The 60,948-nt window shown below is 29.7% G+C and overlaps 4 protein-coding genes across 5 annotated transcripts in view; 1 reads left to right on the forward strand and 3 right to left on the reverse strand.

Moving 5' to 3' along the window:
- LOC137837112 (L-2-hydroxyglutarate dehydrogenase, mitochondrial) overlaps positions 1–4,136 on the reverse strand; it is a 4,474-nt gene extending 338 nt beyond the window's left edge. The window contains exons 1-4 of the mRNA XM_068645974.1: positions 3,531–4,136; positions 2,583–2,864; positions 1,981–2,417; positions 1,063–1,222 (exon numbers count right to left, since the gene is read on the reverse strand). Coding sequence (XP_068502075.1) covers positions 1,063–1,222; positions 1,981–2,417; positions 2,583–2,864; positions 3,531–3,881 — 1,230 coding nt within the window. The 5' untranslated portion in view covers positions 3,882–4,136. The remainder of the gene's footprint in view (positions 1–1,062; positions 1,223–1,980; positions 2,418–2,582; positions 2,865–3,530) is intronic.
- A 4,109-nt stretch (positions 4,137–8,245) lies between these two features.
- Positions 8,246–10,266, reverse strand: LOC137837113 (transcription factor MYB56-like). The gene is made up of 3 exons (XM_068645975.1): positions 9,555–10,266; positions 8,928–9,371; positions 8,246–8,664 (listed from the first exon to the last, which is right to left on the reverse strand). Exons 1-3 carry the CDS (start codon positions 9,976–9,978, stop codon positions 8,402–8,404), a joined length of 1,131 nt encoding a protein of 376 aa, XP_068502076.1. The 5' UTR covers positions 9,979–10,266; the 3' UTR covers positions 8,246–8,401.
- A 19,245-nt stretch (positions 10,267–29,511) lies between these two features.
- On the reverse strand, positions 29,512–30,087 carry LOC137838232 (uncharacterized). Its single transcript, XM_068647487.1, has one exon. It carries the CDS (start codon positions 30,085–30,087, stop codon positions 29,512–29,514), a length of 576 nt encoding a protein of 191 aa, XP_068503588.1.
- Positions 30,088–51,067: 20,980 nt separating this feature from the next.
- LOC137837115 (transcription factor MYB56-like) lies at positions 51,068–53,480 on the forward strand. 2 transcript variants are annotated; one of them, XM_068645979.1, is made up of 4 exons: positions 51,262–51,436; positions 51,570–51,909; positions 52,093–52,536; positions 52,760–53,480. In XM_068645979.1, the coding sequence occupies exons 2-4, from the start codon at positions 51,591–51,593 to the stop codon at positions 53,035–53,037; spliced, it is 1,041 nt and encodes a 346-aa protein (XP_068502080.1). In that variant the 5' UTR covers positions 51,262–51,436; positions 51,570–51,590; the 3' UTR covers positions 53,038–53,480. The 2 variants fall into 2 exon arrangements, with proteins under 2 accessions (XP_068502079.1, XP_068502080.1); XM_068645978.1 differs by having other exon boundaries at positions 51,068–51,909.
- Positions 53,481–60,948: the final 7,468 nt, after the last annotated feature.

Genomic DNA, 60,948 nt, shown 5'->3' on the forward strand with positions numbered 1-60,948 from the left:
TAATTGAAATGTAGAAAATCAAACTACTCTCTCCATTCACAGTGGAATCTACCTTCAAAAGAATGAGTAGTTTGGATTGAAATTAAAAAGAATTATGACGGCATGTGTCAATTATTCATTCAGAAAACACTAAATGATCAGGCAGCTATATCCCAAAAGATGAACATGATTTTCAAATTGCAAAACTATAACTGCCTGCCTCCTTCCATCTTATTTGAAACATGAAGTAAAGTGACTTTATCTAGACAAAATCTATTAAGGATGTTATCTGAGTGACCTGAAATATTTTTCATGGAAACATGTGACATCCTTAATCAGCTTGTTCATTACAGTCAATAATGTCACATATTTTCATTCCCCTGACCCGATAGAAACTCATCATTATACCAGGTTGCCTCCTGGAACACTACAGTGCTAATTTATCCAAATCCATTACTGTGAAGTTACGTTAAGGAAAAATAAGGGTCTAGAACACCAATGCTTATTATCCATCTATTTTCAATAAAGATCAACAAACTAGTAGTTTTTAGCCAAAGCATATAAACCATATAACCAGAACCTTGTAGTTTCCAAAACAAGAATCATTAAGAGAAAAGCGTATGGTGTGAATGCAAGATAATCATGGAACCTGATGATTATACGCACGGTTTTATCGTGAAGTTAAAAAGTGATACTAGTTTCCCATGACGTAAAAAGATACACAAAATCTATGACATGTGTACTAGCCCTTGACACAAAAAGAAAAACAAATTATATGATGTGTAAAACATAGTTGTAGGACACCAATGCCAATCTTTTTCAATTATGATAAAATTGTAGCAAATGAAGTTTAGCATAAAGATATGTAACATAAGGTGGCATGACCAATGGGCTAATTTGGATTTTGGAGTTTACAAATTCATTCAGTCAAAATGAGAGAACTGGTACATAATGGACAATACTGCTACATATGGATGAAGTGCAGCATTGAATCTAACATCATGAACAATACTGCCTCTAATCAAGTTATGGGAAATTGTCAACATAGAGGTTGACTAACAATAAGAGAGTGTGAGAAAAAACCTGTATAACAAAATCAGCAGGCAGCTGTGAGGGTCCTGAAAGTTTAGGTCGGATCCCTGAATATCCAGCTACCAGAGAACCGTCCTTCAGATTTGGGAAGTACTTTCTTATCTCTGGATAAAATTGTTCAGCACGATTTGGATTTACCGAATAATCAAACCTAGGATTCGTTGTTACTTAAGTCAAATTCACATTTTTTTAAGTAATGAAAGAAAAGGGAGCATACATGGAAAACACACCATGAAAGAAAAGGGAGCATATGAACAAAAGTTTTACAACAACATAAGACCATATGCAGCTATAAAATAGCTCCAGTGAGGGAAAAATTTATGTAGTTTCATCAATAGGATAAGAATTAATAGATAATGCCTATTCTGAGTAGAGTGCAGAAGCTACCTTCCCCATGCTAAGAAACTTAAACGTGCCTCGTCAGGGAAAAGATAACACCAACCCAAGAACGTAAAGTCAAGTCTGAGTAGTATTATTTCAGCCCAAAAATATAAATCTGTACATACAACTACTTATTTTTAAATTTCCTTCTATGGTACACCTTCCACTCTCTCTCATTATTTCCCTGCCTAACAGAAAATGTTAGAAACTACAACATGATTTCATTATGCTTGCAACTAGCTAACAAAGAAAAAGATCTCATGACCATGACCTGTTGTTAGTTACTTAAAACATGCAGTAGAGTTGTTCAAGTACTTGGTACAATGCTATCGCAATAGTGGTAGGGTGAAAAATGCTCCAGGTGAGCATGTTTGACAAACTACAAATTAGAAATAATAAATATAAATCATGGAATTGAACCATTTCAGACACAAGCAGATGTTGCTATGGATTATGAGTTAGGAAGTAGGACATGCAATACAACCATATACTAAAATACATCAAAAGCATGCAAAAGACAGGAAGTACTTATTCTGAAAGCTTGAGATATCATCAACACTGTCAATCCATTCAACATTAGGGCCAAACTTGACCTGACCATTCAAGTCTATAGTAACATGCACTCCAATGCCACCATCCTCTGGTATAGGATATATCAAATGTCTAAAAGGAGAGGCTTTAGTATTAGATAATGTAAAGTAGCAACCCCGTGCATAGTAAGAAGAAGGAACAACTTCACTTTTTAGGCCACTAAATCTTTTTGCAAGGGCAAGGGCGCTTAGGCCAGTAGAGTTCACAACAAGTTTAGAAGTTAGCAGTAGTTCTGGATGCAAAATTGATGTCCCTTTCCATTCTTTAAGGCGGTCAGTTTCTGTCACATGGACACAGATATCATTTCCTTCGACATGGCCACCAATGACTGTTGAATTGTACGTGAATGTTGCTCCATGATTTTCAGCTTCCCCCTGGACGAGCATGAGGGTTCATATTCCTGTGAATATATCATTCTAACTCAAAATAAAAGCAATGAGTAATTACCAAAATCTTATTGTAAAATAGATAGATTCACAATGAATTTGGATGTCTTAATCCATCTTTAGAACATGGTAAAAGAAGCTAGAAATGCATACCACTAAAGAAAGCATTAATGAATGAGAGTCAACAATCCCAGTGAGAGGTGATAGTATTGCTTTCATGCATTGCAATTCAGGCTCCATTCTCATGGCATCAACACCATCCACCATCTTCAAACCACCAACCCCATTTTGAATCCCACAATTTAAAATATCACATAGCTTTGGAATCTCAGAAGATCGAGTAGCCACTATAAGCTTACCAATTTGTTTATGTGGAATATCATGCTTGGAACAATACTCATATAACATTTCTCTTCCCCTTACACAAAATACTGCCTGCAAAAAAGAGGCGACTGAATTATGGTCTACTCGAAAGGGGGCAAATCTGTAGTCTTTATTTTGGTTAGTTTCCAGGAAAATGAGTCAGCAAACAAAAAATCACTAGTTACTGTATGAATGTAATGATATGTTTTAGCGTTATAAACATTATTTTCACTTTGTATGGCATAAAGAATAGCTAAAAAGACCTAAACCAAGGTAACCAACGCACAGCAAACAGTTCACTCTTGGTAATTAAAATGAGGTTGAATATAAATCGTGTTTACTGCTACTACCATATAACATCAACTTTATTCAGCAAAACTAGAGCATAATGATTCATCATATGTTTTTACTTTTACCCAAATGTCGGAATATTTAACTAATGCATTCAATAGAAGTTCAAATGCAAAATTGCCATCTCTTAATCCATTGCCTCCCAATTGATCAACTCAAATGATGAAGCTTTGTAGGTCAATGAATGACTCAATCATTTGGGTCTCCAATACCCTTTATGCTCTTTTCACCTACTAACACATAACACCAAGATTTCAGCCCCTCCGTCAAGAGTACTACTGTTTGTGTGGCCACGAGGCTTATATGGACTGCATTTCTCAGCAATTTCAACGAAATCGAACCAAAGTACATAAAAATGACAACTTTGATTACAAGGGAGATACCAACCTTGAAAGAATTGGCAGGGTAATAAATACCAGCATGAATAACTTCACTGTTTCGGGAACTGGTCCCTGTTCCAAAGGTGGGGGCTGATTCTACGACCAACACTTCCCTGCCCTTAAGTGCTAGGGCTCTTGCCACAGCTATGCCAACCACACCAGCCCCTATCACTACGCACTCCACTCTCTCCTTTGGAACACTGTACCAGGTTGACCTATTGTTACTACTTCGGGGCTTGCTGCTCATGCTTCTCACCCAATTGCCAAATAAGTGTTTCTTCCATTTCATATGAACATCACCATTTCTTCTTGATGTTGATATGCATCCTTCAAACCTTTGAACTGCTTGTTTCAGCATTCTTCCAGCTTAGGTTGTTTCAACTCTCACCTTGTTTGTTTGTTTGATGTTTATTTGGTGGCAAAGAGAGGATGAAATCATGGATCAATTCACCATTAACAAAGGAGTTTTTGGAGAGAGTATCATCGAGAGAAGATCCGTGTTTAGAAATTGTATGGTATAATCGTTATAAGAAAATTGTAGCGCAAATATTATACACACGTAATTGATAATCTAAGATAAATTACCATTTCTTTTGCCTCCGAGTTTTAGGATAAAGAAATAATAGTTATTCTATTCATATTATATTGTTTTAGAGGTTTTACTAGCTAATGTTATATCATTGTATTTGAGACCCAGAAAATCTCATTATTAGACTAATGATATTAAATTGTGATTAATTAATTTTTTTAAAGTATGTTAAGAGAAAAAAAATGATAAGAACCTTATGTAAATAAGTTCTCTCAAACTAAAAAAACTAAAAAAACTTATAACAAGATGCAAAATTTAAGTTGAATTTGTTGACTCTCTTAAGGAACCATCCACATGTTGATCTATATATTGAGATTTAGATGATTTAAAATTCTATAAATTCTATTAAGATTTGTGTTTAGTAGAATCTTAGATATAATAGCTAAGAAATTGGATGTAGCTCTTGTGAACGAGTGAACTAGAATAAAAATTGTAACCTCATCTTTCAAGCAAATTTTAATTGGTTGATTTATTTTTTCCAGAATTCAAAATTATAATTGATTTTTTTTTTAAATATTTTAATTGGTTGATATTTTAAAGAACTTCATTCTAAACACATTTTTTAAAGAAAGTTTTAAAATTTTAATTCACCTCGTCTTGAACTTGGCCTATGTTGTTTACAATTTGTAGCAGAGTTGGTTCTTAAAATTTATTCAAGTTACGGTTTTATTTTTTTGAAAATGGTTGAGTTTAAGTTGTCTTTTGCTGAGAGTGTTTATTCTAACATACCACTTATGTTTGGAGGTGTAAAATGTCCTTTTTGGAAATTTAGAATGAAGATCTTTATTGAAGCAATTGATCGAGGTATTTGGGATGCAATTATGAATGGTCCTTATGTGCATACACATGTAATTGATAATAAACTTGTTGAAAAACCATGTGTTGCTTGATCTGAAGTTGAAAGTAAGAAAGCTTAATATGATAGTGTGGCAAAGAATATTATAACTTTTGAATTGAACTTGGATGACTACTCTCAAACTCAAAGGGTCTGACTACTCTGACAACTTATGCTCTTTTTGGAAAATTAAGAGAGCATGAACTTGAGATGAACATAGTGAATGAGCAAGAAAATGGAGAAAACAAAGTCAAAGGAATTGTGCTAAAATCATCAATCCAGAAAAAGAAGAATAGTGAGGAGGACTCTAATGAATGCAGTGACACTGAAACATTGAATCTGTTAACCAAAAAGTTCAACAAATATTTGAAAAAGAAAGGAAGGGATAAGGTTCAACTAGCTAAAAAGTACAATTTCAGAAAAATTTATTATGGTTCATCTAATTTTACCTGTTTTGGCTATGGTAAACAAGGACATATCAAGATAGAATGTCTAAATGTTTCAACCCAAGACAAAGGTTTTCATACGATAATTGAGAAAAATGGAAAAACTAGAAAAGCATATACAGTTTGGTAGGATAATGATGATTCCTCATCCAACTCTATTTCAAGGGAAGAAAAAGAAGAAAATTTGTGCTTGATGGCTAGGTATGAGTTTGCAACCAATAATGTAAGTTTTAGTTCTTCTAAAAATCACGAGAATTATAGTTAGTTGCTATATGCATTTAAAGAAACTCATGAGGAAACTAATAGATTGACTCTTTCAAACAATAGACTAAAATGATTAAACAATTGGTTGGAAAATAGAGTCAACACATTAGAAGAAGAGAAATGTTAAAACAAAATTAGAAAATCTAGAAATCATTTACAAAAACTCTTTTTGTAACTGCATTGAAACTAGTAAATCAGTCAATGGTTGTGAAAACCATGAAATACTACAAGGTAAAATTCACTATCTTATAAAAACTTTGTCTAACTTTTCAATGGGAAAAACAAACTTAAATGTGTTACTTGGATCACAAAACTATGTTTTTGATAAGGTTGATTTGGGATATAAGCCTATTTTTCATAATAAAGTAAAACAATTTACATGAAGAAAATTTTATTCCTATACACTTTTTCTACTTTCTATTTTATGTAAACACTACTTCTATACTCTTTTACAAAGATAAAAAGAAGGAAAAAGACTCTTCAAATTTGGGTTTAGGGTTTAGGGTTAAGCTTTTATATTCTTGCATTCGTGAAGTTACCCACTCTTAAGAAAACCTTTATTTCATATTCTCTTTGTGAGAATTACCTTTCTCATGAGCATAATTTTTCTCACACTTAATAGTTTTAGTGATAGATTCCTGGAGTATAATGATGAATAAATCACTCTTTTAATTAAGATTTATCTAATTGGATTTATTTGGGCTTTATTGTTATTTCTGTTAATTTTTGCTTTTATTTTGCTAGATGGTCTAATATTTTCCAAAGTAGATGGTCTCTTAGACGATCTAATAGAAGCATTTATTAGATGGGTTGAAGGAAGTTCTTGCCTATCCGAGTGGGTTCAATACGTGAAAGTCCAAGTTGTTTCTTTGAATCAAAATGAGAAACACAATCTGAGTAGAAAAAAATAAGAGAATAAAATCTACAATATCTCAAAAACAGAATTTGAAGCAAATCATCTGCGAAGATACGAAGAATCAAAGTTCGCAATAAAACTGGACATAAAATCCGAGAAATCTGAACAAGTTGAAAACTGGGAAACTGTAAAAAAAATATCTGAATTGAAATATATTTATGAGATACTTAGAGCAAAGAAACCTATAAAAAAGATACAAGCTTCAAGGAGAAATGATTAAGTTTCAGAGGTTGACATAGTGTGTTCGAAAAATAGAGCATCCTAGATCTTCTTAGTTTTCTTTATTTTCTTCATTGTAATTTTTTTGTTTGCCTTCATATGGAAGGTTAATTTCCTTTGGGTTGATTCTCTTGTAATTTCACAATGAATTCTAATGTTCTGTGTAATTTAAGTTTTGTTCTTGAATATCTTACTGTGCTAATGTTTGGTATTTTTCTAAGTTTAATTGTTGTTTTGGGAATTGTTTGTGAACGCATGTTGATAATTCAATTATGTCTTTAATTAAAAACTTATTTAATTTTCTGAACAATTTCTTGGACACATGATGCAAGAGGTAAAATATTAAAAAATTTATGAGTAGACGTATGAAGACGAGTAAGGTAAAGTTTTGAATACTGGCTTAATTAGATTTCATGTTGGATTCTTTGAGAGATGACTTGAGATCATCTAACCATAATTATACTATCACCTTCCCTCAACCTATCTTATCTTGATTGTACTTAGTGACAACAAAGAATACTTGAGTTCTAAATTTCAGGAGAGATTGAAAAGGATAACCATAAGGGATTTATGTAGTTTCCTTGTAACCAATTTTTTATTAGTAGAACCTCTTTGTGAACCAATATAATTGTACTCTTTTGTTTGTCTTTGTTTTGTTCTTATCTTTTAGATAGCTTAGATCATTTGCAAAGAAAAGTCTTGGAACTTCCTACTTCATATACGAACAATTAGATTTTTCACCAAAAATATCTCATTAAAATTATTTCCTCTCATCTATTTAAGGGATACTAGGATTATATATGTTGTATGTTTACATTAACTGACAAAATGTTTTTTTATAAATACTCTACTCATAGTAATAGTCAAAATAACGACCCTAAGGCTTGTTGAAAGTTAAAGAATTCTTATATGAAAATTTAACAACATAAATATTGAAATTCATATAGATGGGGTGTTAATTTAATAAGAACTAAAACAATACTTAGACACACTACTCTAACTACATATAGAATTTGTGTGAAGCTACACTTGAAGTTCTATCACTTCCATTACATGTGATACTAAAGTGAAATTAATTTTAATAAAAACTTTACAACAAATAACTTCAAGTAGAACACTTAATGTCATAGAGTTAGTTAATTGATCCCTGAGAATGGAAAAAGCAAGGACACCATAAATTGCAAGTGCACCTAAAACATGGTCAACAGCAAAGTAGTTCCCATGGAGTGACACCATGTGGCCCATAACAAATCAATCATTCAAAAAGGGTTTGTTGATTCATTCAAAGATAACACCTAAGTCATGCTACTAGGGCTTTGCTTGAAATGAGAAAGTACAAAACAAAAAAACACAGTCCTGCTTCTGTCCTATGATCAGTCAAAATTTAAAGAGTTTGAAAATTATTATATTTTTTTATATTCATGATAACTATGCATAGGTCATGTAAACTCAGTAACTCAAAACTCTCTCCCTCTCATCTCTTTTATTCATCAATCTTTGTTTTGGTTTTCATATTTCTGCTCATTTCACATTTTATGCAATTAACCTTTGCTACTAATTGCACAGGTTGAGTGAAGACAGACCCATTCATTCTAATCAAACATTTTCTTTATGTAGCTCCTACTCCAAGAAAGTCAATGAATAACATGTTGGGCCTATTATCACTTTTTTCATACATTGAGAGATTGGTAATCTTGTTGGTGGCAACTGACTCAGATACTGAAATTTCTGATGAGTTTGAATCTGAGCAATGGGATTGGTCCACACCCATGAGCCTTCCCATGTGTCCAGCTTCACATGAACCTTTCCAAGCACCAATATGCTTGTTAAAACTCCCATTTCTGGCTGTTGTCCTGCTTTCTCCAGATAAATCTGCAACCCCACAGAAATAAATATCAAACATGTAGCAGTAAAGAAGGAGGAGAAGAAGAAAATGACATGCATTTAAATTCATAGGGAGACTTATACAGTGGTCCCAATACTTTGATAATTCCTGTGAATGAACCTATAATTAGAGTCATACAATTTACATCATCTCATAGAGTAAACATTTTGTGATACAAATAAGTTGTTGCAATTTAAAAAGTTAAAATCTTCCATGGTTTGGGATCTTTACATGGAAGAGAAAATCATACCCATTAGAGCACCAAAGGCTTGGAGATTCTGAACAGGACAGGGGTTGTGAAAAGGCAGAGGAGTTGGTTTGGCTGAAGAGGGAGTGAAGGAGAGGTTAGTTCCTGTTGAGGCAGATTCATCAATGATGGTGCTGGAAATGGTTGATTCACTGCTTCCATTCATTGGCAAGGTCAAGTCCAAATCCTTTGGTGGCAGGATCTGAAATGTGGGCTTTCTCCTTTTGTAGACACATGACTTCTCCCTTTGCCTCCTAGCCATGATCACATGCCAATGGTTCTTCACTGCATTATCTGTCCTACCTGGGAAGAGTCTAGAAATCATGGCCCATTTGTTACCATACACTTTGTGAGCATTCAAGAGTCTCTCCTCTTCTTCCTCACTGAAAGCCTTTCTGTTAATTCTTGGATCTAGCTGGTTAAACCACCTCAATCTACAACTTTTCCCTGCAATACCATTCAAAGTCAAAAAACAAACAACCTTGAGGAAACATTTCTCAAAAATCAACACTGAAAAAAAGAGTACAAAGAATCTTATTCTCAAATCAAGATTTTTAAACAATCTTTTCCATACAATAAAACTCTACTAAAAAAAACATATCTGGTTTCACTAAAAACAATGTCATTTACCTGATCTTCCTGGAAGATGTTCTGCTATTGAGTTCCAATTTTGAGCTCCAAATTGTGCAACAAGCTCTTTAAGTTTGACATCTTCAGCTGGTCTCCAATGTCCTCTGGCACAAAGTTTAGTGTGTCTAATTTTTCCTGTAGCAGAATAACTATCAGCTTCAAGCTCTTCACCAGGCTTCAAAGACAAGCTCATGGCTTCAACCCCAAAAGATGCTTCTCCCTCCTGGGAGGCATGGATCACAGAAGGGTTCAAAATCTGAAAGGGTATATCAGAACTTTCAGATTTCTTGCCTTCAACATGACCCATCACCCCTAAAATGTTGAAAGAGTGGAGACCAATAACAGTAACAGGAGGTGAAGGAAAAACATTCATTTCAGCACTGAACCCACAACCACCATTCCTGAAGTGTAATGAGTCACTCATTGAAACTGAAGATGCAGGAAAGCTGAAAGGGTCTAACTTTCACAATGCTGAGTGAAGAAAAGCATTAAAAGACAGTTTAGTTAGGTGAAAAAGGGTTATAAAGAAGCACACAAAAACATCATACGGCAAAGAGATTCAAGGCTATTATGAATTCCCACTCTCAGCCTGCCATTGATGAGTCACACAAGAGAGAGAGAGAGAGGAGAAAAATGGTGGTCAGCATGAAGACACAGGAACCAGAAGAAAAAGGACAAGGCTTTAAAGAAGAGTTGAAGCAAATTAAAAATCAGAATTTTTTTTGTTTTACTCTTTGATTTTTAGTTGTTGAAAGTTCAAGGTTTATTTTTCTCTTTTCTGTGAAAATAAGATTAGTGGGGTCCACTGTTTTCAGTTTCTCACTCATTCTAAGGAAAGATGAAAAACATTAAATAAAGATGAGTGAATGTGTGCATGCAATTTCATATCAGTTCGTGTGGTCTGTCACTGTCACACTGAGGTTGCACGTTTTTTCCTTTTCCCAAGTTGCTTGGTAAGACTTTTTAATTTTATTTTTTACATTTTTTAAAATTTAGACTTCACCAACTCATTAAATTCATTTCTGGCTTATTTTTGTGTCTATATTTAATAATGAGTAAGTTTGAGTTTTATAAAATGTTAATTTTTAAGTTGCCAAAATCAAATAACTTTTGTTGAACATAATATATCGTTTAATTATTAAAAAATATTAACCAATATCTTTGAAATAATAATTTTCAAATATTGTTTAATTACAAGTAATTAATATTGTCATTATTTACACTGTGTTAATATTCCAAAAAATGTATTGATATAAATTTTAAAAAATTGAAGGATTAAATTGATAATTAAGTATTTACAGAGACAAAAATTGTACATTCATGAAAGTATAAGGGTAAAAAGTGGATTTATTAAGTTAAGAAATTATTAGTAAATTTTTTTTTTAAGTTTTCCAAAATGAAACAATTTTAGTTCAGGTTGATTCAATTTAGAATAAACGTTTCTAAAATAAATTATTATTTTTAAATAACCACTTATTTGAGAAGTAGATAGCATTTTTTTATTAAAAGAAGTAAAAAACTATTCATTTAAGCAAATTAGATAAACACATAAAATTTTATAATAATAATAATTTAAAAATTAGTATTAATATTGTCCGTGTAAATAAGTAATGAATACTTTCACACTTATATATTAATATATCAACATTTTTTAAATAGAAATAAGAAAAATAATACTAATGCATTATAATAGTTTCACTCTAGGAAATAAAGAACAAAATGTGCAGTTTAGTTTTTAATGAAATTAAAATTGTACCTTGACAAAATTATAAAGACTAAAACTAGATTTAAGTTTTTACAATTTCAGTTAAACATTACATATTTTTAATCACTATAAAATATTTTAAATTTTAAATTATGTAATTTGCTAAATAGTTAAATAAAGTATTTTAATTCCGAAATTTTTTCTTTTAAAAAATATATATGATAACAATGTAAAACTGAAAGTATATCACTTTTAAAAATATAAAAAATTTAAATTTGGATAGAGATTAACGGAATAATTAATTATTTATCCATATATAAAGCAATAATAATCATTAAAATAACAATGTAAAAATTATAGTAGATAATTTTTGATACAGATGCTAAATAGTTAAATAAACGTATTTTAATTCAGAAATTTTTTCTTTTAAAAAATATATATATGATAACAATGTAAAAATGAAAGTAGATAACTTTTAAAAATATAAAAACTTTAAATTTGGATAGAGATTCACGGAATAATTAATTTTTTATCAATATATAAAGCAGTAATAATCATTAAAATAACAATGTAAAAATTATAGTAGATAATTTTTGATACAGATTAACTGAATAATTAATTATTTAAAAATACATATCTTTTGTGTCTCTTCTTACTCCTTTTATTCTTATTTCTTTATTTGTCCACTTTACTTTTTATTGTTTTGTTCAATTTTAATTAATATTTTTCCAAGAATGAGAAGAATAATTTACTAACTATTTAATAGATATGAATATTTTTAAAATTTTGAAAATTTAATACATCTAACACCTTTATTTTCATGGTATCATCTAAGTTATTAAAATAAAGCTCCAAAAGAAATACTTAATTTGATATCAAATTAATTTGTATTTTTAACTTTCTTTAATTAACTAATATTTTGTAATAACTAGTTCTCCAGAATAAGTAAATAAGATTTAATTTTTTTCATAAAATATGCTAATTAAAAATTATTTAATATTGTCCAATTAATCATTAAATTGTTTGAAATAATACTGGTCTTTCTAGTTTTGACACATTTTGTGCAAATCTGTACCTTATATGAAGATTTTTTTTATTTAGAAAAATATGTTATATATATATATATATGCTTATATTAATTTATGTAATAGATACTTAATTTTTTTCAAAAAAATACTTTGTTAAAAATATAATTTGAAAATTTACTTTGTTTAACTAAAATATGCACACCATTTATACTAACTACTTAGATAAAGAAAGAAGACTAAATTATTGGATTTAAATTTAATTTATTAAAGGAATAATTACATTAAACTATTTAAAATAAAAAGTAGAAAGATCATGCGAGTAAAATGAGCATAAGATATTAATAAAAATTATATTTCAATTATATTTATAATATAAAGTTTGAGTTATATGTTAAAATTAAAAAAATATAGTAATAAAATCAGAATATAAGTGAACAAAAATTAGAAGAAAATCATGTGTACAAATTAGCTTCACAACCTCTTAGTTATTTAATTAAAATCTAAATATGACCTATTATTTTAAAATGTATAAGCATTTCGAATTTTCAAATTATTAAATATTTAATTTTTCTTTAATGTTTTCCTTTTATTAATTAAAAATAAACAATTTATTTATCAAGAATTTATTAATTACCTTAAAAAAGCTTAAATTCCAAAATGTTTTAAATGTGCAGCCTTTCTGTTATTTTATTTTATGCTTAAAAAGTAATTAAGAGAATAGTTAGTCTTTTCTTTAAAAATAAAATAAAATATATATATATATATATAATTTATAGTCTTAATCTTAATACATAAAAATAGATATTTTTAAATAAGTGTGAAAAACAAAAAGAATACTAAAAGATTGAGTTGAATTATGTTTTAATTTTTTTTTTGATAGTTTGTTCGTAAGTATCATCTAAATACGTGACAAACAATAAGTTGGTTTCCTTAGTCACATAAACGGTTAAAGATTGAAAACTTCTTCTTTAGGTTAGTGCTACAAATATAACATGAAATATAACAACATAATAAAGGGAAGAAATTACTAATGTTTGATTTTTTCACTAGCAAACTAATCTTGTAAGATAGAAGAGTATTCTTTTGACACGCAGTCACTCCATGCTTATATGTATGAGTATTGTTTGACAACAAGTCACTAATTGCTAACACGAGTATTCTTTTATAATAAGTGACTCTTAGCTAACACGCGTACTTTTTTTAAACAAATCACTCCTGACTTAGGACAAAAAAAATTGTCTAGATTGTGATAACAAAAGTTACCTATCAGGGATGGGTTACTTACAAGGTTAAACAATCTACTAGTTTGCTAAATGAACACAACAATGTTCTTACAAAGTTATTTAAGGCACAAAAAGATGTTGACAACATTTTAGCACTTTTGCAAATCAAACTTTCTTTTATTTTCTTGATGACTTTATATAGGCATAGAAGAAAATATTCGTTGCAAATATTTGTCTGGCCGTTGAGCAAGTTGAACTTTTTCCTTGCGATGAGCTAGCACATAAAATATGCATTAAATGTTTTTCCATGAATGAATTAAATGTCCTTTTGTTCTTTAAGGAACATCATGGTAGCTAGATCTATCTATCTCTCCTTGAAAAAAAAAGCATTTATTTAAACTTGTGTAAAAGATAAAGTCATACGAAACATACAAACTTCTCCAAGTCATAGTATGAAGCATACAAAATTCTCCACGTCATAGTGTAAAGGATATACTTTTTCAAATTTGACAAAGCTAGTTCTAGGGGTTAGGTGAAACAAAAACAACTTTAGCTCGAGTTTCAAAAAGATTGTTGATTGTAACAAAAGATTCAAGTGAATCGTTTTAGTTAGAAATAGGGAATGAACATTCATTGCAACATATAATAAACATATAGATAATCATGAAGTGTACGATGTTAGCTAAGAGATTATGTGCATATAACCTAATCATCAACAAATGCTTATTAGACGTAAAGTAAGAAAACCTAGTGTTATATCGTTTGATAGACAAAACATTCACATCTTCCATGATTTATTATTTTAGGAGAAACTATCATCTTATAAACAAAGATTGACCATGTTTTATGCTTTGTTGTTTTTAGAACAAAATAAAAACTATGGGTGTTTGACTTTTCCTTAACAATCTTCCCCTCTATGATGGTGGTGTTTAAAAAAAATTAAACCTAGTGTTTTCAAAACACAAGGTTTAACAAATCAAATGTTTGCAAAAAAAATAAATTCAACACAAACAAAATCAGATGTATATAAATATTAAAGTGCGAGTTTGATGGGTGGTTAAACTATTAAATCTAAACTGAATTCTCTAGGTAGATAATATTAATAAGATATAATATTGTTAATTGAATTCTGTCTTTTAGAAGTTTTATCTTCAACACACCCTTACTTTTTGTAATATCTAAGGAAAAAAGGAATAATAATGGAAGACAAATCTAAATGTTTAGGAATTGAAAAATCTACAGATTGTCTTATAGTGAGTACCTTCTTGGATAAGGTGAAACTTGTTTTCTTGAGGATCAAAATATCTTTTCTTGGTTCCACCCTTTTATTTTGTTTCTCTCTCTTTTTCTTCATTTGAGTTTTATCCTTATCCATTTATTTAGGAGATAATGGTTTTAATGTAGTATTATGCCCTATGTACATTAAGAAGTAAGTATTAACAACACCGTGATGAATGCCATTTCTATTATATTGTCACAGTCTTCCACAAAGAAAAAGCTTGATTCCACAATAACAACATCACATAAAACTTTATCATGTAATTACTAATGACTTAACCATTGGGGGTTGTAAGGTTTAGAATGAGGGATGGTGGTAAGTTGAGATTTTCCCACCATCCTTTGATTTGCTACATTGGTGCAAGTTCCTCCATCAACAATAAGGATGCAAGTTTCATTCATGATTATGCATATTGAATGAAAAATATTTACTCTTCAATTTTATTTAAAAACTTTTTTAACATGTCCAATCATGATCTTAATAATTAATATATATCTTTCAATTGGAGATAACACAATCTTTATCACTTGAAGAACTTTCACTTGAGGAAAAAGAATATGAAGAATGTCATGAACTTACTTCCCCATCATCTTTCAACATCATAGCCCTTTTGTTTAGACACTTAGATGCACTATGTCCAAAACTCAAACATTTAAAACATTTTTGTTTTACTTTTCTTTTTCTTGAAAATTGGGTTTAGATAACGAAGATAAAGGGTTTTATGACTTGTAATGTGAAAAAAAACAAGAGTGAAGATTTTTACGAGGGAAGAAGAAGAAGAAGAATGAGAAGTTTTAGAACACATACCTTGGTACAATTTCACCTCATCCTTTTTATCCTTTTTTGAGAAATTCCATACAGAGTATGATGAGGATCATTTTTAGGAACTTCTCCTTTTAAGTTAATTTTCCACCTTTGTAACTTGGTGGGCAAGTTCTTCCAAACCTATGTAATGGTACAACTCCACCACATCTTGGACGTCTTGATTAAGCCCATACATGAACCTTGCCATGGTTAGGTCTAAATCTTAATCAATTTCACATTTAACAAGGATCATTTCCATATCCTTATAATAATCCTCCATATACTCCTTTGCCTCAACCTTTGAAGTTGAATGATCAAGTTAATGGTACAACTCTACCACATCTTGGATGTCTTGATTTAATCCATTCATGAACCTTGCCATGGTTGGGTCTAAACCTTCATCAACACAAGTTTTAAGATGTATGCTAGTTTAGATCATAAGAATCCTACATTCTGTCTTAGTTATTCAACCTTAGAATAATCAAAATCCACTATCTTTGTATGTTTATTACAAGCATTAACTCATGAAAAACATATACAAGATATGAAACATAACCAAATCAACTTATGAATACAGTTAAGGAGGATATGTCTAACTCTTAATCACACCAAGAGAAAAAAAAAACAATTTAATTCTTAAAATACCTTTCAAGAAGACAAAAAGGTGAGTACATCCCAAAAAATTCATAAACACAAAAAAGACGTAAAAAATTGAAAGATATCACCTCATTTGTCCTGTGATTAAAAACACAGATAAAACAAATAGGAACTTAATCACAACTATAGCATTGGTTTCTATGAATATGTTTGAAAAACAAGAGTGATTTGAGAGTTTGTTGAAACCTTTTTCTTGGATCACTCTTGAAACTTGATTTTTAGCATAGAAATATATCTTAAAGATATATCATATTTGTATTCACAAAGTTCTTTATGGGTTGGAGAAAGCTTCAATTTATAAAATTTAAGTTATTAATAAATTATTCTTAGAAGAAATTATGATTGAGTAAAATACCCATTCTATTTTAATTGATTATATTACTCTTTAATACTAAATAATCAATTATTTTGATGGTTCATAAATTATTTCAACTTTTCATTTATTTCAAAAAAAAAATTTAAAAAAAGTTAATCGATTATTAAATAATTTTATTTATTTATTTTTTAAATATATTTTTCTGCTATCTATTTTAATCCGTTAACAAAGTAGATAATAATTATCCTATTTTGAAACATATAAAGAACAATTTAATCAATTATAAAAACCTCAAGGTTAAAAACAAACTTAAAATGATTTGAACCTTTCAATTTTTTAAAGGTTAAAGTATATTGAAAAGAGGTTCTAAGTTTGTTTTAATTAATTAAGGTTTTATGTAATAAATTAATTTTTCTTGATATGTTTACAGGACATGATAATCAATTATTAGTTTTGATAATGGGTTAACATAGAGAAGAAACAATTGCATTTTTTAGCTTGTCTTTAAGGATAATCGATTAACTTGCTTGATCAATTATTACTTTTATTTAACGAATTGAAATATTTCTAGAAAACTGGAAACAATGGATAAAGCAATAATGAGAGATATATATGCACAAATAATTTATACTGTTTCACTTTTACACCAAGAGCTACATCTAGTCCTGAATAAAACAACTGAGAATTCACAAAACCAAGAACAAAATTTACACAAGATACAACCAAGAGTTTAGTTCTTGAATCCTACAAGAACACTCACTCCTAACCACTCAACATAAATTCAGAAACCCTTTCTGAATTTGCTTCAACAGAAGACAAAGAAAGAAATAAAGGTTGAGAAAACCTAGGATATTAAAGATGAAGCACAAAAAATTCAAACTCATAAAACCTTTTTCACAACATAAGAATATCCAAGAAGCAAAAATAATCCTTGAGAACAATTTCAAAACTTTATGTTTTCTCTCTTTCAAAATTCTTCTTTGAAATGTCTAGATTATCTCTTTATACAAGATTTTAATGATTGCAAAAATGGTTTGATTATTTATTGAAAACAACTGTATCAATTTAAATCTGTTTAGTTATAATAATAAAAAATTGTTAAAAACATTTAATTGATTATTTGAAATAACTAATTGTTTTCTTTTACCAGAAGAAATGAATAACTTTTAAACCAATTATTTTATCAAAATAATTGGTTGATTTCACTAAACAAAAAAGATAAAATAGAAAACAAAACATTTTCAAATCTTTTAAAAACTTTAAGTAGTTTCAAATTGTTGATTGATAATATAAATCAATTTGTTAACAATACTTACTATAGTTAGAAGAATTTAATAGAAGTAATTTTAACCGATTAAAAGCTTGAATCAACTGATTAAAAAACACAACAAATTTTTGAAAACAAAACCTTTCTTGGAGATAACTTTTGAAGATAACTTAGATTATAATGTATTGTAAAGAAATAATACAAAATCTACCTAGACACACACAACTTCCTAATCTTCATGATAGATTGGATTCATCAAAGTAAGATTTTCTTAGTTAACAAATATGTTCTTAAGTTGTTCCATAAATGATGAAGAGCAAAATAACTGATTAACTAGTTAAGTTATTGATTAAAATAGAGTGTTTGTTACTGCTATTCACCTTTTTTTTAGAATAATTGATTAACAACTTAAAATAACCAATTAAATGTATTTGAATCAATTTTTAAATAACTTTTCAAAACTTCTATAGCCTTTAATACAATTAAAAAATCATATAACATACTTTAATACGAGTTGTTTTCATTTGTTTCAAAAGTGCATCAAAGAATTTTCGAGAAATCTTCGAACTCTCTTGGTTTTGTCAAAAAGTTCTAAAAAGTGTATTTTGGTATATATTGAAAATCCTCTTTTGATTATTTATGTTGTGCATATGCTAATATTTTTTTCATGGTTGTGTTGGTGGGTTAATCTCAAATGTTTCCTCTTGATCGTTAAATGGTTGAATTATGTTCTTGAAAGTGTTTTCAAGAGTTAAATTGATGTTCTCTTGAAAGTTTTTCAAGAGTTGTTTGTTGTTTTCTCTTGGAGTGATCCAAGAGATAGACATATCCTCCTTAAGTGGTTTTAGGAGTTTATATACTTGTTTTTTTCTATTTTTTATAGTTTTACAAGTGTCAAGTGCTTGTGATAAACATATAAAGGTAGTGAATTTTGGTTGTTCTAAGATTGAAGATCTAAAAATGTACGATCTATTATGTATGAACTCGTATAAATCTTCCTATAATCTTTTTCATCATTTCTCTATTTTTTACATATTATTCTTGTTGTATTAATTTTATTTGTGCTATTGTTTTCATTTGTGATAAACATATAAAGGTAGTGAATTTTGGTTGTTCTAAAATTGAAGATCTAAAAATGTACGATCTACTATGTATGAACTCGTATAAATCTTCATATAATCTTTTTCATCATTTCTCTATTTTTTACATATTATTCTTGTTGTATTAATTTTATTTTGTGCTATTGTTTTCATTCATAATTGCATTCAATTTTTAATTAAACTTGTTTTTAAAAGAGTTTAAAAATGGTTTAATTCACAACATAATGACAGTTCAGCATTAGTTATGGCTTCAATTATTATTGAAAGTTTAGATGTTGAAAGTCAACACTTTTATGCCCAATTTAACATGAGTATTATATAACCTATATGTTGAAAGGTTCATTTACCTTCATTATATTTTTAATAAAATGTCATGTAGTTTTTAAATAAACATTCTCCTTCTTTAAGCTTTTAATAAATGACATTTACATTTTTTAAATTTCATAATAAAATAAACCTCATTTATTTTATTTTATTAAATGTATTATATTCATTAAAATTTAAAAATATATGAAAATTAAAAATTAATGTAAAAAATATAGAGATTAAATTTTTAAGTAAAAAATATAAATACAACAAGAACACAAGTATTATTTTACTAAAAATATAAAGATGTAGATATCATTTATTAAAAGCTTATGAACCATCAATAATTATTTAAAATTATAAAAGTATAAATGTCATTTTGTTAAAAAAATAAAAATGTAAATATGTATTTTAAAGTTAAAAAGTATGTAAGTTTCATTAAACACACTTAATTATAATTTTTTCTTGTTGTTACATTACATTGTGTTATTAATTAGATTCTAATATTCTTAAAAGATTATTATTAGTTAGATCCTAAATATTTTAAAAATGTAATGTTTCTATGCGACAGAGGTGTTAAGTGAGTGAGTGATGCATCTGGTTGGTTATATAATTAGGCAAATTCTTTTTACATCCGATTTATTTTTAACCGGCACACTATACACTTAAATTTCCAAATATATTCTTTATTCTCAAAATAAAAATCTGAAATTAAAAAATATATTCTTGAAAAAATAAATCCAGAACATACTATTGTGTTTCCGAACTGAAATTCTATAATAGAATATAGAAATCAAAATCCCTTTTTAGAAAATAATCCCATAATGTAAAAATTATGTTTTTGAAACAAAAAATTCAAAAAAAATATGTTTAAAAAACGTAAAAATATTCTAAAAAACTAAATTCGAAAATATATTTAAAAAAAGCTCTGAAATATATATATATATATATATATATATTTATTTTTTTTTCAATGAAACTTCATTTTAAACATTATGTCATTATATAAAAAAATTATTAAAAATAAAAACAAATGAAAAATTATACCAAAACTCGTACATAAAAAAAAGTATAAATCTAAAACAATCAAAATATACACTACAAGAAAATCATAAAATAGAAATCAATTTTAAAGACAAAAAATAATTAATTATTATATTGACTAAATTAGAGATCATTTTAGAGACTAAAAAAAATATCTGGTTTCTAAACTAGTTTCTATTATTGTTAAATAATTTCTAAATTAGTATCTAAATAGCAAACCAAGGTTTTAACTACCACTTATTTAGATTATAAATTTGGTAGCAAAAACTTTGGTAGCTAATTAGATATCAATTTAAAAACCATTTAACAATAATAGAAACTAATTTAGAAACAAAAATTATTTTTAGTTTCTAAAATGATATCTAATTTAGTCACTATAACACCTAATTATTTTTCGTATCTAAATTTGGTTTCTATTTCATGATTTTCTAATGATATATTTTTTAACATTTTTAAATAAAAACTTTGAAGAAAAACTATGTAACAGATAAATTATTTGAAAGCATTTTTCATAAAAATCGAATACAAATTCAAAAATTTGATTAGATGACAAAAATAATTGCCGTATCTATAACGCACTTCATAGTGCAGGTTTTGTTAGCTAACTGTACCATCAATGATCACTACCTTTGTTTTTCCTTAATGAAAATTAAAAAAAAATAGGAATGTTTTTTATATTGTTTGTGGTGTCTGAAAGGTCAAAAACAAAAAGGGATTTATGCATGCATGCAACAAAAGAGGGGTATAAGAACAGTGGACACAAGGGAAAATATTAGACAAGAGAATATTATTAGGTGGGACATGCTCTTTCGAAAGGGACTTGCATCTGCTTTCTTAACACAAGAGAATATTAGGTACAATGTAGATACTATTCTTATAATTGCTTTAAATTCAATTTATAATTATATTATCTAATTAATTTCAATAAAATATCGTCATTAATGTCTGTCTTATTATCGAGATAAAAAAATATTTTTAAAATGCATAAACATGCATCTAACTTTGACTTTAACAAATTAGAACAGTAATGTTTTTAATGAAGTGGACTTTGAAATAAATTGTGATAATAGGAATACACCTAATCACAAGCATTTCACCCTAGCACAAATATGGATACAGATATTGACACGACATAGATACAGACATGGAGATACGTATAATTTCTAAAATGTAGGATACGGAGACACGATAAATTGAAAATAAATATTTATGTGCAAAAGTATGTTCCAAATTCTTTTGGGAGTAGGAAGATATTTTTCATGACTGGTTCAAAAGAATTTGTTCTTATTTTTATAATCATAATAAAAATTTATACAATAAATTTGAGATTTTAGAAAACTATTGTATTTATACCTTTTAAAATTGTGTTAAAACCGTGCTAGAATTTTCAAAAATCCAACAAATATTTTTTTGAATTGAACACTTCACTGATAAGTATCCTACGAGTGTCATACGAGTGTCGACACGAATACGTGTGTCCGACACGAATACGCCATTTAAGAAGAAGTGTCTGAATCTCATAGTGTTATACTTAGATTTATGCTTGTTTGCTTTAGAGAAAGTAAAGTAATTAAAACATGAGATGATATTTTTATGTAATTTTGTAGGAATTTTTTAGGATAATATGATATTGTAAAACATTTAGAAATTTTATTGATATTTAATTTTTATGGGAAAGTTAGATTGTTCAACTTTTTATTAGATTTCTTGGTTTATTTTTTATTCATTTGGTCCAGCAACAAAAAGACAGAATAATTTAAGTTCATTTTATTCATATTTATAATGGATTCGTTTAGTTAAAATTTAAATAAGTTATTGTTAAATATTTTTTTAAGTCACCTATTTAAAAATAGAATTTAATTAGTTAGTAGTTAAAATATTGGTAACGAATTATATAATAGAAATTATTTATTAGTAATAGAAATTACTTTAGATACTAATAATTTTTTTCCTCTAAAATAATATTTAACTTAGTTAATATTTATAGTGACTAATTATTTTTGGAAAAATTGGTCTATATCTAATGATTTTCTTGTAGTAACAACTTATTAAAAAAATTCTTACTTTTATATCTTTCATGTGTGTGAAGTTATCTCTTAGAATGTGAAGTGCTTATATTTTTATATTCACCCAATTGAGTGTGAATATTATAAAAAACATTTTATTTGTTGCATAGCTTGTAGTTGCTTTGTGTACTTTGCCTAAAGAGACCTTGTGTACTCATGCATAAACCTTGGGAGGGTTAATGAATAACCTATAAGCCAAAATTGGTAATGAGATTACTTGTAAACATTATTTGTTGAGTAAAATTCTTTTCATTGGATATTGGAGAACTAGACATAGTATAGGTTAGGAGTGAACCCCTATAAAAACAAAGTATTAACTATCTTTTCTATTACACATACTTTTACTCACATGGTTGAAATTAATATGTTTTAGAAATTCCACAAAAGTAAAGCAAAATAAATTAAGTCTCTTTACTTGTCGATTAGAGATATTTAATATGGAATAAAATTAAAACACTCAAAGTACATTTAATAGATTTTGGATCATATCTATTGATAAACAATATGATCATTATGATCACTTTCACAAAATATTACATAGTTTACCTAGTTTTTAGAGATCTAGGTAACAATGTTAAAAACCTAAAAAAAGTATAGAACATGTTTGTGGAAGAACTCATTAACATTCTAAAGGTTCATGATTTAAAAATGCAGTAAGATAGAAAGAAAATTTTATAACTCTTAGGGCTTGTAATTCCTAATACACTTTCACTAAAGCATTGAAAATAAAAGAACTTGTAGAATTGCCTTGAGACATAGATGAAACTAAAGTGGATTGTTATAGTAAATGAAGATGAATATTCCTTGTCTGATGTGATGCTTTAATGTAGCGTATGTAATCGCACGTAATCGTAATGAAGAAAGAGAGGTTTTGATGAACCCTAATTGTAGAGAAAAATAAATATAAAATAAACTTTTATTCAGTTGTATATTAGAGAGTAAAATACATGGTGTATATATAAGAAAAAGATTAAGACCTAGCTGAAACAGAAAAAGGAAAGTTGGGTCAAACAAACAAAGCCCAATAATTTAAAATAGAAAATTAAATATATTAACACCCCCTCAAGCTGGGGAGTAGATATTTGTCAGGCCCAGCTTGGATTTGAGAGTAGAGAATTGTGCGGAAGCAAGGGGCTTGGTGAATATGTCAGCAACTTGCATTGCAGAAGTAATGGGTAGTAGTTTGAGGAGACCAGAGTTAAGTTTTTCACGAACTAGGTGGCAATCAATTTCGATATGCTTGGTTCGTTCATGAAAAATTTGATTGGAAGCTATTTGAAGGGCAGATTTGTTGTCACAGTACAGGGTTGCAGGCTGGGAGAGAGGAAGATGTAAATCCTGAAGGAGGTAAGACAACCATTGTAACTCACATGTGGTGGTGGCAAGGGCTCTATACTCGGCTTTAGAGGAGCTGCGGGAGATAGTTGACTGCTTCTTTGATTTCCATGATATTAGGGAGTCTCCTAAGTAGATGGAATATCCAGTGACAGATTTGCGTGTGGTAGGACATGTTGCCCAGTCAGAGTCACTAAAACCACAAATGTGAAGTGAACTAGTGTGAGAAAAATATAGTCCTTCACCAGGGATGCCCTTGAGGTAACGCAAAAGACGTGAGACAGCTTGCTGATGATGAGTTGTGGGTGCAGATATGAATTGGCTTAAATTGTGGACAGCGAAGGCGATGTCTGGTCGCGTGTTGGTTAAGTAAATTAGACGTCCAAGGAGTCTTCTGTATTGAGAAGTGGCATCAGCATCGAGAGGTGAGCCTTGGTCGGGAGAGAGACGGGAGGTGTGAGTCATAGGAGTGGCCACAGGTGCAGAGTCAAGCATGCCAGTTTCTTGAAGGAGATCAAGAGTATACTTGCGTTGACTTAAATGAAGACCAGTACTGTTGCGAGCAATTTCCAGTCCCAAAAAGTAAGGGAGATTACCTAAATTTTTTATCTTGAAGTGATGGTGAAGGGATGCAGTAATTGTATTGATTTCCTCCGTGTCATCACCAGTTAAGAGCAAGTCATCAACATAAACAAGAATAACAGTGAGTTTATCATTATTATATTTAAGAAAAAGAGAGTGATCAGCAACAGAAATAGAGTAATTATTTGATAAAAGAAAAGTAGAAAGTTTGGCGTACCATTGGCGACCAGCTTGATGAAGGCCATACAAAGACCGTTGAAGCTTGCAAACATGCTGGGGAGAAGGAAGAGAGAGGCCAGGTGGGGGGTCATGTATATCTCTTCATGGAGATCACCATGAAGAAATGCATTATTGACATCAAGTTGTTTTAAAATCCAATTTTTGGTAGTGGCAATAGCAAGCAGAAGGCGGAGGGTAGTGAGTTTAGCAACAGGTGCAAAAGTGTCTAAGAAATCAAGTCCTTCAAGTTGGGTAAACCCTTTGGCAACAACTCTAGCTTTGTGACGCTCAACAGTGCCATCAGAATGGTATTTGATTTTATATACCCATTTACAACCAATAGTTTTCTTTCCTGGAGGGAGAGGGGTAAGTTGCCAAGTATTGTTAGCAGCAAGAGCTTGAAGCTCATCTTGCATGGCAGATTGCCAAGAAGCATGTTTGGAGGCTTCGTTATATGTCCGAGGTTCAGGATGAGAATTGATAGAGGAAATAACATTTCTAAAATTGGAAGATAAGGAATTGTAAGACAAGTAATTATGAATAGGATATCTACTACTTACAGTGTTGGTTGCAGTGTGGAAATCTGCAAGATAGGCAGGTTGTCGATGAGGACGAGCTGATCTTCTTGGAAACTGGGGTGAGATGCTTCCTGGAGATGCAGGCGGTGATAATTCTGATGGAGGTGCAATGTTGGATGCAAGAGCAGAGGCACTATTTGTTGGAAGATCATAGGATAATGAGGCTGGTGGAGGAACAGTATTGGGTGCAGGAGTAGAGGCACATGGCTCGACAGGAGGTGCAGTATCAGAAAAAAAATCAAAAGCAGAATTATATGCATTAGAAATAGGGAGAGATAAAGTGTTAGGGTCCTTAGGCAAGCCACTGTCCAATTTATATGGAAAGTGGTTTTCATGAAAGATTACATGTCTTGATATCTCTATGCTATGAAACTTTAAATTTAAGATAATATAACCTTTTGTATTTTGCGGGAAACCAAGAAAAATACCTTTGATAGATCTATCATCTAATTTTTTCCTATGTGCAGTAATGGTACTAGCATAACAGAGACAACCAAACACTTTTAGAAAGGAAATGTCATATGGTTTTCCAAACAACTTTTCATGAGGAGTGATGTTATCAAGTAATGGAGTAGGAATAGCATTTATTAAGAAAACAACATGATTTACAGCAAATTCCCAAAAAATATGAGGAAGATTTGCTTGAAAAAGTAAAGCCTGGGTTACATTTAGTATGTGTTGATGTTTACGTTCTACAATGCCATTTTGTTGTGGTGTTTCAAAACAGGATTTTTGATGTATAATTCCCTTTGAAGCATAAAAATTTGACATAGCAAACTCAACACCATTGTCAGTACGAATCGTTTTGATATTAGTTTTGAAATGATTTTGAACGAAAACAGTGAAGTTAATGATGTGTTGACGCACTTCAGATTTGTTATGCAGTAGAATAACCCAAGTATAACGCGAGTAATCATCAACAATAGTCAAGAAATAACGAAAACCTTGCATAGAAATTATGGAACATGGTCCCCAAATATCAAAGTGTACAAGATCAAAAATAGCAGAGGTAACAGTATTACTTAAAGGGAAAGGAAGTTTTCTCTGTTTTGCACGACTACAAGTGTCACATACATGATGAGTATCAACAGTAATAAAAGAGTATTGTTTGCTTAAGACATGTAATCTTTCATGTGAAGGGTGTCCTAGTCTATAATGCCATAGTGTTTTGTCTGTGATATTACAATTAATAAAAGGAGCAAAACAATGCGGTTTAGAATGACTAGAAGCAGGCAAGGTAGTGACAAGGTACAAGCCATCGGTGGCTTTAACTGTACCAATCCTCTCTTGAGTGAGATTGTCTTGTATAATGCAGTGGGTTGAAGTGAAAGTTAAAGTGCATTTAAGTTGGTGTGTGAGTTTAGAAACAGATATTAAGTTTAATTGAAAATGAGGCACGTATAACACATCAGACAAATAAAACTGATCAGAAAAACGTACTAAACCAGAATATGTGGCATAAACAGTTTGGCCATTTGGAAGACTAATTAAGACAGGTTTAATTTTAGTATAAGTAGTAAAAACGTTCAAATTGTGACAAACATGATCAGTGACACCAGAATCAATAATCCAAGATTCTTTTATAGAAGATAGTGAAGAGAGAAACTTACCTGTTGAAGAATGCTCAGTATTGGGGATTTCATCCGTAGAGATGGTGCTGACTTGATTAATTTGAGTGTGAGGGACAGGATCCTCAAGGTTTTGCTGACGCAAAATGTTGGTAAGGAATTGGCACTGTTGTGATGTAAGTTGAATCCCCTTTACATCCTGTTCTTTAGGAAAAAGCTCAGAAAAAGTGTCAGTAGTAATCATATTATTGGCTTGGAATGTCCAATTGGTGAATTTGTAGCCAGGAGGGAACCCATGCTTTTTATAACAGGTGTCAACAGTGTGGCCAAGACGATTACAAAAAGTGCAGACTTTTCTAGTAAAAGAAAACTTTGAGGTTTTAACAGTACCAGAAGGAAAACCCACTTTGCAAAAACAAACAACCTCAGTATGACCATATTTACCACAAAATTTGCATGTAATAGTGTGACTACTATTAAGACTATGAAGACTAGGGTTTTCATTAAACATTGCCTAAAAGATTTTTAAAACCAATCAAGATTTTGAAAGAGAACAGAAAAAAAAAATAAAAAATAACGAAGAACAGCAAAGAGGGAAATAAAAATCAGAGAGAAGCGCAGCAGAACTCTTCATTCGAAGAGCTCTGATACCATATTACAAAGTGGACTTTAAGCCTAACTCAACCCCATAAAACCGGCTCGATAAGGTGAGGTTTGCACCCACTTATATACAATGAAAGGCTCTAATCTCTAGTCGATGTGGGATCTCCAACACACCCCCCTCACGCCGAGACTACCAACTCGTGCGTGGGACTATATATTATGGGTGGTCCGATAGCGGCCCGATAGCGGGTGGCCTGATAAGCCCAACAAATACTCGCTAGGATAGGCTCGAAATGGCTCTGATACCATATTATAGTAAATGAAGATGAATATTCCTTGTCTGATGTGATGCTTTAATGTAGCGTATGTAATCGCACGTAATCGTAATGAAGAAAGAGATGTTTTGATGAACCCTAATTGTAGAGAAAAATAAATATAAAATAAACTTTTATTCAGTTGTATATTAGAGAGTAAAATACATGGTGTATATATAAGAAAAAGATTAAGACCTAGCTGAAACAGAAAAAGGAAAGTTGGGTCAAACAAACAAAGCCCAATAATTTAAAATAGAAAATTAAATATATTAACATGGATAACGAGATTCCATTCATCTTTAGAAAGATCCATCAAATGTGGAAAAAGTAGGGACGTTTTAGAGGAAGAAGGACTCGATGAACAAAGGTGGGAGCCAAAGGATAAGAAGAAACAAGTAGTTTCATGTGAATGTAAAAGACCTAGGCTTTTTAAGAAAGGGCCAAGAAAAGAAGCAATTCATCTTCAAGAAAAACGTAAAGAACGATCTGATGACAATACGGGAAGACTTGGACAACTTAGAAAGTGAAGGAGATGATTCAAAAAGAAGTTGCCAACCTCGTCTATTGTCTCATCAGATGACAATGACAAAAAGATAGATTTCTCTAATAATCTCTCTCTCATATCTTAAACAAAATCAACATAATGGAGCCAATCAATCAATATAAATTGATCCAAAATCTGATTCAAATCTAATATAAAATCCATGGTTACATAAGAAATATATTGAATCGATTCAATTGCAACTTTGAATATAGAATTCAAAGGCATCAAATAGGAAATGATACTCTGAATCATCAAACTAGAATGAAATACACGATCAACCAACATTATCAAATTTGAAAGAGTCGGAAAAATGGTTTGATCCTCTTATTTTGATTTCTCGAACAAAGAGATCTATGAATTGAGATCCTAATGCATATAAATACAAATGGTCCAATGGGGCAAGGATTTGCAGGAACATTTGGACTATTTCATATATGAGCAGAATAGTCATTTTCAAGTAATGTTCGATTGATTACATATTAATTAATATTCTAGTTTTAGATTACATTTGGAGATTCATGTTTTAATGTTTTAGTCTCCAAGGATCAAATCACTTATTGATGATATTGGGGATTCATGTTTTAGTGTTTTTATCCCCAAGGATTGAATGTTTGAATATCTGAGGAGTATAAATATTTATGATTCATATCATACTTTCGAGGGACTTCTCTTAAATGTTTAATCTCAACATAATATAACAATGATAATGACAATGAAACTTTTAAAGAATGTTTTATTACTTTACAAAACTTTAGTTACATCCTACTTTGAGTAAATCTTTTTGTGTGATTTTTATATTTATATTACTTGAATAAATTATTATATTTGTTTTGTTTTTTATACGATTCTAGAGAAACATGTTTAGTGATACTAATGTCACTTCATGGTTATAAAGAATTAAGATAGAAGTTTAGAAGCAATTTAAAGTTGTTTAATCTCTTGATTTTTTTATTCTTTATATTATGTATATTGCAACTAAATTTTAACGGTATCTTCTTAGTACTTTTTGTTTTAGATATTTTATGTATAATTGTGTTATACCATTTTTTTATCAGCAAGAAACGAATAAATAATAGAGATATTTTAGGGGTACTTCAACCCTTATACAAACATGACAACCTAAATCCTTTACAAGCACAATTGCATAGAATCAAATCAGAGTTCAAGCCAGACCAAATTATTACAAACATGACGCCATAAGACTTCTTACACAGAAAATACAACGAACAAAAACCTATTACAAAACCATATGCAGAAGTCTACCAACAAACGCCACAACCTGGTAATGTTTTTTGATAGATTTACTACAAATCAACGACTCAAGATATCAGTCAAAATACGAAAAGTTTGCAAAATGAAACTTGGTTGTGACCCAAGACCAAACTTTCAATTACACCATTGTGAAAATCTCAATATGATCTATCCTACCATTTTCAAAAACTTCTTGTTCCTATGCTTCCACACTTCTTCTACAACTGCTATCCACACACAACCCCAAATTTGATTGACAACTTCATTGATCCCACTCAATTTAAAATTTATAAAGTGCTTTTCTGGCTCCCAATGATTCGTTGAAGCCCACCCCACCCACTCATAGCACTTAGACCACACTAGCCAAGCGGATCTGCAAGCACAGAAAAGGCGTGACGTTGTTTCCTCATCCTCCTCACACAAACAACAAATGTTACTTCCTAAATTTATACCACTTCTCTCCAAATTTGCTTTAGTCGCTATCTTATCTTCCATAACCATCCAAGCTGTGAAAAGAGACGAAGGTTGTTCCTTTATCCTCCAAAAACTCTTGTACAAAGCCACCACATCCCCTTGAGCGTCCTCTTCAAGAATCTTGTATGCAAATTTAATTGTGTACTCAGATGTGTCATTTTCTTTCCAAACCCACAAATCCATGTTATCGGCTTTTTTACTCTTTTCACCCAAAAGATGTACAACTGTTGCTCCTGGTTCCTTTCCCAATAAAAAAAACTCCTTCTCCATCCTATCTTCCACGACCACTCAAGATTATTTTTTCTTTCCCCTCCTTGCCAAAGCCTGGGTTCTTTATCAGAACAAATACTGAAAAGCCTCAGACATTTATCCTTCAAAATCACATTGCCCACCCATTTATCCTCTCATAACCTTATTTCCCTCCCGTTCCCAACTTCCCACCTGAAGTTGTCATCGAACTTGCTTTTACAACCTTCCAAAAACCATATTTCCTTCAAATCCCTCCACCAAAGAGACTATGACTTGTTATTCCTTTGATTCCTTAAATCCCTCCAACCTCCATACTTTGATTCCAGAACCTCTTTTCACAAACCCTTATTGTGAGTGCCCAAACGCCAAATCCACTTTCCTAATAAAGCAATATTGAACATTCTAATCTCTACCATTCCAAGCCCTCCCTTTTTCTTGGGCTCACAAACTTTTTTCCACGAAGCCCACACAATTTTTCTGCCTTTTGATCCCCAGCCCCATAAGAAATTCCTCTGTAGTTTCACAATGTTCTTTGCCACCACAGCCGACATTCCTAATAACGACATATAGAACAAAGGAATGGAGGATAACAAATTTTATCAAGCATAATCTTCTTATCATAGAAGTAAACTTGCCTTTTCATCTGCCTAGCTTGTTTCTCACTCTTTCCACCACTTCCTCCCAAAACTTGCTCTTTTTGTGACACCCCTCTACAAGCATGCCCAAATACTTGAATAGAGTTTTCATCACCTCGCAGTTCAGGATATTCGTGAAACATTGTAGCGAATGAAAGCTGCTCCCCACCCTTCCAATACTAGTCTTTTGAAAATTATCCTTCAGACCTGATGCTAGTTCGAAGCACTTTAAAATAACCTTAATAACGAACACGCTTTGAAATTTGCTTTGGAATAGAATAAAGGGTCGTCAGCGTACTGAAGCATGTTCACCTTTATCAACTTATCTCCAATCTCCAAGCTCTCTAACAAGTCTTTCTCAATTTCCTTCCTCCCTACCCCTACTAAACCTTCAATCACAATGAGAAATAAAAACGATGCTTAAAGGATCTCCTTATCTCAACCTCTTCTTTGGTTTGAACTCCTAAGTCAGACTCCCATTTACTAACACATACACCGATGAAGATTCAAGGCAATCTCTAATCCATCCAATCCAATTCTGGCAGAAACCTAACCTTTCCATCATGTAATATGAAGTCCCAAATAACCTAATCATACACCTTTTCGTAGTCGACCTTGAAGAAAACACAACTACTATTTCTCCTCTTTGCTTCATGTAAAACTTCATTAGCCACGAGAACACTATCCATTAACCCCTTGCCCTCCAAGAACGCAAATTGCCTAACATCAATAACTTTATGCATAACCTTCTTCAACCTCAATGATATTATTTTAGACACAATTTTATACAAACAACCCACCAGAAAAATTGGACTAAATTCATTTATGTTGATAAACAACTATTTATTTTATATTAGTTAAATGCACATGTTTTTTTTTTTGTTCATAAATCACATCGTTCATATTTATTATTGTAGTGTTACAATCTAACATGCTTTCAAGATTCTGTGAAGAGTCAACCATAAAATCATTTATCCTGCACTTGACAAAACCATCTAACATGCTCGACATAATTTACTTTTGACTTTTACCAACAGATCTTAGATTGACAAGGAAAGACTAACATGTTTGACTGTAATAGAGCAAACTGTAAGAAAATGAACTGATTATGAATAAAAAAAATATTAAAAAAATGATACATTCAAGTATTAAGCAAACAAATCATTCCTTTCAAGGTAAAAATAATCGTAATGAAAAATGTAAAAGAATATTTTTTTTTGAATTTTTCCATGAATGTCACATATAATTGAGAATATAGATGACATCCATACAAAAAGAATTACAATACTTTTCATCCATCTATTTTTCACATTCTTTATTGTCAAATTGACTAATACCAACAAATACAAATAAAATTCTTTTGCTATTTTTTCTTTTAAAAGTCTCTAAATTAAAAATTCAAAAGTTATAATGACTTTTAAATTATAAAATTTGAAATATATATTTTCTAATTCTATGAAAATAATTTTTTAGATTAAAAAATACTTATAAACTGTAAAATTTGAATCTAATTTGTTATAATTTAACAATTATTTTTAAATTTAGAAATTATTTTTAAATTATAAAATGTAAAATACAAATTTAAAAAAATATTTTTAAAATTATAATAATTATGAATATAATGATTTTAGCGTTTAGGGTTTATGGTTTAGAATTTAGGGTTATGGAGGTAAGGAAGAAATTATTTAAGTTGTTTATAATTTATAATTTATATATAATTAAATTTACTTGATCAAAATAGGATTGTAACTAAATTAAGGGTGTGAGTTTCCATGGTCATGATCTCTTGTTTGATAAAAAATATTTGGAAAAACACCAACCTGTCTATCTTGGTAAATTAACTAACGCATTGGAAGAAAATGAAGCACACCCACCCTAGAAAATGAAAGGTAGTTAAGTAGCAGATTAAGAACTTAAGGGCAATGCTGTATTTTAGGGACACCAAATTACAAGACAATGATCATTGTGACTTTTGAGACTAGTTGAAGATTGTCGTCATATGTTACAAGAAAATGAAACATGGAGCGCAGCCTTTGTTGACAATAATAGGGAATTTGTGCAAAACTTTCTTCCATCTTTATATTTCACCACCTTGCTTCTCTATAATCCATATGCGTCTAATTGCTATAGCCTCCTTGTTAGGTTTACTTGTCTCACAAAAATCTTCTCTAACTACCTAAAAAGTAACACTCAACAATGCTCATTTTCTCTACAATAACTCCTAATTTTGGGTAACTTTATTGTTGAGTACAATATTATCTTTCCCTCCCTTCTCAAATTGAGCATAAATTATTAATAAAAGTGAGTTTAAATTTAATTTATTTTTGTAAAATTGATTTCGTAAGATATGTATTAACTTATATATTATAAGTTAATTAGTTTTATTTTTAATCAATGAACACACTAATGAAGAGGACATTAAACATAAAAATCGAAAAAGGTTCAATAATAGGTGGTACAATACGTTCAAATATCAATTAGGATAAATTTTTAATGACTTTGATATCATATTAGAAAATGAGTTTAAGTCTAATTTATTTTAATAAAATTGGTGATTTTTGTCCTATTTTTAATTAATGTGTGATCTCCAACTTAATAAGAAGATATTTTAATAAAATATTATAGATATTATATATAATCAACTATTTTGTTTGCTATTTTGTTCTACTTGTTAGTATGTTTTGCTATTATATATAGTTATCACTTTTTTTATAAACAATATCTTGATTCAATAAATTATTTTGTTTTTATTTATTTATTTAATATGATAGGAGAGTTATTGAAAATTTCTATCTTATTAAAAATTGGACTTTCACTTACATAAAAAAAAAATTAATAATTATATATCAATAATAAATAAGACCAATTTTCATATATATATATATATATTATATTATGATAAAAACTATCACTTATTGAATTAGTTTTGTAGAATCTAGTTATGTTTTAATTCCACTGCCTTAATAGATTCCTGTAACAATTAATACTATATCAATATACAAAACCAATCTCAAGTGGTGTTTGGCCAAAAGTTTGGTAACCTATATCTATAATGGGAGAATCACACATCTGTTTTTTAACTTCTTTCGACACTTGATACAGATTCTTTAATTCTTGGAATTCTTTGTTAATACCTTATTATTTAGTGTATATTATTTTATTAAAATATAGTTTGGAAAAACTACTTATATATATTTTTTAATATAGCCTTATTAAGTAATCTACTTTGGATTTTTGAAAGACAACATGGTTATAAGTTTTATGAAAACTATGCACGCAAAAGGATTATTATATTAATTGCAATTTTAAACACCTGAAACTATATAATCATTTGTAGTACGTCAGAATTCCATTAAAAAAATACTAAATATTTTTAGTAATTTTTAATAAAAAATAATATTATAAAAATATTACTAAATTTTTTAAATAAAAAAGTTACATTTAAAAAATATTAAATTTTTTTAATAATATATTTTTTTAAAAAAAGTAACATTATAACAAATATTTTTTAATAACTTTTTTTAGTAAAGAGATAACATTTTAAAAATGTTACTAATTTTTTTCGTAATATTTTCCAATAAAACATTAAAATTATTAAATATTACTTAAAATACTTTAAAAAAAATTCTAATAAAAAAGTGACATTTTAAAAATGTTATTAATTTTTTAGTAATATTTTTAATAAAAAAATAACATCATAAATTTTTTATTAAAAAGTTGTAGTAATATTTTTTAATAAAAAGATAATATTTTAAAATATTATTAAAAGTGTTTAGTAATATTTGTTTTTAAAAAATAACATTATAAAAATATCATTAATATAAATATTTTTTTAACATTTCAATAAATATTATTAAATTGTGTAATAGAAAAAAATATACATAAAAGTTAGTATTATTTCAATGAATCTTAAATGTTTGAAAGCGAATCGTGACATACAGTAAATATAGATTTGTGACTTTTATTTAACTTCATCAATAGTCTTGTCTCAATTTTGTTTATAATTCTAATACATAAATGTTTGATAAAATGTCTCTGATCACATCATGTGCTTGTGTTTTTGTTTGTGTTATAAAATTGTAGTATAAGCTTTGAAGCTTCTTATTTTCTAATCTTTGAGTTCTTATCTTATTAGTTGTTCATTAGTGTACTTCATTACATCTGGCTCCATTGTGTCTTGTTATTTTGTTCTTAATTCCATTGCATTCCTAGATTTTCTTCTTTTCTATATTTGTTAAAAAAAATTACCTTAGTTTTGCAATTTTATTATGGGTTTCTTTTACCTTTAAAAATTCTGAAAAAAATTATAGAAGTTCTTTGATATATTTTTTTTGTACCAATTTAAAAAGTCACGTTTAAAAGCAAAATATAAAAAAGTTATAAACAAGAAAAGTCTAGACGTTTTGCATTCAGAAAAACAAGTTTTATAGAGTTGTTTATTCTCGGTCAGGGATTTATTGTGATTTATTTTTTGGGTTTTTTTATCTGAATATTTTTCCAGACATTCCGTATTATGTTTGAGCCTCAAAATCGTTCTACAAAATTCTCAATATATATTTTATTCATCTTTGCCAACACTAATAGATAGGTTCATTTCTGTGACCTAATACTTCGTTGTATGTCAATCTATTTTATTTGTTTCTAATTGAATATTAATCTATTTGATGTGAAATTTATTGCGTTTGATAAAAAATTGTGTTGAGGTTCTTGGATAAAACTTTCATCATCAAATTTTTGTTGGAAAAGTTTTCATATATTTTGGACTGTTCAGTGCTAGATTTTTGTAGATTTTTGTTTTGTAACCCATTCTAGAGTCATTCTTAGGTTCTATTTGTTTGTGCTAACTTTTCTTATTACCTTTAATTGCTGTTTGTCATTTTTGGTTTTCTATTGTTGTTTGTGTCATTAAACTCCTTTTGTTTTAGTTTCCAAATTTAGTTTTTCTCACTTTTGTTCTTAGACTCATATTTTGGTGAAGGGCTTTGGTGTTTCAACTTTTTGGTGTTATGGAAGAGTACTCTTGGACTTCTTCTTTGAGGTGAAACTTTTGATAGAGAGAATCTATAAAGGAAGAGAAGGAGAAAAGAAATCTCAGAGGACAACTTCAATACATCTTCCACATTAAGAAGCTTCAATCACTAAAGGAATTCCTCAAGATTGTGTTCTAATTTTTCTCGAATTTTTGTATCATAAAACCTTTGTATAATTTTACTTTTGGGTTGATTAGGAATTTGCTCCAAAGGAAATACCAATAGATATTTTAATAGTTTACACGTGCATTAGTGGTGGAAGTGTGTCAGTGGCTCTTAGTGTCAACTGCACTTTCACATTAGGATTCACATAGTTGTATTTTCAGTAGCATTTCTGATGTAGGCCAAGGTTCATATTTGTGGAATGAAGAATGGTAATGCAGCGGAAGACTTGAATGAAGAGAGGAAACTGATTGGTTGTGTGGTTCGTGAAGGTGTTGGTGGAAACATTGAAGAGGAAGTTGGTGAGGCCAATCTTCTAAGGGCTCACTAGGACGTCTAGGCTTGCAAGCAAAGGGAGACTTGAGAGAGAATGATTTCTGAATTCAGAAAACTTCATTCACATTTATTTCAAATATAAGTGCAAAGTGTGTAGGCAAAGTATTTATAGATGATAAGGGAAGGAGGTAGCTTGCTCCTTAAGCTACTCTAACCCTAGGTAAGCTTGCAAACTATGGTAGGGTTGGTGGCTTAATGAGTGGCCTATATCCCTTTAAGATGCTTTAGAGATCCTTGCTTGTATGACAAGGGAGGATTTCCCAGAGTGTCTTTGATATCTCTACAACATGCCTTTTAAAAGTATGTTTCCAAATACAACTTCTATACAAGCGTATTCTACTTTATTTATACAAATAGTGCTTCTGTCTTTATTGGTGTGTATGGTGGCTTTGGATGGTCCTCCATTAGGCTTTCCCCTTCAAAAGGATCTATCCTTAGATCCTATTTAACAAGGCAACCTTATTTGAAAGGGCTGTCGATATGGTCCTTTAGGTTCATGAACCCACCCCGTTTCTAAGATTGTTTTGAAGTTCTTTTAGGTAACTTGTGTTGAGGACTATCAGGGGTAAGCTCCGGCTAGGAAAGTTTTGGTACTTAAGTAATCAATTGTAACTCACTTCACTTTCCTAGGAGTGAACTTGGAGAAAACTCATACTTGATTCCTCGATTTACTAATTTATATTTTTTTTGAAAATCTTTTATCACTCAAGTTGAATTTTAAATCTTTGTGAAAACAATTTCTGTTTTAATTCAGCAATGGGTGATCCATCACATCAATCTGGTGTTCATGGTAATCTCAACACTCAATATTTTAATAATGTCCATGAAACACTAGCAAAATGATGACTTTTTACGGTAAGTGCACCGCATTGTCAGAAGTAATACTTTGTCCCTAAGGATGAATATCAATCCCACAAGGATTATCAAGTACAATATTTGCTAAATATAAAATAGAACAATAAAAAGTTGGTTTGAAAATTGTAATAATGGCAAGAATTAACAAGAAAACAAATCAAAGAGTAATTGCTTCAATTGGAAAAATAGGGATTAGGTTTCATCTTTCTCATTCTCATGTATTTTGATTAGCATGTTAACATTAAGTTCTTTGATTGAAATTGATGCCCGTAGAAAATTCATTTATATCGATTTCTCTCATATAAAATTCTTAAGAATGTTTCCTAAATATCAATTTCTCGCATATTTATAATAAAAAATTAGAATCACACTCAGACGTTAATAGCAATTAACATTTCAAGTCTATTTTTAGCACTCAAATATGTTAAGTATTGTTGTTTAGGTGAGAACCCTAAAAATACCTTTCAGTCAGATTTAAGATTCTAGATCAAGAGTTAGAAACAAAACAACAATACTAATAATCAATCAAGAACAAAATATCATATCATATTTAAATATCACCTTAATGCATAAAAGCTCAAACAAATTACTCCCAATCCCAAAGGGTAGAATTAGCCACACATCTTCTAGCACCTTCTATTCTCCCAATTGAGTTATAATTCACTCAATGGTGTTTTCCTCTCAATTTGGCACATTAGGGTGTAGCCTCTAGCCCTCTATTTAATATAATTTACAAGGTTTAGGTGACTTCCTGCGTCACACTAATGGGCTTATTGATAAAATATAAAAATGACCCAATTTGTCTGACGCATTCTCGCTCAAGCGAGAATATCTCACTTGAGCGAGAAAAGCGTTGTTTTCTGAAAAACTTCACTGGAGCATTATAGCTTGAGCGAGATACTTCGCTGCCGAGTTGGACTTTTTTTTTCTCTTTTTGTGCATTTTGAGCCTTCCAACTTTCTCCTTTTAGCCTATATCATTTGTCTTTAGTCCAAATCTCAATTCTTCCTTAGAAACCTGAAATTAACACCAAATTTGGAAATAAAATGCTCTTATTCAAATAAAGATCATAAAGAAATGTATAAATTCATAAATTAGGGATTATTTTATATGAAATTTAGCAATTAATACTCATAAGTGTCTGTATTTTAATATGAAATATTACTGAAATTAGGCATTTATCACAAAACAAACAAAAGAATTTTTTGATTTGAAATAGATATTTTCTCAATTTATGATTTCCCAAAATAGGAACAGAGAAAGGTTTAAGAGTAGGTATGGGGAGGGGTCTCGCAAACATAAGAGCATTCATCATAGAAGCCCTTCCCAAAGCCAAAATGATTATAGTAGCCATCACAACACAGACTTCTATCAACAAAATTCTAGACAACACAAACATAGAACCAATCATGTGCTTAGAGAACCTAAGGTTGACCTTCCTCTTTTTCATGGTTCATCAAACATAGAAGATTACCTAACTTGGGAGATGAAGGTTGAACAAATTTTTTAGGCTCACCAAATAGATCATGAGGGAAGGGTTACCTTAGCTACCTTTAGTTTTCAAGACTAAGCCATGACTTGGTGGACAACCTATACAAGGGATCTTAGGTTGCATAGTTTTTCCCAAATAAGGTATTGGAATGACCTTAGGTCTACCCTTAAGAAGAGGTATGTATCTTCCTATTATGATAGAGAATTGATGCAACAACTCCATAGGTTAACCCAGAGAGACATGATTGTAGAACAATACAAGCAAAAAAATGGAGTTACTTATGTTAAGAGAAGAATCTAGACTTACCATAGCTCGGTTCCCAAGTGGTCGTAATTATAAAATTAGGGATAAAGTTGAACTTTTGTCTTAAAATGATCTGGTTCAACTTTATGTTAGAGTACAAGAACAATTAAAGAGAAAATCTTCTTTTCGAAAGTCCTCTTCTCCTTCTAACTATACCAAAGATTTTGAAAAGGAAAATCACTTGTATTTTGAAAAGCAAAAACTACTAGACAAAGAAAGGGAAAGGTGATACAAACCACATCAACCAACAAATGACTAAGGACACAACAAACACTTCACAAATAGGCCAGTCATCTCAGTATACAAAGTCAGTCCCTACCAAACCTTGAGAGAGCATCAGCAGAAGAAGAACCAGATATAAATCAGAATATCAAAAGTTCTTCCTTCATATCTTTCCACAAGAGAGAAGTTATGAGAATATTAACCTGATATTTTTTTATTACAAATTGTTGTTTTTCTAAATTAGTATTTTGTTAAGAAAAATCCAATCTGTTATTTCTCAAAATAATTAATTGCTTTCCTGTCAGGATTGACTAAATTGACTTTTGCGAAAATTCACCTAAGTACAATTCACTCCCTCTCCCCCCTCTTGAACTTAGACTCCTATTTATTCAACACCTCTAGGTTATTCCTTTTGATAGAAGCAAGCCTATAGCACTTCAAGAGTTGGCCTAACCTCTCTTGAACCTAGAAGAGTTGGTCAAACCTCCTTTTCCTTCCTCCACTGTATCACTTTTTTCCTTTTTCAAACATCAATTCATGCTTTTGCTTACTTCCAGTGTCAATCCTACACGATTTCAACCATTAGAGCTAAGGTGGATTGCATCAACATCATTGAACTTTGTTATATCTTTAACATATCTTATAGTGTTTGTTATCATCAAAACCCATAAACTTTTTTATCACGAGATAGGCTAGTGGGTATTAGATTGTCTATCATTGGGTAAATCGTATAATGTCTTAATAGTACTAACCCAAGAATGAGAGCTAATGTTTAAGAACATACCCTAAATATTTTTACCAACGTGCTTTTAAAACTTAGTATTTGATTTGTATCTATATTGGTTGCTTATACGCTAAAATTATAATCTCATCATTTGTTAAAGTAAACACGAATATATATGTTAGTCAAGTGATTTAGTTGAGCTGCAAATCTGTGTTTGATGTGATCTTTTGGACTGGATGAACTAAGAATAAAATAAGAGTGTAAACATGTATGTTTGATCATATTTGTTATAATTTTTCTGTAATAAAAACATTTAATGCTTCATCAGACGAAATATGTTGAAAAGTGTTTGTAAGAAGATATCTCTTTATGCCTTTCTTAATGAACCTTCTTAGGTCAAATATGCATTAGGTGTTGTCCGTTAGAAAAAAGAATCTAAATGTGATCTTTAGTCAAAATAAATAAGAGAATACCTAGAAAAATTATTCATAGAAGTTGGCAAAGTTCATCTGACATTACACACCAGAAGAAAGAATTTGAATGAGTGTTTTACAAACTAAATCATCTTCTTAGCATCATTAGTCAAATGATTTTTGTGAAAAGTTTTCAAAATTAATTAAAACACAATTCAACCCTCCCTTATTGTGATTTCCCTAGTTTTTAAAAAAGTAAAAAAAAAAATTATTTTCAAAGTAATCACCCTTAGTTTTCCACATAAAAACTATTATAAACATAAAGAACAATGTTTCTTTACTTTTTTTTTTCTTTAGACACATTTTTCTTAAATTTCTTTTAATAAATAAACTTATTCAACTTTTGTTTAATATTTATTATAGATTCTTATTTTACACTGGAGAAAAATAATTAAAAAAATAATAAAAGTTGATGTCACTGAGCATCATTTATATCTGAGGACAAATCTTTTTCAAAAGGGAAGGTATGCTGAAAACCATTCAACCGAAAACCATTGGCTAGGAAGATAGAAGAAGATGAAACTTCAATAAGGAAGATAGAAGAAGATAAAGCTTCAATGATGAAGACTCTTCTATCTCGAAGAGTAGAACACTAGAAAATTTCTTCTTTCTTCATAGTCTTGTACAAATTGTATAGATTTGTCTTTTTTGTTGTTGTAAATTTTAGGATTTTTTAGAGTCATAAATGGACTAGTTTCGAGTCTTAATAAGGCTCCAATTGGATCTTTTATGGAGTAACTACAACATAAAAAGAGCATAAAAGAAGAATTTAAAGACCATGGAAGGAAGTCCCGCATCAAAGAAAATAAATTTGTTTGTTAAGAAATTTCAAGTTATCATGAAAAATTTCGTAGATAATTTGACCAAGTGATTCCAAGTGTCACACCCCTTGGAACATGTTACTTGAAGGCTATTTTGTATGTTAGCCTTTACTTTTGGAAGTCTAACATCGTTTTTTAGTTTAAGGTTAAGTTGACCAATCTTAAAAAAAAAAAAAGTTAAATCAATTCTATATAGAACTCTTTGTTCCATGTACAATTCACCTTCAATTAAATGTGAAAATAGAATTGCAATGTGTTTAGTGCCATTTTCTCGTTCTGTGTGCCCTCTAGTTGTAACACTTTAATTAGAACATCACTAATTAAGTGTGTACAATTCCAAATTCCTTAATTCACTCTTTATTATGACAAAATCGAATCAGATTCGGGTTTGGCATATATTGTGAAAACAATTGATTGTTTCTCCTAAATCAGTGTCGTGTCCTTTTTCAATGAACACTGCAAATTGAAAACGTTCTTGATCTTCTCTTTTCTACCTTTCCTTTCATAGGCAAACATCACTGAAAATCCTAGCCTTCAAAGTTACTAACGTAAGTGTCAATTATCTGACTCATGCCAATAATTGTCACTGCAATTCGCAAAGAAAAGGAAGAAAAAGTAGGTCTTGCTCACGTATCTGTTATAATTTCAAAGTTTGGTCCTGGCGTTTTCCTTTTATTGTTTTGGTCTTTCTTTTTCTTTCTTCTTTTTTTACTTATGCTTCATCACTCGCTGTCATTATTGACTTTGGTTCTAACACTAATTAGGCCACACACAAAAAGTGAGTGAGCACAGTATAACAAAAAAAAAAGGTAACTTTTACACCAAAGTTCTTTCATAACATTGTATTTGTACTGTACACCTTGATTTCAACCATTTGTTTCTTTTTTAATGTAATTCTCATTTGTTTACTTCTAGCAAAACAGGAGAGGTAAATTAGAATATTACATCTCTTCCATTACATGACAAAGAAAATTACTAAATAATAATTATTATTAAAAACAAAAAGTAATTAGTTATAACTAAGTTATATATTATTATTTCTTTTAAATAAAAGTTTTGATGTTAGACATGACTATATCAACTATGCTGGCACCTCAAGTAACAACAATCATTTGTCATCACATGAAAAAAAATGTTATTTAAAAAAAATACAAAAAATATGGGGAACTAGACAAAATATTAGGATTTGAACAAGTTATATATTATTTTATAAACTAAAGAAATTATTGATATTTAAAGTAGTTTCTATTATCAATAAAAAATTATAAATTAATTTTTAAATTGGTATTTAATATTAACTACCAAGATTTTAACTACTAATTACTTCAAATTATAAATTAAGTAGTTAGTAATTAAAACATTGCTATCTAATATTAAATATTAATTTAAAAACTAATTTAAAAACTTTTATTAATAATAAAATCTACTTTAATACTTGACTTAACCGATATAATTAATAACTATTTTTTTAATTAATTTTTGTTATTTAATAATTTGTTTGTAGTATTATTATTCTAGTTTGATAGAGTAAATTCAACACTTCTATTTTTTATTATTTTAAAAGATAAATAATTTTATTTTATGAAAATAATACATGTTTATAAGTTCAAGGTTGAAATGAATCAGATTAATTTGAGAATTCCAACCAAATAAAAAAATTGGTTTCAACTTTTAGTTAACTATCTTCACTTATAATCACCATTTTTTATTGACAATAAAAATCAATAAATGTGAATCATTTCAGAGATAATTCAACCCATATCCAAAAAAACTCAAACCCCAAACCTTCATAGTCCAAATCCAAACCGCTCCACCGAACTTCTAAAATCAACTCATATGTAATCACCTATACCTTGTTATTGATATCCTTATTATCTTAAATGATGGTTAGAGTTTTAAAACGTGGTGGATGTAGTTGGAATTAATTTTGAAAAACTAAGAATTGACACAGACCAACCCAAATACCAAATTGGTGATGGAAGAACTTGAAGCCTGTGAATTGATTAAAATTGGAAAGAGTAGATTCTATGATGTTAAGCCACTACCCTATTGTGCCAACCTCTGTGACCAATGTGCTGAGCCTCAACGCGACCTATCTAACTTCACATTCAAGCTGTTGCTTCTACTTTTTGAGGACTGTCGGAGAGATTTTGTACGTGTCAAACAAACTGTGGTGGATCACACATTTTTTTATAATGGACAAACATCAATTTGCTGTCAGAAAAACAACAGAGCATATATTAGTCTATAGTTATTTCACCTGCTTCTTCCCAATTTCTTCTTGCTTCGTCTCCTGTTTGGTTGACAAACAACATAACATTAAGTCGTAATAAATGAGAAATCAAAATTTTAGGTTAAAAAAATGGAAAATAAAATGAGAAATCAAAATTTTAGGTTAAAAAAATGGAAAATAAAATGAGAAGAAAATAAATAATAAATAATAATTGTATTACAAAGTGAACTTTAAGCCGCGTGAGATAACATATTATGGGTGGTGACCTGATAAACCCAACAAATACTCGTTAGGATAGGCTCGAAATGACTCTGATACCATATTACAAAGTGGATTTTAAGCCTAACTCAACCCCATAAAACCGGTTCATAGATTGAGGTTTACACCCACTTATATACAATGAAAGACTCTAATCTTTAGTTGATGTGGGATCTCCAACAAATTGTAATTATATATTTTTTTTTCATATGGTGGCAGATGATTATTGTTACTTAATGTATCAGTTTATATAAGATGTAAAGTTTCATAATAATGCTTAACATGATTCTCATATTTGAAGATATTGATCTTGTAGATGTATTGAATGTTTTAGCTTTCATTGTGCTGTATTTGTGAGACTTTTATACAAGGTTTTAAGTTTGGCAAACAACCCTATATAAAAAGTAAGTAAAAATATGAGAAAAAGGTTGTGTTTATGTTTATTGATGAAGTTTTCTTATGTAATGAATTAAATTATTCTTAAGATGTTTTTATAACAATAATTGATTACCCGTTTAGTTAATTGGTTAAAAAAAAGTACAAAGTTATGGGTTTTCAACATTATATGAAACTAACTAATTAAAATTTTGTATAATCAGTTAACTTTGTTTTCTGAATTAAATTAAAAGTTTAAGTAATCAATTAACACGTGCCATATTCTTTGTTTCTTGTTCTTTAATTGCTTTGAGTCTTATAGTTTAGTTTTCTTTCCTTATATGTGACTTGTCTTTCTCTTTTTTTTTATTAATTGATTCATTTTTTTTTCATATTTTATTGAATCGATTGCATGTTGTTTAGGAATTCTATAGCAAGTTTCTCTTGTATTTCTTACCTAGTATTGGTTCGATCTTATACATATAATAGTCTAGTTTTACTTTTAATAATCTTCCTAAGTTGTTTAGATTCGTGTTTAGATCATTTACATGGTTCTAATTCCATTAGAAGTAGTCCTAACATTTTTACAAAATTTGTTGCACACTAAATTATGAAAACCACACCATATATATGCTTATTCTTCCTGGTTTGACTTCTTATTTTGCTATTATATCACTATAAGAAAATCATTAAATAGAAACCAATTTTAGAGACAAAAAATAATTAGTTGCTATAGTAACTAAATTAGAGACCATTTTAGAGACTAAAAAAATTATTGGTTTCTAAATTAGTTTCTATTATTGATAAATATTTTCTAAATTGGTATCTAATTAGCTACTAAGGTTTTAACTGTCAATTATTTAGATTCTAAATTTGGTATTAAAAACATTGGTAGCTAATTAGATACCAATTTAGAAACTATTTATCAATAATAGAAACTGACTTGGAAACCAAAAAGTTTTTTAGTCTTTCAAATGATCTCTAATTTAGTCATTATAGCAACAAATTATTTTTGATTTCTAAGATTGGTTTCTATTTAATGGTTTTCTTGTAGTGTATCATTAGCAAATTTCTAAAACATTTTTCCTATATAGTAGTCCAAGTCGAGTAAAAAGAAAGAAAAAGAAAGAGTTAAGACATATAAGAAGCAAAAAAAATAAAAATAAATAAATAATAGAAGGCAACTCAACCAAAATTATGCTCTTTGATGCAAACTTGTTTACATTTAGTTAGTCTTATTACTTGACTTGTGTTGTGAGCATAACATAGTGTAAATTGTTTTTAGTTTCAGATTAAAATTGTAGTTTGTGTTTCTAATTCTTCTTTGACTCAACTTTCACTTTTATTTTGTTTTATAATCAAAATCTAGAACTACTCATTGAGACTCTCTTTGTTGTGCCTACTTCTAACCTTGCCTTCAATGTTTTTGCTTGTCATTTTAGTTGAAATTCTTTAAATATTGTCATAATCACTTTCACAATGTCCAATTTTAAATTGAGATTTTTTATTTATTTTTTACATATTCTTAATATTGATTGAAAATTAATTGACCTCACTATGGATTTTTTTTTAGCCTACCTCTTTTAAGGTAACATATTAAATATTGTGAAGGAATAGGTGGAAGCTATACTTTTGGTGGCTTAAAGTGACAAAAACATGCTTAAAAGGAGTGTAAACACTTGAACGAAAATAAATATAGAAAGATGGACTAAAAGCTACATGTCAGAACACCAAACACCTTAAGGGTGAATTTGTGTAGGATTTTTCCATTATTAAGTGTTGAATTACCATAGCTAAATTCGTAGGGATTTTCTTTGTTGTATAATTAGCTATTTTTGTCTCAGATTTTTTAGTCATCCTTTGTATTTTATTGCTTGCGTGACTTTGGTTCTTTTTTTAGGTGTATTGAGAAAATTCTTTAGCACAATCCCATCTAGGGTGGATAGATGAACCCGTCCCTGCGAGTAGTGTCCAAATCCTTCTTCCGGGTATTGTCCAAACCTGTTAAAGGTACTCAATAGTCAAAAAAGGAAATGTAATGACTACTTTTTTTAAGCCCATAAGAAGAAATGCTTTGGAGAGAAGGAACATAAAAGTGTTCCATAGTCTAGAAGTGTTGAAACTATGATAAAAACTATGATAAAATATTATGCACCCTAAAGTTTTGTAAGAACACTAAGTGTGTTCATTTCTACATACTAATATAGAGAGTTTAAATCTTGTATATCTTGAGAGACGTTACCATTTCTAGTGAGTGAAACAACTTATCTATTGATTACTCAATTTTTGTAACTGTCTTAAGCCAAAAGTGGCTTGTAAAAGAATACTTTGTAGAACATGGAAGTTTTGATGAAACCAAATCTGTTATGTGAGCTTGATGCTTGGCTGCTTTGATTGAAGCTTGGTTCTAGGGTGTTTAGAATTTATGTAAAGTTCATTCTTAATCCTATGCACAAGCTGAATTAATCTGTTTTGAAAAATAAAAATATTTTTCTAAGCCAAGGGAAAAATAATTGGTTGCTTTCACGATTTAGTCGGTTGTTTTGCACTTAGCTGTTTGAAGGTTTTCAAAACTTATTTATGTATAGTATCATTACAACCATCACTGTACATCCCCCACTGCTTGGCTTTGCTGGGGAAAGGGTCCACGTGGGGGGATACATATATCTCCTCAGCATGTTCGGAATAAGGGATGCACGCCGGTCCATAACTGTGCGATACGTACTGGTGGATGTCGACACCTCCTATAACATAATCATCGACATGAGGACTTTGAATCAGCTGGTGGCAGCAGTATTAACACCCCACATGGCCATGAAGTTCCCTGGTGAAGGCGAGGTATCATCACCATCAAAGTCCAGCCCAAGGTGGCCAGAGCATGCTACGTCCAAAGTCTGAGCGTAGCCCTTAACTCGATAACCAAACCGAGCAAGGGGGAACAAGTCTAGACCTATCCTCTCCGGAGGAAAAAGGGAAAGTGGACGAATAGGATGAAGGAAAGGCTCCAAGGGTATTCCATGTAAAGGCACCCGAGGACCTAGACCCCTTTCACGAGGAAAAGGCCACCAAGAGGAGAGTAACTCGGCGGTACAACTCTCATGTTAAAGCTTGGGAACTCTGAAAAGGAGACCTCGTGGAACATAACCCACTTAAATTACAATTGAAAATCAAGAACTTGTACTCTTTTTCCTTAGCTCAAGTGTTTTTCCTTAAGGGGGATTTTACCAAGTAAGGTTTTAACGAGGTAAGCTCAACAAAATAAAGTCTTTTTTTTTCTTGGTATAACTTCATCAAGTTCAATCAAAAACTAAAAACATTCAACCAAGAGCACAACAACTCGTTCAACCAAGAGTGAAGCAAAATAATACAAGTTCAATCAAAAACTAAAAACGCTCAACCAAGAGTACAACAACTCGTTCAACCAAGAGCGAAGCAAAATATTACAAGTTCAATAAATAAAAAAAACTAAAAACGCTCAACCAATAACACAAAAAACAACAACACGCTCAACCAAGAGCAAAGCAAAATAATGCAAGTTCAATCAAGAACGAAGCATGTTCAACCATGAGCATAGCTAAAAACCAAATCCAAACGGGTCCAAGCTGAACTCGTTCATCCTTCAAATTGATCCACTTGTACATCTTCTCGGATTTCGAGTTGTGGGGACTTATGTACATACCCCCAATTACGATCAGGTACATTCAGACCAATAACCGCTCATTTAATATAATATTTAAGACACATAAATCAGACAATAACTGTTTGTTTAATATTATATGTAAGACACGTAAAGCAAAACAAAATGTGGTTATAAGTTACTAGCGGTTATAGGTTATTGTTATAAATCCATTTATATTGCATGATGATCATTCAATGCTTTTCTTAATGGTCAACAAGACCTATAAATAGGTGATGACTCTCTCAGTAAGGGGACATTAAACTCTATTCTATACTTTTACTCTTAGCTCTTTGTTAAGAATGCATCATCATCTTTGTGCTTCTACTAACTCAAGCATTGAAGAGTCTTTTGCAGGTGGACATCCCTCTTTCATCGGAGACCAACTAAAAGCTCGTTCCCCGAGGAACACGCAGTCCTCACTGAGGTACCCTCCGAGTTCATTTTTGGTAGGAACAATCACAAGTAATGAAAATAAGGATAAGTCCAAAATCAAGCACAGTGAACATACATAGTTATAAACAAATCACAATTCATATATAATTCTCAATCTATGTAACTATTTACTAAATTTAATTAATTTATTGATTTCCAGAAAAACCTACATTTTTAAGTAAAATTTTATATTAAAGTTTATTCATTCTATTTATTTGTGGCTAAGAATCTTCCACATACTCCCCTTAGTTTGAGAGATCTTCCACACAATATTTCTCAAATCATATTCACACACAACTTGAGATCTTCTCATGGAGAAATTATGAAATCTCTTTGATTATAAAATTTCATACTTAAAATATTTTAGCTCACAACATAGTAATGATATATATTAATAATTAACACTGATGGGGTTGTTAGGAGTTATCCAGGTCTTGCTACTTGTGGAGGTATTTTCCGTGGAAGTATGGAGGAGTTTATTGGAGCTTTCTTTGCGTTTCTTGACGTTCAGATGACTTTGATTGCTGAATTTTATGGAGTCATATATGTTTTGGAGGAAACTCAAAAGTTGAGACTTACTAATGTCTAGCTGGAATGTAACTATGCCTTGGTTTGTGTTGCGTTTACTGCTAGGACAAATGTTCCTTGGATGTTTCATAATCGATGGAATACTTGTCTTAATTACTGTGGAAAAATCAGGTTTAGAATTACTCATATTTTTCATGAAGAGAATGCATGTGCTGATAAGTTGACTAATTTAGGATTTATTCATAGAGAATCATTTCATTGGTATAATAAGCTTCCATCTAGTCTGTTCTTAAAATTCTTTATTAATAGGTATAGTCTAGCTATGTATCGTTTTTGTTAACATATGAGTTTTGGTCTAGTCTCCCCATATTTTTGTATTTTTTTTAATAATACTTTTTTCATGTCATGACAAATGATTGTTGTTACTTGAGGTGTCAGTGTAGCTTATATGTCAAGTAGCATAGTGATGCCTAATATAAATTTTTTTTTATAAAAAAAGTAATTATTTATATTAACAATGATAATAGTGGTATATGTTAATAACGACAATAATAATATATATTAACAATCATAGTATATATATATATATGTAATTTAAAGTGACAAATAACTTAGTATCAAATAATATTTGTATTCTTTATTTAAAAAAAATAAAGTATATAATTAATATATTAACTTTGTATATTCATACAGATAAAAAATGACCGTTAGAATAGTTGTGTAATCTTCAATAGTAGAATTCTTTAAAATTTTCTTAAAAAAGAATATATGTAATTAAAGTTGAGTGAACTAAGATGAAAGAATGTATTCATTAAATTTTCTATTAGCCTTGTTACTATCCTTGCATAGATTTTGTGGGAACCTATACGAAATATGAAATTATGTGAAATAATTTATTCATATATGTTTTCTAGAACAATTTATGAAAACTTTTAAAATCTATAATAACCCCATTTTAGACCTCTCCTATTATTTGAAATTATTTCAAAAAAAAAAATTGAGCTTCTACGTCAGTGTCACGAATTAGTATATTATGTCTCTTTTTACATAAATTATTAAGTGATATTGAAATTTCATAATCTTTTTACATTTGTAACATCTACATTATACTTTAACATATATAAAACATTCAAAATAATTAATATAGTGTATAAACACAATACAAAAACCAAAAATTTTATTAAAATGATTGTCTAATCGAATTTTATAAGTTTTTTTTTCTATACTTAGAATATTCCCTTTATTAATAAACAACTCATTTAAACACTCATCTACTATGGGGGTTGTTTACTTATATATGTTGTTAACTTTTACACATGTTTTTTCATATTTACTTTTATATCTATAATAATTCAGTTTTTAATTTCAATACATTACTCAACATTTTACATTATAAATAAAATCGAAATTATATCAATTTTATCATTATCTTATATTCGTTTTATTCACAATCTATTTTAAAAAAAATTATTTAAATTATTTTATATAACTATTTCACATTTATGGATTCCATTATCTAATTTAGTCTCTTAATGAATTAAAGTGAATCCAATAATTTAGTCCTCGTTTGTAACGAAGTATTCAGTATAAAAGGTATACATGTTTGAATTAGAAGGAGAATTTGTATTTATATTTATCTATTACATAAATAAATATATGTATATATAAATAATTTTTTTTATGACAGATTTATAAGAAATGTGTCAAATCTGACAAGACAAACCCACAATATTATTTTGAGCAATTTAATGATTAAATAAGTCTATTAAATAATTTAGTTGATATATTTTATGAAATTCATTGGAAAACCTCATTTACTTATTCCAGAGGGCTGATATAACAAAAAAATTAATGATTTAAAACACGTAAAAAATCACAAATTAATGTTACATCTAATTAGGTATTTTTTTTTCGAGCTTTATTTTAATGACTTACAAATGATGCGTTGAAAATAAGAGTGTTAAATGCATTAAAATTAAATAAATCCACTATATATTAAATAATTAATAAATTATTCTTCTCATTCTTAGAATAATATTAAAACTTTACCAGAAAAAAAAAGTTGGACAAACAAAAGATAGATAAGTTAAAGCAAACTAAAAAGACATACTATTGAATGAAAACAAGAGAAAGGACACACATGAATCAAAATTATTATTATTATTTCATATATATTAAGATAAATTTAATTATTTATTTACTTTCTATAAAATTTAAAATTATCTATTTTAATTTGAAGCAGTGTTTAATTAATTAAAAACATAGAATATTTAACTGAAATTGTGAAAAAGTAAAAATAGTGTTGGCAGACAAAGTTACGTATCTTTCTGGTTTTGTTCAGAGCCCGAGAAGGAAAGGTGAAGAAAGGAAAAAAACGTGCAACCTCAGTGAAACTGACAACCCACACGAGTGGTTCTTGAATTGCATGCACACACACTCACTCGTGTTTCTTTAATGGTTTTTTTTTTTTCCTTAAAACGATGAGAGAAACTGAAAACAGTGGACCCACTAATCTCATTTCCACATAAGAGAGAAGAAGAAAACAGACTCAACTTTCAACAATGGAAAAAAGAGAAGGAAAAAGAAATATATCATTCAACTCTTCTTTAAAACCTTATCCTTTTTATTCTGCTTTCTGTGTCTTCATTCTAAACACCATTTGTCTCATCTATGTCTTCTGTGATTCATCAATGCTCAGAATCACCATGAATCTCTTCTTTGCACTTTGATTTTTTTGTGTTCTTCTTGAGTTTCTTTTCTCACCCTTATGACCCTTGTTTAATGTTGTTTTTGTTGCCTCAGCATTGTTAAAGTAAGCCTCTTTCTGCTTTTGTGCATCTTTAGTTTCAATGAGTACCTCACTACACTTCAGGAATAGTGGTTGTGGGTTCAGTGCTGAAATGAATGTTTTTTCTTCACCTCCTGTTCCTGTTCTTGCTCTCCAGTGTTCAAACACTTTGGGGTTCATGGGTGGAGGCACAGAAGCTGAAAGTTCTGACATGCCCTTTCAGAAATCGAACTTCTCAGTGATCAAACACCAGGAGGAGTTGGAGGAGGAGGAGGAGGAAGAAGAATCTTTTGGGGTTGAGAACAAGAGCTTGTCTCTGAAACCTGGTGAAGAGCTTGAAGCTAATAGTTCTTCTGCCACAGGGAAAATTAGAGAAACTAAGCTTTGTGCTAGAGGACATTGGAGGCCAGTTGAAGATGACAAACTTAAAGAGCTTGTTGCACAATTTGGTCCTCAAAATTGGAACTCAATAGCAGAACATCTTCCAGGAAGATCAGGTAAATGACATTGTTTTTAGTGAAACCAGATATGTTTTTTTTAGTAGAGTTTTATTGTATGGAAAAGATTGTTTAAAAATCTTGATTTGAGAATAAGATTCTTTGTACTCTTTTTTTCAGTGTTGATTTTTGAGAAATGTTTCCTCAAGGTTGTTTGTTTTTTGACTTTGAATGGTATTGCAGGGAAAAGTTGTAGATTGAGGTGGTTTAACCAGCTAGATCCAAGAATAAACAGAAAGGCTTTCAGTGAGGAAGAAGAGGAGAGACTCTTGAATGCTCACAAAGTGTATGGTAACAAATGGGCCATGATTTCTAGACTCTTCCCAGGTAGGACAGATAATGCAGTGAAGAACCATTGGCATGTGATCATGGCTAGGAGGCAAAGGGAGAAGTCATGTGTCTACAAAAGGAGAAAGCCCACATTTCAGATCCTGCCACCAAAGGATTTGGACTTGACCTTGCCAATGAATGGAAGCAGTGAATCAACCATTTCCAGCACCATCATTGATGAATCTGCCTCAACAGGAACTAACCTCTCCTTCACTCCCTCTTCAGCCAAACCAACTCCTCTGCCTTTTCACAACCCCTGTCCTGTTCAGAATCTCCAAGCCTTTGGTGCTCTAATGGGTATGATTTGTTCTTCAAAGTAAAGATCACAAACCATTGAAGATTTTAACTTTTAAATCACAACAATTTATATCACAAAATGAGATTATCTAAATTGTATGACTTTAATTAAAGGGTCATTCATATTAAATATTAGGACCATTGTATAAGTCTCCTATGAATTTAAGTGCTGTCATTTTCTTCTTCACTGTTACATGTTTAATATTTGTTTCTCTTGGTGCAGGTTTATCTGGAGAAAGCGGAAGACTAGCCAGGGAAGTGGGGTTTGGTATGTATTTTGGTGCTTGGAAGGGTTCATTTGAGGCTGGACACAACATGGGAAGGCTAATTGGTGTGGATCACTGCTATTATTCAGAGTCAAACTCATCAGAAGTTTCAGTATGTGAGTCAGTTGCCACCAACAGCACTACCAATCTCTCAATTTCTAGAGAAAATGAAAACATGGGTCATAACAAGGCTAACATGATATTCATTGACTTTCTTGGAGTAGGAGCTGCATAAAGAAAATATTCTGATAGATGGAACTAATAATCTTCACTCATGATACCAAAGAGTTGAAGTGAAAAAGTGGGGTTAGGTAAGAAATAGTGGGTAGTGAAAAAGATGATTGTGATGATGCAGAGAAATGGGTCTGTTATAGTAGGTCCTTTCTTCACTCTATGTGTACATTTAGTTCAATAAATGGCTAAAATGTGAAATGAGCAATAGGAAAAAGTATGAAAAAACAAAACTATGAGAAAAGAGAGTTTTGATTTAAGAGTGTATGATCTAGGGTAGTTATGATTATGAGTATTAAAAGTATAATTATTATCAATGTCTTGAATTTGGACTGATAAGTGGAGAGTAGCATGACTTCATTTTTCTGTTGAACATTGTCTGTTTTGCTATTTGGGCAAAGCCTAAGTGATTTTTAAATGAATCAATCAGCCAACTATTTTGAATGATTTGTTTGTTTGTTTAGAGACAACATGTGTGACTTTGATTTGATACTTTTCCTTTACTATTTGATGTTTGACCATGTTTTAGTTGTTGTTCCTGCAATCAATGGTGTTGTTGCTTCTTATAGTGTCTGGTGGATCAATTAAATCAATGAATTAACAGATGATATTCAGTGCACTACTTTGAACTAATAATATTGTTTTAATTAATTTAATTTAACTTTAGTATAATTATAATTTGTAATTAAAATTGGACACATCTAAAGATTAATATTTTTCACTTTTTAAAATATTTTATCCAGTGAATAACGGAATAAACCATATAAGGGAATTTTTTAAATTTTAAATATCAATAAATTTGTTTAAAAGATAAAAATAAAATACTTAATCATAAACAGTTTTATTTTATTTAAAATATAGAATTTTTTAATATTTTTTTTATTTCTTAAACTTATTTGATAAAGTGGTACATGGTTATAAATATCAACAAACTCAACTTTTAATATCTTTATCTTTATCAACAAACTCAACTCAACTAATAAAATTATTTCATTCTTTATTTTTACATAAAAATAAAAATTATTTAGCATTGTCTTTAAATAAGACTATTTTATTATTTATTAAATTAAAAAATATTATATAATAAAACAAATAACTGTATAATTTTTATATAACAATAATTATGTAGTCTTCAATTTAATTCTTCCTTATATTTTATTGATATATTTATAATTATATTTTGAAAATTGTATTACTTTAATAAAAGTAGATATACATATGTTGCTGATGTATTTTATTGTACTATTCGATAAAAAAAATGTCTTATACATTATGTATTATACACTATGTATTAAGTTGTATTTATTGTTTTCAATTTTCTGTATTGATATCATTTTCTTGTGTACTCAAACGTACTTACGATTACCTTCTACATGCGAATTAGAGAGATATGATCTCGATATTATACCAGTAAATCCAATGCATATTATGTGCACCAAATTTAGTTTTTTTTATATTTCAATCTGCAACACATTGTCTAAGTTATCTATTTAGCAAGAATTTGATGTTATTTTAAATCGTTTTAAAGAAAGTGACATTGTTGGTACACTGACAATCAAAAGTAAGTTATGTTAAATTACATACTCAGATATGACATGAAAAACACTAATTGAAGACATCTATAGAAGTCAAGTCAAACAGGAGTGTCGTCTAAACAAACGCGGTGACAATTTTGTAAATAATGTGCACTAGTGGATAAAGTTAAAAGAAAGGGATCCTAAAAAAGTACAACAAATAGGTTTGCTAGATCTACAATGTGTGAGCCCTCTTATTTTGAGCATGTTCATGTCATTCATTTTATGCATGATAATTCAAGCAAGGAAAAGGAAAAAATTATAGTCCCCATGAATATTAAAATAACTCCAATAACAGTTTAATCCCAATACTTATCATTGCATAATGTAATTGATGCGAATGTTGATTATCATTGCATTTATTGATCTATAGCTTTATTATTGGGACTAGAGGAAGTTTCATGGTTGATTGTCATAACTAAAAAGGTCATTACTAGTGGATGGGATGTCAATGGTAAGTTATATGACACACGTTACACACTTTTTTTAAGCTTTTACACTATAATGATAATTCTCTAACAAACATTGATGTATTCATAGGATAATGTATACAAATGGATGACTATGCCCTATATGGTTATGTGATTGTCAATAGATATAAAGTCTTCCATAGATGTCAGCCTACATCGAGTCATATGTATTGGATGTGTGTATGGTTCAAATTTTGTTCAGGTATTTTCATATGCGTGTGATATGTTTTACAGTTGTATTTCCAATTTATGTTCAAAAGTGGTGTAGGTGAAATTGTAGGATGGTTGTCCCATACCAACTATAGGTATACATGCTCTTATCTAGAGGCTAAGTTATAGTCTTCATTTTGTGTTAGTCAAAAGTATTTACACTGATGTTAGGAGTTACACGCACATATGTTAGTCTCGCAAACAATTGGGATTCTTGTTGTATATTATTTATATTGTATTTACTTCAATTATTAATAAATTTAATTTTGAAAAAAATAAATACATTCCGGATTATAATCCATAATGCATTTATGGTCGTAGTGCACAATCCAAAATATATTTCCAGATCTGGAAATGCATTCCAATTCAAAATGTTTTTTCTATAAATTTGAAGTAGGGACACTTGTCTCTTCATCATCCTCATAGGGATACACGTCCAAACTATAGGGGTATATAATGTAATTGCATCAAGTCTGAGATGCTTGTGTAATGGACCTTAGTAGTGTTTAAGCTTATAAGTACATGTTCCATAGTATATAAGTTTTTTTAAGACTCTATCCTTTAAAATTGTTCATTTTAAAATTTGAATCATTTTCTTGAAGTGAGATTCTCTCTATTAGAACTTTAGATCCTTAAACTCATCAGTTCCTTTTATTTTTGTAAATCAAGGTAAATTGTCTTGAGGTTAGTTTTTCATATTTTGGTAATAAGAGCCTAGATCCAAGATTTTTCGTGATTAATTTCATATTTTTTCCTAATTCTTTTCCAAAAAAAGTCCACAGTGCAAATTTTTGCGAAAGTGCAATTAGAAATTTGTGTTTTTTTTGTTTTCCATCGCTCAAATTCTGTTTTTGTGGTGTGTTTATGATTGTTGATGGTTACACAAGTTCAGTGCAATTGTTGAAAAATGAAGCGGTTGAAATCAAAATGGTTCAACATTCACTTCGTGATTCCTTTCCAGTGAAACTTGCAATTGGAGAAGTTGATTGAAAAAGTGTCGGTGCAAATTGAAGTGAAGTTGTTGCACGTGAAGATTCAATGACATTGATAATGAGAAAGTGATTTGAGTTCCGTAATCCAATTTGAAGTAGAAGGTGAAACATAAATTTCGATTCTAATCAGAACAGTGTCATTCCAAGGCGAATAATGCAATCGACTTTTGAAACCAGAGAAGTTGATTTCTCACGGTAATTTCTTTGTCCCTCTCCAACAACTTTTTCTGCATTTGTACTTCAACACTATTCAATTCCACTTTACAGATTTAAAACTGTTTCAATTATAAGATGCTTCTCCTGGTTAATTCTCCACATAATGAAATCGTAATTTCCAACTTCTTGAACTACTTGCTTCAATCACATATTTGACGCACCGAATATGCTTGGCAAATGAATCATTGTTTATTATGCACCTTACTAGATTAAAATACATAAAAATTGCATTGTTTAAAAGCATCGCTTACCTTCACCGATTACTGCATTAAAATCAACATCACTGAGCTACGTGCACTCAAGAAAATTGCACCGCTTTCAAATTTGAACAAAACCACGGACTGTGGTGAATGGAAAATAGGAAAGTTATTTTCTTAAACAAAGGCAACAAATGTCATTTCAATTCCCAATTTCTCGATCAATTTGACAAACATGAACAATTGCTCAACAAAAACGCAACTCGTGTAGGATTGGAAAGACCAATTAATATCATAGAATAAAAAAACACAAAAAAAACATGATTCGAGTAGTTGAAAACGAAAAAACACAAATTGCTATTTTTTTTGGAAATTTTTTTAAAAATTGTTATGGAAATTCTAAGACTAACCATGAAAATATGAAATCTAAGTTCTAATTACGAAATGATGGAATACTAACCTTTTGTGCAAGGATGGACAACTTCCATCAAATAATTGACAAAAAAAATGCAAAGGGATTAGACTTGAAGAAACTACAGTCTATCTTGAATGATACCATGATCAAAAGAATGCGATGAGTAGAGAAAGACCTTGCAATTTTGAATTACAGTTTAGGATTTAGAATTAGAAATTCAAATATAAGAATCAAAAGTTTTATTGATGAACTTAGAGAAAAAAAAGATCTCAATTTAAGAAAATAATTCAAATTCTAAGTAAATTTTGAGTACAAGATGCTTAAAAAAATTATCAACACAAAAAAGTTTAAATATTATAGATCTTATATTCATGGGTTCAACCACTACTAAGGTCCATCTAATAAGCCTCTTAAAATTAGAGTCAAGCAAGTGTATGATTACAAGAAAAATAGAAACATAGAAGACCAAATAAAGGCTCAATACAAACAAATAGAGAAAAAAAACAACTACAAGGTCCAATGAAGGTCCAAAATAAAAAATTGCACAAAAATACAAAAAAAATATTATAACTCCAAGCCTTTTTCGCCATCCTTATAAAAGTGTCATCTCTGATGTCATTAGAAGATTTGATACAATTTCATCTTCACAAGATAGCATGCAATAACATGCTTATATTTGTTATCATCAAAATTGTATTTTCCTGGGTCTTCACAAAAGCTAGACTAAACCTTAATAAAGCCTTAACTTGGAAGAAGCATTTTGGGGAAAAAAAAGTGAAAGATACATTGGTTTTGTGAATGGTGACACAAATACTTGTCAACTCTAGCACAACTATCTGCTTAGTATAGTGTGCAATTTTACCATATTTTAATGCAAAAGACTATGTTACCTAGAGAGATAAGAGTGAAGCACATAAGAGAAATTAATATTGCATAAAGGGCATTCAATGCTTCTCAACAATCAAATTCATCAGATGATAGAAAGATGAAGATATTCAAATGACTTCAAAATTGTTCAATGGTTAGAAAAAGAAATGCAACAACTATTGTTACATTCTGAAATAATACTTGTACGAGGTTATCCAGTAATGATTACGAGTTGGAAGAATATTCGTTTGTACTTTGCAGTAGCAGTTTTCCTAATGGAACTTGACTAATTAGTCAAGAACAAGATGTAGACTGCACTATCAGACGAACCAATATAAAAATACTAAGTGATTTTTCCTTCCTCAATCTATTACATGGCATATTACTCCATTTGTGCTAATTAAACAAGGACAACATTTGCGAAAAAGGTTTTGAAAACTTTTTGACACATTTGTTTGTTATCATCTGACCACTCAGTATCGGACGATATTTTTTGAAGTTTCAAAAATATTTTTAAATAAAATTCAACCATCTCTTCTTGTATTTTTCTACTTTCTACACTCTTTGTTGGTTAGTTTATATGAAATAACATACTCTAATACTCATGATTTTGGTGAAGTGATGGAATACTAACCTTGTGTAGGATTATTTTCGACAACTTCTGCCAAATGATTGACAAATGCAAAAGAGATTAGGGATGAAGAAACTTCACTTCATCTTAATTAATGCCACAATCAAGAGAAATTGATGAGTAGAGGAAGATCTTCTACATTGAATTGGAAACTCAAAGATAAGGATTAAAAATTCTAATGATGAACATAAACGGAATGTTTACTTTAAGAAAATGATTCAAATTTCAAATGAGCAAATTTTGAATACAACAAGACCCAATACAAACAAATAGAAGAAAAAAGAAGACTACGAGGTCCAATAAAAAATTACATAAAAATACAAAAATTCTATTATAACTCTAAGCCTACTTCGTGACGATTAAGAAGGTTCAATTCGTGATCCCATCATACCCTTATTCTTGAATAAAATTTGACCTTAAATTTAGCATTTTATTACCCATGAACAAACATACAAACATAAGTTTTAAAAAGAACTCAAATCCAAAGACAAAATTCTATCTAAATTGGAATATTTGAGAGGAGAATATCTTATTATCAAGATGATTGAATAAAGAATCAAATACCAACCTGAAAAACACATCAAACAATTTCAAAATAAATGCTCTATTTATAAGAACACAAAGAGGAAGAACATCCCCATATGCAACATAAGTAAAAAATTGTCTCTACATATCCATACAATTTATTTAAATGAAAAGAAAATAGACATATTATTAAAAACATATTATATTTTTTTTCGGGCTTGTTTATTTTTTATCTTCTTTTCTTCTCCCAATTTTTTAAGTCATTGGTCCTTGATATGTAAGTTTTCCCTAAGAAACAAAACAAAAGGAAACAAGTTAGTATTTTTTTCAATGAAAAGTTAAAATCATGATTTAAATCAGAAGAAGAGTTCTAAGTTTTGTCGTCACCCTTTTAAGAATTCATTTGCAATGCTTTTTTTTTATCTCTCTCAAGTATTTACAGTAATCATTGAGATCTTAATCAATCATTGACCTTGTATTACAATTAGGACATTGATGACTTTCAGGTCCACAACCTTCACATTTGGATAATCTAAGAGTACTTGTATTTCAAAATGAAGGGTGTAACAAATCCAAACTCAACTAATAAGATCAAGAAAATGAAAAATTCAAGACAAAACTAAAATAATTTAAAGACAAACTAAAAAGTCAAGAGAAAGATTAAATCAAATAAACTAAAAATGTAACAAAATTAAGAATATACGAAAGAGAAAGACATTTTAAGAGACAAAAGTAATCTAAATAATGTATTTAGAATCACTTCTAGGAAATTGTAAAACAAAGTAAACAAGAGTTAAACAAAGTTTTAAACTCTAATAAACAAGATTTTCAAACAATTCAACTCACTTTTAAAAAAAAAAAAATCAAGAAAAATAAAAATTCAAAGGGGATAATAAAGTTAGGACGTAGGATATGAAGAAAGATATTTAAAACAAAACAAATTTTATTATTGCGTATCAGTTAAAGAACCATTTTCTGGCAATCAGATTTTAATTATTTAGAAGTATTTCAATTCATCACTGCATGAATATCTCCATGCGCCATCAACAAGTTGCGTGAAAATTGTTTTCAATCAACTGTTGCACCGAAAAACAGTTTTTTTTTACCAAAGAGGGACTTTTTTATTTTTTACCAAAATGAAGTCGGTTTTAAAAATTTATAAATTTGGGCAAGTCATGCAAGTTGGCAAGACTTCTCTCATGTCAACCTGAAGTCGTGTCACACGTCAACCTAACTTGGCACGACTTTGTCTATGTCATATTTTTTTTAAAATATTTTTTTAAATAAATATATATTATAATTATTCAATTAAAATTAAAATTATAAGTTATGTAATATTTGAAATTAATTTGATAAATAAATTTTTCGTTATGAATACGTTGAGTGTTAGATCTTCCTAATTGATGTCAACGCATCATGGGGTTAGTTAAGAAATTTTGTCCCGTGTAAGTAGAACAATAATTTTGGTTTTGAACTGAATTAAATTAGACCTCATAAGCCTTGGAAATATTGGAGACTACACTGGGGCCATAAATGTCATTAGCCATAAATGACAAAACGAGCAAACAACAATTACGTATAGACAAGGTATATAGCTTGAAACTCCCCACAATTTTCTATTTATTTTCCAAATAATTAATTTTCATTTCTCTATTTATTTCCAAATGCAATAATAATTTTTTCATATTTTTTATTAATCTAATAACCAAATTAATATATTACATTAACGTCAAACATATACATGCACGATTATCCAATTTTTTATTACTTAAAACTAACACCCTTAAAAAATTATGTATCAAATTAATTTTAAATATT

This window comes from Phaseolus vulgaris, chromosome 4, assembly GCF_000499845.2.
Source record: "Phaseolus vulgaris cultivar G19833 chromosome 4, P. vulgaris v2.0, whole genome shotgun sequence".
NCBI classification, from domain to species: Eukaryota; Viridiplantae; Streptophyta; class Magnoliopsida; order Fabales; family Fabaceae; genus Phaseolus; species Phaseolus vulgaris.

Excerpts from the sequence above, each read along its gene's own strand:
- LOC137838232 (XM_068647487.1), bottom strand. The coding sequence starts at position 30,087 with ATGGAGAAGGAGTTTTTTTTATTGGGAAAGGAACCAGGAGCAACAGTT.
- LOC137837115 (XM_068645978.1), top strand. The coding sequence starts at position 51,474 with ATGAGTACCTCACTACACTTCAGGAATAGTGGTTGTGGGTTCAGTGCT. Across the intron at positions 51,910-52,092 it reads ACATCTTCCAGGAAGATCAG|GGAAAAGTTGTAGATTGAGG; the intron begins GTAAATGACATT and ends ATGGTATTGCAG. Across the intron at positions 52,537-52,759 it reads AGCCTTTGGTGCTCTAATGG|GTTTATCTGGAGAAAGCGGA; the intron begins GTATGATTTGTT and ends CTCTTGGTGCAG.
- LOC137837113 (XM_068645975.1), bottom strand. The coding sequence starts at position 9,978 with ATGAGTGACTCATTACACTTCAGGAATGGTGGTTGTGGGTTCAGTGCT. Across the intron at positions 9,372-9,554 it reads ACATCTTCCAGGAAGATCAG|GGAAAAGTTGTAGATTGAGG; the intron begins GTAAATGACATT and ends ATGGTATTGCAG. Across the intron at positions 8,665-8,927 it reads AGCCTTTGGTGCTCTAATGG|ATTTATCTGGAGAAAGCAGG; the intron begins GTATGATTTTCT and ends GTGGGGTTGCAG.